General features: G+C 36.2%; 1 protein-coding gene across 1 annotated transcript; it reads right to left on the bottom strand.

The window, feature by feature from the left end:
• Positions 1-35,440: 35,440 nt before the first annotated feature.
• Positions 35,441-56,691, bottom strand: ITM2B (integral membrane protein 2B; the record flags this gene model as incomplete). Its single annotated transcript, XM_084235363.1, has 6 exons — positions 35,441-35,526; positions 36,543-36,693; positions 37,144-37,254; positions 38,537-38,743; positions 40,166-40,294; positions 56,575-56,691. 6 exons carry the CDS (start codon positions 56,689-56,691, stop codon positions 35,441-35,443), a joined length of 801 nt encoding a protein of 266 aa, XP_084091489.1.
• Between the last annotated feature and the right edge of the window lie 15,398 nt (positions 56,692-72,089).

The following is a 72,089-nucleotide window of genomic DNA, read 5'->3' as shown; positions in this document are numbered from 1 at the left end:
TACTATCATATTGGTTTCCATTTAGCCCTCCATCACCCTATTTAATATCTACTTATTAGGCACACAGATGATTGTTAGATCCATGAGCCCACTGTAAACACCCACAGAAGGTTTTATAACTCTTTTCAATTTCCAGATAGACTCGAGATACACAAAATTTTATTCCACTGCCAGGCTGAGACATAGAAACTGTGAGGTGACACCTAAACCTCATTTGTTGCTGTGGTACTGTCAGGTCAGAAAACCATCTGTGAACTTCCAGATCCACACACATGGCGCTTTTTTAGATGTTGCAGGTTCGTAACAGTCACACAGCCCTACAGTCTCTGAGATCTTGGATTTCCTTGGGCCTCTGTCTAACAACACATCAGGGCTCCTCTGAGTTTCTCACAAACATACCTGGTGTTTCTGGCATTTTACTTCCCCTCTCTGGGGCAAGATCCTTCCCTTCTTCACTGACCCAACAGAGTAAGTTTTCCTCTCCTTCCATTTGTAATCTGGACCATCCCTTTCCTCTCAAACCAGACACTCTCTACTCTGAAGCCAGGATACATTTCTGTGACTCCTATTATATTCCTCTACATGATTGTATATGCTCTGAGTCCTCAGAGGGTTTATGAAGATTCAATGAAATAATAAAAAAAAAAAGTCACTTTTTTTTATCAGTTAAAGTTGGCAATAATAGGGCCTCCCCAGTGGCACAGAGGTTGAGCGCTGGGCTGCGAAGATGCCTGCAGCTTCCGCAGTGGCGGTTCCATCCCCGGTCAGCTGGCGAGGATCCCACATGGCGCGCAGACCTCTCCTGCCGCGCCCTCTGCTCCCCTCAGCAGTGTGTTTCATCAGTCTGTCTGTTCTGCTTCCCACTCTGGCTCTGGTGAATCCTCTCACCCTCCTGCGCTTCTGACTGTACCCAGTGCTTGTATAAAATAAATAAATAAATCTTTAAAAAAAAAAGTTGGCAATAATAGAACATTTAAGCTACAATGATTTTTTTAATCCAGAGCAGTTTGTGAAAATAATTTTCCATTACAAAGATGATTTCTGAATCTGTCATCTTTCTAGCAGTGAGTGGTAACTTTTCAGTTAACATGACTTTTTTACCTACTAGCTAGAGTACAAGTTTACCTTCTTGTTTATAGGCTTCATTTTGTTTTGTCATAAGATCTGAAATACAATTATGTAACATACTTTTGTAATCACTTCTTCTGAGGATTACTTAATTTCCTTTTAAATTTAATTTCTCTTTCTGAAAACAACAGGGTAAATTTTTTGAAGATTTTATTTTTAATTTTATGAATAGAAACAAGGAAAATATAAAACAGAACCCATAAAACTTCTCAAAAGCTTATATTTTTAGCAAACAAACTCTGGACAGAAGTGAAAAGTTCAATGTCAAGATAAGGTATGAGTTAAAAGTATGGTACTAGAAAATTATTCCTAGTGATCTAAAGCTTTTATCAAGATCATCATGAAACCGAACTTTGGAGAATTTTTTTAATCTAAAGAAGGATTATGATATTTTTAACAGAATGAGACTAATAGATCTCACTAAATAGAGAAATCAGGTGTAAAAATATTTTTGTGGCATTCAAGATGTCAGAATTCTAAATGATTTACCTTATGTGCTGTACATATAAATATGTGTGTGCACATGTGTGCATGCATGTGTGTGTCCATACTTCCCTTGTGTGTATATTTTTTGGACTGGAGGAAAGAAGGGAAGACTGACGAGAAGGAACTGGAGAAGCCAGCTACCTAATCTCATTGCTGCTTAATATCTTCATGTCACATAAAAGGACAAAAATTAATAGCTATCATAAATGTGATAGAACTATTAAAAGTACATGCAGGTATAGAACAACATTTGTAGTTCATATAGCTGAAAAGTCTTATAATAATCACTTTTTCATATTTGTTTTGTTAATTTATTTAGTAACTATTTACCAAGGCCCTCCTTAGATGTGGGTTCTTCGGCTCTAGGGGGAAACTTTATATATACAGATTCTGCTTTCATATTGCTTATTAGCTGATTATGGAGGCAGATATTAAAAATGACTCAGATTTATAGCTGCAAACTATAATAGGAAGAAATGGGATGTAGAGCCATGAGAGGGTATAGTGGGAGAGTACATCTGCTCTGGAGACTCAAGGACAGATTCCCCCAAGAAGTGACATTTGAACTAAGCTCTAAAAGATGAGTAGGAATTGTTAAATCGAAGAGTCAAAGAGAGCAGCATGTGTAAAACTTTAAGGCAGGATGGAGAATAGCATTTGAGGAACTGAAAGAAAATTGGAGCACAGTGGGGAAAAAGGTGGTCTGAGAAGTGACTGATGAGGTTGGCAAAGGCAAGGACATCCAGGGCCTTCCCGGTCAGAGTGTGGGAGACAGAAAAGGCTTTAAATAAAGGAAGGACACAATCAGATTTCCTGACTGCTCTGTGGGGAATTAAAAGGAGGAAAATAATGGACACTCAGAGACCATTTAGGAGGCTAGCGATTACTGCCTGATGTGATAAGAACACCCTCATGTTCTCTTGTTTGGGCCTCTACACCCAAAGCCTAGATGATAGGTGTAGAGAAGCCCTTTAGGAATCTGTCACCTTTCTGTTCATTGGCAGCCAGTCTTTCAGGACAATGAAGTGTCCTGATGCATCCAAATCTCTGATATGCTATATGGAAGTGAGATTTCTGATACGCTAATGTGGATTACAGGAAACACAGTGCCTAAGGCCAAATGGCTAGTAGAGAGACAGGGAACACTTCATGTGAAGGTGAGACCACTTGATAGAGACAGAGCTGGGCCTCCTATGGGCAGTGCTGCTGGCTACATTGACTTTCTCCTGCGCATCCGCTTTGGGGGATAGAATCCTTGAAAATAAGGGGTAAGGATATTGGTTTTGAGTCCTTCAGATCACTGGATGTAAGAAACTTGAACTGATGTCAAATTTTCATTCCAGTCAATTTCATTGCCTAGTTGCTGCCTTTGCTGTGAATGGGATATGAATTACTCCTAAAACTAGTCCATAGAAAAGTTTGTGCCACCCTCTGTTTGGGTCTAGGATATGAAAGTTATAGAATATTGGTGAATGATACTATGAGGTGTTTACCAGTCTGGTAGATCACTCACTCCTGCAAAACCTATGTAAAAAACTCCATCAAGGGCTCTAGTTATGTTCACAGAAAGTCAACATTTTTCCCCTCACTCCAACAGTGGATTGATTGTATGTGCGACCTAGGTGATAGCTATAGGCTACAGAGTGACCTGTTAACTAAATGAAGGAACCTGGAATAATAAACTTATCAAGACTCTATATAGTGGTAAGGAGATCAGCGAGGAAGTCTGATCATTGAACTCTCGGGCCTGTAGACAAATCTGTTGTTCTGCCAACACAGAACTTCTTTTACATGTTTAGTAGATAGATTTCCCATGGTTTTACCTGGGAGAAACCTAGTTGCTGGAAAATAGCATAAATCCAGACCAAAAAAACCCAAAACAAAACAGTAGCTAACAGTACAGAGGGAGGTATCATAGACAGAAGCAACTGGCAATTTCAGTTTGTTGTACAGGAAACAGAAGAGACTGGTACTACAGAATGCTGTGAGTGAAGATCAATAATCACTACAAAACAATTCCAGTTCCCCCAGAGCCCACCTGCTAGTTTCAACCAAGTTAATTACTTTAACACCACAGATTTTGGAAAAAAAAAGAGAGCTACTTGTTGAGTATTTGGACAAAATCCAAAATCTAGAAAAGAAATAAATGTGTTTCTAATGCCCCACTTGTTATTGGGAGCTCAATCAGATTTAAAACAGGGGTGGAATAGATAAGACAGAGATGGCTTCTTTCCCATCTCCTTCCCCAGATTTTTTCAGGGTTCTTTAGTATTTGCTAATATGCACCAAATTTAATCAGCTGTTATATTTATGTATTTAAATGACCTTACATTTAGCTTTCTCCTCAAAAAATTAATACTAAACATTAGGAACCTCTCCAATTGCTTTTGTTTTTATTTTTTTGGCATAAGTCCAACCTGCAAAATTTTAATTAGAGGCTAGAGGGAGATAAAGTACCTTTCTGTGTTCCCTTCCAAAAGATATAAATTGATTTGCATCTGTTTACTTCCTGATTTTAAGCAATTGCATGTTAAAAATAAGTAATTATACTATAATAGGAAATATCAAGTCACTATTTGTTTCATTTCTAGAGTACACATCTGTTAACTAAAATAAATCTTAGTAGAATAAAATAACAGTAAATATTCTATAATTCTTTATTTTAATAAAAATTAGCCAAATTTTCCTAAATCTTCAAAGCTATATGGAAGTAGTTCTCAAAGTACAATCCTGGGCCAGCAGCATCAAACATTATCTAGGAAATGTTAGAAAAACTCATTCTCAAGCACTGTCTCAGACTTACTAAATCAGCAACTCTAGAGGTTTGTGTTTTAACAAGCCATTCAGACAATTCTTTTTCACTGCCCTAGTAAATTATAAATCATACACTATTCATGGGTTGAAAGACTCAATATCATAAAGTTGTTAATTCTCCCTAAATTGACATATAGATTCACCAAAATCCCAATTAAAATATCAAATATCAACAATGTGTATGTGTGTGTTTTATGACTTGACAGACTTACTAACATTTATATGACAATGGAAAGGGCTAGGAATTTCAGACACTTTTAAAGAATGGCATTAAAGATTTCAAAGGCAAACACAATTAAACCAGTATGACATTGACATACGAGTAAATAAATAGACTCGTGGAATATAATAGAGCACCCAAAAATACATATATGCCTACTTGACATGTGACAAAGGTAGGATTACAGGGCAATAAGAATGTGTGTGTGTTATAAGTATAACATAAAGTATGGGGAAAAGGACTAAAGCTATAAGGCCAATTAAGTAAAATTACTATATTTCCAGTATTTAGATAAATTATTAATATTGTCTACCTTTTATTTCTTTTAAAGATTTATTTATTTATATATACAAGAACTGGGGTGTAGGCCAGAGATGTGGAAGTGAGAGGATTCACCAGAGACAGTGGGGAGCAGAACAGGCAGGTTGACTGAAATATACTGCTAAAGGGAGCATCAGGCAACACAGGAGAGGTCTGCTGCACAATGTCAGTTATCTCCCTGGCTAGGGATGAAATTCATATTGCAGTGGCTAGCGATAGCTTGATAGCACTGTGTCTTTGACCCCTGTGCCACCAATGAGGCCCCTTATATTTTATATATTTTATAAACATATACACAAATATAATACACACACATGGTTCCCCAGACTACTAAAAATGGAGCTACCATATGACCCTGCAATTCCACTCCTAGGAATCTACCCAAAGGACACAAACACATTAATTCAAAAGGATGCCTGCAACCCTATGTTTATTGCAGCACTATTTATAATAGGTAAGACTTGGAACCAACTCAAATGCCCAACAATAGATGACTGGATCAAGAAGATGTGGAATATATACATAATGGAGTACTATTCAGCAATCAAAAAAGATAAACTAATGCCATTTGCAGCAACATGAATGGAGCTGGAAGGGATTACGTTCAGTGAAATAAGTCAGAAGGAACAAGAAAAATATCAGATGGTTTCACTTATAGGAGAAATATAGGGGGACCAAATAAGGGATTAGGGGGGAAAATAAAAACACAACAAAACAAAAATAAACAGGTAACTATAAATCACAAACATCCTTCAGGGAAATGGGAGGGAGAAGGATCATCTTGAGAGTAGGAAGAGCACAAGGGACTATGATGATGGTGCAAGGTGAATTGATGGTAAAATTCTATGGGGACTACATCTGAGAAAAGAAAGCAAACATTGTAAAAAAAAAAAAATGAACGATAATGTAAAATATATATAAATAAGTTTTTTTTTTAAAGAAAATGCATTTGTCACTGTTGAAGGGTACTAAGAAAGCAATGACTGTTTTGAAAATTGTTAAATTAAGGAAAAGAATCAAATATTTACCCTATATGAAGTCTAAATGAAAGTGATTCATAATAATGAAACTTCCAATAATCCTAGACAAAGGAAAAAAAATTGAACCTGATAAAGGGAAGAAACAGATAACTTATAAGGGAAAACCAGTTTGGCTGACATCAGACTTCTCTGAAGAAACACTATGGGCAAGAAGAGAATGGAGCAACATATTTTAAAAATCCAAGATAACAAATGCTGGCCAAAAATGCTTCATCCTGCAAAACTCACTTTCCTGTATGAAGGAAAAATAAGGATCTTCTCAGAAAAACAAAACCTTCAGAAATTTGCTACTACTTAAACCCCACTACAAGAAATATTACAAGAAGCCTTAAAATCTAAACCAACAAGAATGAACTGGAAGAACCAAACAAGGTAATGAATAAAAACATAAAATAATGAACAAAATGGCAACACAGACTCTCATGTATCAATAATCACCCTAAATGTAAATAGACTAAATTCATCAATTAAAAGACACAGGGTAGGGCCTCCCAGGTGGTGCAGCAGTTGAGCGCTGGGTTGCGAAGCTGCCCGCAGCCTCTGCAGCACCAGTTCACTCCCCGGCTGCTCCCTGGCCACCAAAGGAGGGTCCCACATGGTGCGCAGACCTCTCCTGCTACCCGCTGCTCCCCTCAGCAGTGTATTTCAGTCTGCCTGCTCTGCTCCCCGCTCTGGCTCTGGTGAATTCTCTCACCCTCCTATGCTTCTGACTGTACCCAGTGCTTGTATAAATAAATAAAAATAAATCTTAAAAAAAAAAAGACACAGGGTACCCGTTGAATAATAAAATAGAACCCAACCTTCTGCTGTCTCCAAGAAACATACCTAAGAGCCAATGATTAATATAGACTAATAATAAAGGGCTGGAAAACAATTCTACAAGCAAATGGTCTACAGAAGAAGGCAGGGGAAGCCATACTTATATAAGATAAAATAGACTTCAAACGAAAAAATGTAGGGAGATACTGATGATCACTACATAATGATCAAGGGGACAGTACACCATGAAGTAGCAACACTAATAAATATCTATACACCCAATAAAGAAGCCCCAAATATCTTAGAAAATTACTTTCAAATCTGAAAAAGGACATTGGAGAAAATACATCCATGGTAGGAGATTCAGCACCCCACTCTCACCAAAACAAAAAATAAAGAATAAAACAAAAAGAAACAATAGCTCTAAAAAAAACATAGAACACATGGGCCAAGTAAACATCAATAGGCCACTGCACCCCAGAACATACACATAGATAATTCTCCCAGATAGACCACAAGACAAAAATGTCTAGGACACAAGAAAAACATCAACAAATACATGAAGATCAAAATCATACCAACCATCATCTCTGACCATAAAGGCATAAAACTAGAAATCAAATATGAAAAGAAAGCAAGGAGCCCTCTGCCATTACATGGAAAATAAAGAACATGATACTGAAAGACCACTGGATCAATGAGGAAATCAAAGAAGAAAGTAAGAAATACATTGAGATAAATGACAAAGAAGACATAAAAAATATGGGATACAGCAAAAGCAGTAGTAAGAGGAAAGTATATAACAATACAGTCCCCATCAAGAAACAAAAAGGAATCCAAAATAACAACCTAACCTCTCATCTCAAAGAACCAGAAAAGAACAACAAAATACCCCAAAACCAGTAAAAGAAAGGAAATAATAAACATCAAAGCAGAAGTAAATGAAATAGAAATGAAAAAGACAGTCCAAAAGACCAATGAAACCAAAAGCTGGTTCTTTGAAAAAAATAAACCAAATAGACAATCCTCTAGTTAAGCTCACAAAGAAAAAAAGGGAGAAAACTCAAATAAATAGAATCACAAATGAAAGAGGAGAAGTTAAAACATATACAGCAGAAATCCAGAGGATAATCAGAGATTGCCACGAACAGTTATATGCAAACAAGTTCACCAATGTAGATGAGATGGACAAATTCTTAAAACTATATATCCATCCAAAGTTAAATAAAGAAGAGAGAGAAAACTTAAACAAACCAATTACAAGTAATGAAATCAGAACAGTAATCAAATCTCTCCCCAAACACACAAGCCCAGGTCCAGATAGTTTCACAAATGAGGTCTACCAAAAGTTCAATGATGGACTGATGCCTATCTTATAAAAACTCTCAAAAAATTAAGAAGGAATACTACAAAGTACATCTTACAAAGCCAACATTACTCTACTACCAAAACCAAACAAAGACGGCACAAAAAAAGAAAACTACACACCAATCTCCCTAATGAATATAGATGTAAAAATCCTCAACAAAATCCTAGCAAACTGAATCCAACAATGCATCAAAAGAATAATACACCACAACCAAGTGGGATTTATTACAGGGCACAAGAATGGCTCAACATCCAAAAATCAATTAATGTAAATCACCACATCAACAAAATGAAAAAAAAGCCAATGATCATATCAACAGATGCTGAGAAAGCATTTGATTAAAGTCCAATAGCCATTTATGATGAAAACCCTTGAAATTATTGGAATATAAGGAACATACCTCAACACAATAAAAGCTATATATGACAAATCTAAAGCCAATATTATTCTTAATGGTAAAAAACTAAAAGCCTTTCCTTCAAGATTTGGAACAAGACAAGGATGTCCATTTTCACCATTGCTTTTCAATACAATACTGGAAGAACTAGCCAGTACAATGGCAAGCAAAAGATATACAAGGAATCCAATAGGGAAATAAGAAGTAAAACTATCTTTACTCACAGACAATATAATATGGATAGAGAACTCTAAAAACTTCACAGAAAAACTAATTAAAACAGTAAACCTCTTTGGTAAAGTAGCAGGTCACAATATTGACACACAAAAATCAGTAGCCTTCCTATATGCAAAAAATCAATCTGAAGGAGAAAAAATTAAGAAAACCATCCCTTTTATAATTGAAACCAAAAAAGAAATCGAGTATCTGGGAATAAACCTCACAAGGGAGGTGAAAGACCTATACAAATAAAACAACAAAACATTGATAAAGAAGATACAATACAAAGAAATGGAAAGACATTACCTGCTCGTGAATCAGCAGGATTAACATTATCAAAATGACCATTCTATCAAAATCAATTTACAGATTGAATGCAATTCCAATAAAAATCTCCATGACATTCTTGAAAGAAATAGAACAAATATTGATGAAATTCATATGGAACCACAAAAAAAACCCTTGTATAGCCAAAGCACTCCTTACTAGAAAAAGGAATAATGGAGGTATTCAAACTATACTTCAACCTATACTACAAACTCCCAGACTTCAAACTATCCTACAAAGCCATAATAATTTTTATTTATTTATTTATTTATTTTTAATTAATTTTATTTTTATATTCCCCATACAATTGCAACCCCCCCATTCTGATCCCAATCCCTCCCCTCCCACCCCCCACCCCCTCAAAAGTGTCTCTCATAGTTTTTTGTTGATTCTGATTGTCACTTTCTCATAGTTATTCATTTTCCTGGTCCCTTATTTAAGTTTTCTAGATTCCTGCTATGAGTGAGACCATCTGGTATTTTTCTTTTTCTTTTTGGCTTATTTCGCTGAGCATGATCCCTTCCAGCGCCATCCATGTTGCTGCAAATTGCATGTGTTTATCTTTTTTGAATGCAGAATAATATTCCGTGGTGTATATGTACCACATCTTCTTGATCCAGTCATCTATTTTTGGGCATTTGGGCTGTTTCCAAAGCTTAGCTATTGTAAACAGTGCTGCTATAAACATAGGGGTGCAGGTGCTCTTTGGAATTGATGTTTCTGTGTCCTTTGGGTAAATACCTAGGAGTGGAATTGCTGGATCATATGGAAGCTCTATGTTTAGTAGGTCAAGAAATCTCCACACAGCTCTCCATAGTAGTTGGACCAGTTTGCACTCCCACCAACAGTGCAGAAGAGTTCCTTTTTCTCCACACCCTCGCCAACATTTGTTGTTGCTAGTTTTTTTAATATGTGCCATTCTCACTGGTGTAAGATGGTATCTCATGGTAGTTTTGATTTGCATTTCCCTGATTACAAGTGATGTTGAACATTTTTTCATATGCCTGTTGGCCATTTGCATTTCTTCTTCAGAGAAGTTTCTTTTTAGCTCTTCTGCCCATTTTTTGACTGGATTATTTTCTTTGTTGTTGTTGAGTCTCATCAGCTCTTTGCAGGTTTTTGTGATCAGTCCTTTATCATTAGTGTTGTGTGCAAAAATGTTCTCCCAGTCGGTGGGGTTTCTCTTTGTTTTTGTTATTGTCTCTTTTGCTGTGCAGAAGCTCTTTAATTTGATGTAGTCCCAGTTGTTTATCTTTGCCTTCACTATCACTGCTTTGGGTGATGTGTCTGTAAAGATGTCAAAGCCATAATAATTAAAACAGCATAGTAGTGGAACAAAAACAGAGACACAGAACAATGGAACCGAATTGAAAACCCAGACATAAAACCACACATATATGGATAACTAATCTATGACAAAGGAGCAAAGAATATGCACTAGAACAAGGACAGTCTCTTCAATAAATGGTGCCGGGATAAGTGGATTGCTACATGCAAAATAATGAAACTAGGAGTAGAAGAGAGGGAAGGCTCCACCATCAAGGTGAACTGTGGATCCCAGGAAAGTGTGGGTCTGTGAGTGAGGCTGTTGGAAGTCAGCAACCACACAATTCCCTTCTGAAAATGAGTAAAGACAAAGGAAGGGCTCAGCAAACAGGGTTAAGACAGGCATGTAGGGGAAGAGACCAGCAGCATACAGAGACTCAATGATCTTGAGGGATAGTGCCCAACAACCCACCCACAGCATCACTTTCCTTGTGGAGTCTGGCATAACAGTGCCAGATTTGGTCTGGCCACTAGTTTCTGATGTCCCAGAAGGACCACCCCAAAGAGATGCTCATTAGTACTAGTGGCACAGTAGCCCAAAGCATAGAACACACTAGACAACAGACAACAGGGAGAAGGAAAAATACAAACAACAAAGTAAGCCCTCTGGGGAAGGACACACCACAAAAAGAAAATGAGCCCCAGAACACAACAACAATGACATGGAACAACTTCTCTGCTTGCTAGATAGAGAATATAGAATTGCCATGATGAAAAAACATAAAGAAGAAGAAATGGGAAAGAATGATATGAGAAATATATTTAATGAACTGAAGAATGAAATTGAGTCTTTAAAGAAGGAAATTAAGGAAATGCAGGATATTAGAAGATTAATGAAGGACCTATGAATATGGAAAAAGCAAGAAAAACAGAATTAATGAAATGGAAAAATGAATCAGTACTCTTGAAGATACAGACATAAAAAGAATCAAAAAAGAAAAGGGAAGAGAAGTACAAAGGAAAAAGAATGAAGAAACACTTCAGGAACTATCTGATACCATGAGGAAAGGAAATATAAGAGTTACAGGAATCTCGAAGAGATCTAAGGAGAGAGACAAAGGAACTGAAGAACTATTCAAGGATATAATCGAAGAGAACTTCTGAAGCATGAACAAGGAGATGAAAATAGACATACAGGAAGCTAGAGGAACACCAAATTATCACAATGAAAGGAAAACTACAGCAAGAAATATAAGAGTAAACCTTCCAAGAATCCAAGACTAGGAAAAAAATAATGAAGCTGATGAGGCGAAGAAACAGATGACTATAAAGGAAAACCAGTCAGGTTGGCATTAGACTTCTAAGAAACACTACAGTCAAGAAGAGAATGGAGTGACATTCAATAAACTCCAAGTCAACAAATGCCAAACAAGAGTACTTTACACTACAAAATATCTCCTTTCTCTGTGAAGGATAAATAAGGACCTTCTCAGACAAACAGAATCTCCAGAAATTCATTATTACCAAACCCCCACTCCAAAAAAATGTTACAAGATGTCCTAAAACCAAAACCAACAGAGAAATGAATAAGAACAGAATAAGGCAAGGGGGAAAAATACAAAAAGACAAAATGGCAAATACAGACACCAATGTATCAATATTAACCCTCAGTGTAAATGGACTAAACTCATAGATAAAAAGACACAGAAGAGCAGGCTGAATAAAAAAAACAAAATCCAGCCTTCTGCTGTCTCCAGGAAACACATTGAACTACAAAAATGCTTATTATGTGTTCTATTTCTTCTTTATCTTGCTTTGGATGATTGTATCATTCTGGATATTTGTCCATCTCTTCTAGATTGTTGAATTTGTTTTCATATAAATGTTCATAGTTATCTCTGATTATACTTTTGATTTCTACTGAGTCTGTTATAATTTCTCCTCTTTCATTTATGATCCAATTTATTTGTGTTTTTGTCCCATTTTTTAATTTGTGAGCCTGGCTAGAGGCTTGTCTATTTTGTTAATTTTTTCAAAGAACCATTTTGATAAAGTTCAACATCCATTTATGATGAAGGCCCTCGAAATACTTGGGATAGAAGAAACATAACTTAATAAAAGCCATATATGACAAACCCACAGCCAATGTTACTCTCAAAAGTGAAAAGCTGAAAAGAAAGCCTTTCCTTTAAGATCAGGAACAAGACAATGATGTCCATTCTCACAACCGCTTTACAATATAATAGTGGAAGAAGTAGCCAGAACAATAAGACAAGAGAAAGACATACACGAAATCCAAATAGGGAAAGATGTAAAGCTATCACTATTTGCAGACAATATGATAATATGCATAGAGATACCTAAAAACTCCACAGAAAAACTAATAAACCAATTTAGTAAAGTAGCAGGTTACAATATCAACACAGAAAAATCAGTAGTCTTCCTATATGCAAATAATCAATCTGAAGAAGAAATTAAGAAAGCCTTCCCTTTTATAATTGAAACAAGAAAAATCAAATACCTGGGAATAAACCTCACAAAGGATGTGAAAGGCCTATACAAAGAAAACCACAAAACATTGACAAAAGAATAGAAGAAGACACAAAGAAATGGAAAGACATCCCCTGCTAATGGATTGGAAGAATTAACATTATTAAAATGGTCATCCTACTGAAAGCAATTTGCAGATTCAGTGTAATCTCAATCAAAATCTCAATGACATTCTTCAAATAAATAGAACAAATATTGATGAAATTCATATGGAGCCACAAGAACATCGAATAGCCAAAGCTCTGCTGACTAAAAAGAAGGAGAATGGGGTTACAACACTCACAAACTTAAAAATATACTACAAAGTCATAAAACTATATGGTACTGGAACAAAAACAGACACACAACCACTGGAAATGAGTAGAAAGCCCAGAAATAAACCCACACATATATGGACAAGTGATCTTTGACAAAGGAGAAAAGAATATGCAATGGAACACAGACAGTTTATTCAATAAATGGTGTGGGAAAACTGCACCACCACAAGCAAAATAATGAAACAGGACTACTACCTCATACCAGCACAAACACCAACTCAAAATGGTTGGATTAGACATAATATTGAAACAATAAAATATATAGAAGAAAATATAAATAAAACACTACATGGCCTACGTCTCAGTAACATCTTTAAAGACTTTCCCCCCTAAGCAAAGAAAGTGAGGGAAAAGATAAATAACTGAGATTATATCAAGCTACAAAGCTTCTGTACAGCAAAGAATACATGAACCAAAACAAAGACATCCTACTGACTGGGAGAAAAATTTTGTACTCCATGCAACTGATAAGGGACTGATCACAAAGATCTACAAAGAACTCACATGACTTAACAAAAACAAAGCAAACAATCCAGTCAAAAAATGGGCAGAAGAGCTAAAAAGACACTTCTCCAAAGAGGAAATGCAAATGGCCAACAGGTACATGAAAAACATGTTCAACATTCCTAATAATCAGGAAAGTGCTTGTCAAAATGACAATGAGATACCACCTTACACCAGAAGAATGACAAATATTAAAAAAAAAAAAAACTAGCAACAACAAATGTTGGTGAGGATGTGCAGAAAAAGGAACCATCTTACATTGCCAATGGGAATGCAAACTGGTCCAACCACTATGGTTAGTTGTGTGGCGATTCCTCAAACTACTAAAAGTGGATCTACCATATGACCCAGCAATTCCACTCCTAGGAATTTACTCAAAGGACACAAAAACATTAATTCAGAAAGACACTTGCCCTCCTATGTTCATTGCAGCACTATTTATAATAGCTAAATATGGAAACAACACAAATGCCCCAAAACAGATAACTGGATCAAGAAGAAGTGGTATATATACACAAAGGTATATTACTCAGCAATCAAAAAAGATAAACTTGTGCCATTTGCAGCAACATGGATAGTGCTGAAGGGATCATGTTCTGTGAAATAAGTCAGAAGTAAAAAGAAAAATCAGATGGTTTCACTTATAGGAGGAACATAGGGAAACTATACAAGGGATTGGATCAGAAAAATAAAAAAGACAAAACTAGCAAACTATAAATTGTAGACATTCATCAGGGAAAGGAGAGGGAAGGGATCAGAACAGGAGGGAAGAGCACAAGAAACTATGGTGATGGTTCATGGGTATCTTGGTGGTGGGAATTTTATGGGGACTACACCTGAGAGGAAAAAGCAAACATTGTACAAAAATGAACAATGATGTAAAAATATGTAAATAAGTAAAATTTAAACAATAAATTGAGATGATTGATTAATGATGGGATTCCTCTATACAGAATATTTCCAAAAAATAAATGAATAGGGAATAAAAGAATTAGAATGTCACTTTTTTGTAATCATTTTAAATATATACATCCAGGTAATTATTGTGTTCAGTGGTGGCTCATGTTACCACAAAAATGACAACCAATTATAATTTGCCTCCTGATGTGCCCATATCATGTATGACATACTCTTGCCAAAAAAAAAAAAAAAAAAAGAGCCAGAATATAATCTTGTCTTTAGAGGCAGCTACCAATTTAGAGCAAATGTAGGTAAGAGAAACAACTATCCTGTTCATTGAAATCACAAGGAAGAAATTTCAAAAACCCAGTAAGCAGAACAACCAACCTGGTCTCTTCAACAAATAAATTGTGAGAAAATAATGAAAGGGGGGGGAAGGGAAAGAAGAGAGTGAGGGACCTATAGATTTAAAGATATTTATACCATATATAAAAATCTACCTAAAAATGGATAAAAGACCTAAACATGAGAAATAAAACTATAAAAGTCTTAGAAGAAAATGTAAGGGAAAAACTTGATATTGGATTTGGCAATGAGTTCTTGAATATAATATAAAATACATAGGCAACAAAAATAAAAATATATAATTGGACTACATCAAAATTTGAAACTTCTATGCATCAAAAACACAGTTAACAGATTGGAAATATAGCCTATAGAATGGGATAAAATATTTATAAATCATGTATTCCCTGATAAGAGGTTAATATTCAGAATATATAAAGAACTCCTAACTCCTACATCTTGACATCAAAAAATACCAACTTGATTTAAAAATTGTTAAAGGACTTAGACATATCTCTAAAGAAAGTAAACAGTGACCAACAAGCAAATGAAAAGATGCTCATCATTAGTCTTTAAGGAAATGCAAATTGAAACCACAAGATACCACTTCCTATCCACTAGGATGGCTACAATTTTGAAAACCAGAAAACAGCAACTATGGGGCAAAGGTGAAGAGAAACTGGAACCCTAGTACACTGTTGGAGAGAATATAAAATGATACAAACCTTAAGGCAATATGGTGATTCCTCAAAAAAATAAAAATAGAATCCAGTAATTCCATTGAATAGAATATCCAAAAGAATTAAAAGAATATTTCAGAATAGCCCAAAGAATAAAATGTGGGATCTCCAAATTATCTTTTTTACACGTATCATCAAAACATTATTCACAATAACCAAAAGATGAAAGAAACCTGAGGTCCATTAACAGATGAGCAGATAAACAAAATGTGATATGTTCATACAGTAGAATATTATTCTCCCTTAAAAATGTGTGAAGTTCTGACACATCAAACAATATGAAAGAATCTTGAGGACTTTATAGTTAAGTACCAGATTTGTAGACACAGAAAGTAGAATAGTGGAGGAGAATAGAAAGTAGAATAGAGAGGGGGAGTAGATAAGGGCAACCTAGACTGGCTACGAATTGATAATTGTTGAAATTACTTGGGTATATCAGTGTTCCTTTTCCCCCATGTGTATTCTTTAAAATACCTCTGTGTATTCTTTAAAATACCTTGGTTTTCAAGGTGACCTCTGATGTTGTTCTTTACCACTATGTAGATAGGACACTACATTAATGCCAGTTTATTTTCAGTCTACAATGACATGCTTGTTTTCAACTTGGTCTAGCAAATCTGTTTCCTTAGGTCAAATACCATGGAACTAAATAGTTCCCCACATTCCAGTTGCCTAGAAGTCAGGATAAATAGCCATATCTCACATGGCATCACTAATTCCTACACACAGTTCAGAAATATCACTAGAAAATGGGTAATTAATGCACATGTCTATCTGCTAAAGGATATCCTGTAAGCCACAAATGTTAAAAACCACTGATTTGATTATTACCCTACAAACAGGACAGCACTGGCGACACTGAGACTGATTTTTAGGTTAAATTTATCCATGAAGGAAACAGAGAGGCAATGTTTATACAAAATGGTCGGAAACTGGACACTAAACACATCATCTAGCTGCTTCAAACCATTGTTCTAAGAACTTATCACTGAATGGACAATTAGCTGTTTCCTGCCATTTAATTCTAACCTTTATGTTTGCATTTTAAAGCATAGCATGATGAAAGATTTTACTTTTGCAGTTTTCCCTAATGAGTTTTACATATTTGTACCTTTCTGTATTTAAGTATTTCTATTTTTAAGAAGTGTGACCAAGTAATCATACGACCGAGTTTATTATACATCTACCTTTAATTTGGAGTTGAAATATTCAACAGTTTTAAAAGGCACATTTATTTGAAAATTTCCTGCAGAGAGTTAAAGAAACTCTGAAATATATATATATAATCACAGCCTATTTAAGTGTATTTTCTCTTCCTGTCTGAAGTCCCTCGCATCCTGACCTGCAGCTTTTACAATAGTAGGAAACTATTCTTGGCACATGTTTTACATCTGTAGGTTGTGTTCTGAATCCGGTAAAACCAGTTCCCACCCTAATTGTAATGAAAAGATTATTTAAACCTTTTCTTCTGTTCATAGAGGGAAAATTCTCAAAATGGGTTAAACTCAAACAATAACAATATACAACTGAATTTGTAAATGACGAGTTCAATTCATGCCTTGCTATCGAAGTAATTGAGTGACTTCAGATAAGTCAGTGAGTCCATTGGGGCTTTGGATTCTTCATTATATATTGAGAATGTTGCAAAAGATCATCTTTTAAGACACTGTCTAGTTCTAAAATTAAGTGCTGCTTCAAATTAACTCATACAGTTATGAATTGGTATGACACAAGATTTATAGATAACAAAAACCAGCCTCTTTCATCTCAGTTTTTTGTCCACGTTTCCATTTCTTTTATCAATATTAAGTTAAAAACTTTTAGTTGCCAGTACAAGGAAAGATAAACACAAAAGATGAAGTAGAATGTGGAAAATACAAACAAAATTTTTTTTCTCTAAAATGTGGAGAACTTTCTGTATTTTGTTTTTATGTGTTTAAATGAGCTTTTCTTACCAGCTATCAAGTGGAATATGCATGCATTTTAAGCTCAGATTTTAAAAAAAAAGAAAGTAATAGGTTTTCTTTCATGCCTATAAAGTATTTTCTTATCTGACTAGATAGATTGATAACAGCACTCTAAGTGGAGCAAACTGCAGTCTGTTGACTGCTCTTTGTTGACTTCCTCTCCCTGATGTGTGGGCACTTGCCTGGCAGCAGCTGCAACTGGGAGGAGGAAGGGGCGGGGAGACAGGGAATGTGGCATCCAGCTCTGACGTGCAGCCTAGGCCAGGACCAGTGCCATGGTCTGGAACCTCCCCACTGCCAAGCCACACTGCTGAACACCCACTGTATAAGGTGAAGCTTCCCATTCCACCATTGACTTCCTGAATGAGGGTAGTTAGAAACAAAGGAAGGAGCTGAGTGGCATAGAAGGCTTTAAATGTCAGCTCTGTGGACGATCACCCTGTCTTAGTATACAGATTTTTGACTCCTGTGTTCCCAAAGCTACAACTCATCCCTTTTTGCCATGTGTCTGGCCCCAGGGTTGCAACATACTGTCCAGGGGAGGACAGACTGCATTGGCCACTACTGGCCTATAAATTTCTCTCTATCTCTCTTAGCTCTCCCTTTTCTCACTCCCTATAAATAAACACCGTTATTGTTGTTTCTCCCTGTGTGTCTGCTACTGAGTTGGGTCCTGCAGTCAGAAGTGCATGGTTAGTGAATCCACTCACCATGTCATCCCCTTTTTCCTGGTTTTTCTCTGTTTTAATACCACAAAATTGAAGAAGGAAATTAATGTTAGGACTTTGGATGTAGAGTCAGAAGACTTTAAGATATTTTGGACTCAGAGTTAAATATTGCAAGAAGTCTGAGTTACAATTTCCTCTTTTATAAAGTGAAAATATACTCTCTGACAAGATCATTCTGAAGATTACTAAAAAATAATGTAAAAGCATCTGCTACATAGCAGGTGCTCAGGCTGTACCTTCCCTTTGTTTCTTCTTTCTAGATTCACAAAAATAGTAGGTACCCTACATATTTATAAACCAGTGGACTTAATAGATAATATTTAAAAGGGCAACATAAGTAATTAAGAGAAAGAAAGGATAAAGTTTCAAGATTAATCAAACAATACAGGGAAAAAAACCTGGAAAAGTATATAGCAAATTTAAATAGTAGTCTTTGGATTGTGGGAATATACTTGCTTTTTATGCAAAAAAAAAAAAGGCATTTTGAGCCAACTGAGTAAATATGAGCACAGATTTATTAGAAGATAGCAAGAATTAATGTTGCTTCTTGTTAATTCTAACTCAGTGTTAGTTAATTGTTGAGGTTGAAGATAACAGCATTGTTGTAGAAATTCTGGCCGTTTAGACAGGGGAAGAACAAGAGGTGCTGCAGGAATGGTGAGGTCCGGAAAAGCTTTATTACTCATGCATGTGGTCCCAGACCTGGGTAGCCCCGTAAGGTCCGAGTACCAGTTTAAAGACAAAGGGTTCCTTTTATACATAACTGTCTTCATAATTGTTATATTGACATCATCGTTTTTCAGCAGGCACAACCATTGAAGGGAGATGGGCAAAGGGGGAAAGAGGCAGACAACCAGGATGGCCTTGGAGAGATAGACCAGCTTTGACTGGCTACCTGACCCTTCTGAAATGCAACTTTGTTTAGACAGGAGTGCTGAGGTCCTGGCCATTAATCTTTAAAGGGAAAGAGCTGTAAGTAAGCAAACTTGTTAATTATGCCTGCGTTGGAGTGTTCATTGCACCTGGGCTGGAAGTTCTGTTGGAATCTTTATTGTGTTCATTTGCACAATAATATGTTTTCTCATCAGTATGAGATTTTTTGTTTAAAAAAGAAAAAAGACATGTACTAACTAGCTATAGGTAAAATGACAGAATGCTTGAGATTTGCTTTAAAATAAAAATAAGTAAAATTAATAAAAAAATAAAGTTAAAAAGCAGGGAGAGTTGAAATAAGAAAGACAGGTATTGTTGAGTGATGGACTCATGAGAATTTATTGTACTATTTTTCCTACTTTTGTATCTATGTTCAAAAATTTCTATAATGAAATGTTAAACATGTAAGTGATCTTCAAAAAACAAAAAGATAGGATCAGTGGGCAAAAGTGTCTTCTCTTCCTACTTTACTCTTGCTATTCCCTCTGCCTAGTCCTCTGCTCTGTCACACCACATGTGACCGTGCAATGTGTACATGGAGTAATAGCTGGGTGAGTCAATAATATTGAATGTTGTGTTTCAAACATTTTGACTTTGCCATGAAATCCATAATTTTTGACAGTCATCCCAGGAAGTCCAGTTTCTGGATAACATATTACAGGCAAAAAAAATTTCTGTTTTCTGGCTAATACTTGATTTCCCTGTGAGATAACAGATTAAAGGTTGTACTTGGTCTTAAACTTGTCATTTCAAGTGAATCTTATTGACAATGTCATCAACACCAAACCAATGAAATTTCCGCCAGTTACCGTGTGCTTTCTTGTGGGTTTTTTCCCCTGGGGGAGGCGGTGAAAGGGCATTATTTTGTTATTTAGATTTTCTTTTCTTTTGGTCTGAACTCTATCTGTGATTTTTCTAGTGTGGTTTGAATTTTCTTTATCTACAATGCCCTTTGTGTGTATGTGTCACTCTGTGACCAACCAGAGCCAGCCCTCCTCTTCTTTGGCCAAATGACCTCTGCTTAGAGTTGAGCTATACCACACTTACTTAATTTAGAAAAGTCCTTCAAAAGAGCCACGTGAATTTTTTACTTTGCAGATTCAGATTTTATGTACATGTATCTTCATGAAATGCTGATTACTCTGTTTACCATAATTATTATGTCTGACCAGAATTGGTGAGAGGGATACCCTTTCTTTCAAGAGCTGTAGTAATCTCCTGGTCATGGTCTTTGAGAATATGATAAGGGGACATACAGGATGTGCATCTTCCCGGGCAAGAGCCCTACCCCTGACTCCAAACTGAGTTGGCATAATATTGAACTGATATTTTTCTTTCTTTTTTTTATTTTATTATTGATGCATGGAAGAACTGGGGTATAAGCAAAAGGTGAGGGTGGGGGGGGTTGTGAGAGGATTCACCAGAGACAGTGGGGAACAGAACAGGCAGATTTACTGAAATACACTGCTGAGGGGAGCAGCAGGTAAGACAGGAAAGGTCTGTTGTGCCGTATGTGATTAGCCCCCTGGCCAAAAATGGAACTCAGGCTTTAGTGGTGATAGCACTGAGACTTAACCCCTGTGCCACTAGGGAGGCCTTGAATTGATATTTTTTCAATATCAAATATTCTATCAAAATCTACAAAGCAATTTTAGTTTCCATATTACAAAAAGAGAATATCTATAAAACAGTTTTACTAGTTAATATCTTTCCTTCTACAGGAAACAATGAGACTTATAGCAAAAGAAAATCAAGTTTCTTATTCTTCTCTCAACCAATACCCCTTGGCAGATAGAAATTGCAAACTCCTTCAGGGCAGAATTTAGTGCTATAATCTACATACATGGGTGCTCACTGGCTGTTACTTATTGACCACCAGAAAGCTGGATTTTCTTGGTCGTTAAGTGGAAAATATTTTACTGTAGAGACAGTATTAACTATAAAAAACACAATTAAAATTAAATTTTTGAAATGAGTATCTGATATGAAGATACTTCATAAAATTATTTGTTGGAGCTTATCAATAAAAAGAAGCTACAGTTTCTACTTTGAGTCTCTGTACTATTCACCCATCCATACCCCAGAATATGCAGATTCTTTTTTTAATTTTATTTTTTTATTATTTTTATATTAATTTTTTTATTTTTTACATCATTGTTCATTTTTAAACATTATGTGCTACCCCCCACCCCCTTCAGGTGCAGTCCCCACAGAGTTTCCTTCATCAATGCTCCCGTGCACCATCACCTCAGTCCCCTGTGCTCCTCCCTCCCTCCCTCTGATCCCTCTCCCTCATCCCTCCCTGCAGTATGTCTCTGATTTACAATTGTCCATTTTTGCTTTGTCCATTGTATTTTGTGTTTTGTACTGTTATTTTTCTACATTGATGTCTTATTTGGTTCCCCTATATACCTGCTATAAGTGAAACTATCCAATATTTTTCTTTTTCCTTCTGGCTTATTTCCTTGAGCATAATTCCTTCTAGTTCCATCCACATTGCTGCGAACGGCATGAGTTTATCTTTTTTGATTGCTGAATATGCTGAATAATATTCCATTGTGTAGATATGCCACCTCTTCTTGATCTAGTCATCTATTTTTGGGCATTTGCATTGTTTCCAGGTTTTACCTATTGTAAATAGTGCTGCAATAAACATAGGTGTACAGGTGCTCTTTTGAATCAATATTTTTGAGTCCTTTGGGTAGATCCCTAGTAGTGGAATTGCTGGGTCATATGGTAGCTCCATCTTTAGCAGACCGAGGAACCTCCAGACAGCTTTCCCTAGTTGGACCAGTTGGCACTCCCACCAGCAATGTCAGAGAGGTTTTTTTTTTTTCACCACATCCTCGCCAAACATTTATTGTTGCTTGTTTTTTTGATATATGCCATTCTTACTGGTGTAAAGTGGTATCTTAATGTGGTTTTAATTTGCATTTCCCTGATGATAAGGGATGTTGAACATTTTTTCATATGCCTGTTAGCCATTTGCATTTCCTCTTTGGAGAAATGTCTTTTGAGTTCTGCCCATTTCTTGACTGGATTTTTCATTTTGTTTTTATTGAGTCATGTGAGTTCTTTGCATAGCTTTGTGATCAGTCCCTTGTCAGTTGACTGGAGTGCAAAGATTTTTTTCCAATTAGTGGGGTATCTCTCTGTTTTGATTAATGTCTCTTTTGCTGTGCAGAAGATTTTCAGTTTGATGTAATCCCAGGTGTTTATCTTTTCCTTGATTTTCTTTGCTTTGGGTTATGAGTCATTAAAGATGTTATTGTGATGTATGTCTTGTAGTGTTTTGCCTATATTTTCTTCTATATATTTTGTGGTTTCAGGTCTTATGTCCAGTTCTTTTATCCCTTTTGAGTTGATTTTTGTGCACGGTGAAAGGTAGTGGTCTAGTTTCAATTTTTTGCATGTGATGGTCCACTTTTCCCAGCACCATTTATTGAACAAACTGTCAGTGCAGAATATGCAGAGTCTTAATAAGCAGGATCGTTCTCAAAATATTGTTTCCACAAGACTTTTTATTTGTAATGAGTCTGAATTTTAGCACATTCTTTGCCATCTTCTATTCTCTAATGTGATTCACCATAATCATATACTGCTGGTGGGAATGCAAACTGGTCCAACCACTATGGAGCGGTTTGGAGGTTCCTCAAACTACTAAAAACAGAGCTTCCATATAATCCAGCAATTCCACTTCTAGGAATCTACCCAAAAGACATGAAAACATTAATTCAAAGAGATAACTGCACTCCTATGTTTATTTCAGCACTATTTACAATAGGTAAGCTATAAAAACAACCCAAATGCCCAAAAATATATGACTGGATCAAGATGTGGTATATAAACACAATGGAATACTCTTCAGCAATCAAAAAAAAAATAAACTCATGCCATGTGCAACAACATGGATGGAGCTGGAAGGGGTTATATCAGTGAAATAAGTCAGAAGGAAAAAGAAAAACATCAGCTGGTTTCACTTATAGGGGAAATGTAGGGGAACCAAATAAGGGATCAGGAAAAAATAATTATAATAAATTTTAAACAAAATTAATAGACAACTATTAATCAGAGATATTCTGCAGGGAGGTTGGGGAGAGGGATCAAAATAAGGGAGGGAAGAACACAAGGGACTATGGTAATGGTGCACAGGTAAATTGATGGTGGGAATTTTATAGGGACTACACCTGAGAAGAGAAAGCATGTATTATACAAAAAGGGAGAATGATGTAATATATATATATATATATATATATATATATATACCTTTATATATATATATTATTTATATATATAATTTTTAAAAAATTAAAAATTGAGAGGGAAGGAATACTACCAAATACATTTTATGAAACCAACATTACACTAATACCAAAACTGAACAAGGACAACACAAAAAAAGAACACTACAGGCCAGTCTCTCTAATGAACACTGATGCAACAATCCTCAATAAAATCCTAGCCGAAAGAATCCAACAAAGCATCAAAAAGATAATTCACCACTACCAAGTGGTATTTTTTCCAGGGGCACAAGGATGGTTCAACATCTGAAAATCAATTAATTTAATCCAACACATCAACAAAAGGAAAAATAAAAACCATATGATCATATCAATAGATGCTGAGAAAGCAGTCAACGAAGTTAAACATCTATTTATGATGAAGGCCCTTGAAATCTTGAGATACAGGGCCTCCCCGGTGATGCAGCAGTTGAGCACTGGGCTGCGAAACTGCCTGCAGCCTCTGCATTGCTGGTTCAATCCCCGGCTGCCGGTGAGGGTCCCACATGGTGTGCAGACCTCTCCTGTAGCACCCACTGCTCCCCTCAGCAGTGTACTTCGTCAGTCTGCCTGTTCTGCTCCCCGCTCTAGCTCTGGTGAATTCTCTCAACCTCCCAATGCTTCTGACTGTACCCAGTGCTTGCATAAATAAATAAATAAATCTTTAAAAAAAAAAAAAAAGAAATCTTGAGATACAAGGAACACAACCTAACATAATAAACGCCATATGTGACAAGCTGACAGCCAATATCATCCTCAATGGTGAAAGTTGAAGGCCTTTCCCTTACGATCAGGAATAAGACAAGGATGTCCACTTTCACCACTGCTTTTCAATTTAATACTAGAAGAACTAGCCAGAGCAATAAGACAAGAGAAAGACATACAGGGAATCCAAATCCAAATCCAAGGAAAGAAGAAGTAAAATTATCACCATTTGCAGATGATATGCTAATATAAATAGAGAACCTGAAAAACCTCACAGAAAAATTAATTAAAACAAACCAATTTAGTAAAGTAGCAGGTTACAAAATCAACACACAAAAATTGTTTCCTATATGCAAACAATCAATCTGAAGAAGAAATCAAATAAACTGTCCTTTTATAATTGAAACAAAAAATATCAAATACTTGCATAAACCTAACTAAAGAAGTGAAGGACCTATACAAAGAAAATTATAAAACATTGTTAAAAGTAACACAAGGAGACACAGAAATTGAAAGATATCCCCTGTTCATGGATTGGAAGAATTAATATTGTTAAATGGCCATCCTACCCAAAGCAATTTACAGATTCAATGCTATTCTAATAAAAATGTCAATGACATGCTTCAAAGAAGTAGAACAAACATTGATGAGATTCATATGGAACCACAAAAAACTTCAAATAGACAAAACTTTACTCACTAAAAAGAAGGAGAATGGAGGCATCACACTCCCAGACTGCAAATCATACTACAAAGCCATAATAATTAAAATGGTATGGTACTAGGACAAAAACAGACACACAGACCAATGGAAATGAATGGACAACTGTCTTTGACCAAGGAGCAAAGAGTGTACAATGGTACAAGGACAGTTTGTTCAATAAATGGTGCTGGGAAATCTGGGCTGCTACATGCAAAAAAATGAAGCCTGACTACTACTTCACACCATGCCCAAAAACCAACTCAAAATGGATTAAAGTATTAGACATAATACCTGAAACTATAAAATATGTAGAAGAAAATATAGGCAAAATTCTTTGTGACATACATCTCAGTAACATCTTTAAAGACGCATCACCTAGGGCCTCCCCTGGTGGCATAGGCAGTTGAGCATCACACTGTGAAGCTGTCCACAGCCTCTGCAGCACCAGTTCAATCCCGGCCAGCCAGCAAGGGTCCCACATGGCACAGCAGACCTCTCCTATCGCATCTGCTGCTCCCCTCAGCAGTGTATTTCCTCAGTCTGCCTGTTCTGCTCCCTGCTCTGTCTCTGGTGAATCCTCTCACCCTCCCACACATCTGGACTGTACCATGGTTCTTGTATAAATAAATAAATATTTAAAAAAAAAAAAAAAGACACATCACCTAAAGCAAAGAGAGTGAAGGAAAAGATGAAAAGCTGGGCCTATATCAAACTGAAAGTTTATGTAAAAAAAAGAGACATTACCCAAAACAAAGTGACACCCTACAGAATGGGAGAAAATTTTTGCACACAATACAACTGATCACAAAGATCAGAAGAATTCACACGACAATACAAAGAATTCACACGACTCAACAAAAACAAACAATCCAGTCCAAAAATGGGCAGAAGAGCTAAAAAGACATTTCTCCAAAGACAAAATGCAAATGGTCAACAGGTATATGAAAAAATGCTCAATATCTCTTATAATCAGGGAAATGCAAATTAAAACCACAATGAGATACCACCTTACACCAGTGAGAATGGCCAATATTAAAAACATTGTCAACAACAAATGCTGACGAGTATGTTGAGAAAAAGGAATGTTCTTACATTGCTGGTGAGAAACCAGTATGGAAAGCTGTGTGGAGGACCATCAAATTACTAAAAATGGAGCTTCCATGTGACTCAGCAATTCCACTCCTAGGAACCTACCGAAAGGACATAAAAACATTAATTCAAAAGGAAACCTGCTCTCCAATGTTTATTGTAGCACTGTTTGCAGTAGGTAAGCTATGGTAACAATCTAAATGCCCCCAAATAGATGACTGGATCAAGAAGATGTGGTATATATACACAATGGAATACCACTCAGCAATCAAAAAGACAAACTCATGCCATTTGCAGCAACGTGGATGATGCTAAAGGATTTATACTTAGTGAAATAAATCAGAAGGAAAAAGAAAAATGTTGGATGGTTTCACTTATAGGAGGAATATTGGAAAAATGAACAAAGGGTCAGAGAAAAAAAGAGTCAAAAATATCAGGCAAATTATAGATCTGAGGCACACTGCAGGGAAGGGAAGGAGGGGGTCAAACAAAGGAAGAAGAGCATAGGGGACCATGGTGATGGTTCGCAGGTGATGTGGTGATGGGAATTTATGGGGATTACGCCTGTGGGGAGAAATCAGTGTTGTACAAAAATGAACAATGATGTCAGAAAAAGAAAATTACAAAGAAATTCAAGAAATACCAAAAAAAAAAAAAAATAAGAATAGGCTTTAGGGGTCAAACACAGGGGCAGGGAAACCAGTTAGGAGGCTATTATACTAATCAAAGCAAGATGCAGTAGTGTTTTTGACAGGTATGTTAGCAGTAATGAGTAAGAATTCCTGGTTATCTATATTTTAAGGTAGAGGAAAACAGATTTCCTGATGGATTGGATGTAAGGCTTATGAAAAAAGAGAAGAACTAAGGATGACTTCATATTTTTAGTCTGAGCAACTGAAACAGAAGAGTTGAGAGGAATGAACCATGGATCTGGTTTTGGAGAGCCAAATCAAGTTTGGCTTTGGATATGGTAAATTTAATATATTTCTTTTTTCAGGGAAAATTTGAAAAGATATAGCAACCTATACCTTAGGTGGAATGTAAATGAGTCAGAGTCTAGAACACCAGAGACAAGGGCTCTGTTGGGGATGGGGGTGGGTGGTACCACCAAAATGTGCTGCATCCTCCCTCCCCAGAGCACCCTATTAAAATATTGAGGAGTCTAGTGAGGGGAATATATTAAACAAGCAACAGGGGCAGAATATGAAGTTTTTTTTTAATTTGTTTATATATATTTTATCTCATTGTTCATTTTTAAACAATGTTTGCTTTTTTTTCCCCTCAGAGAATATAAAATTTTAATCATACAATGTCACAAATGAGAATTATGTTATGAAATGAAAGAGAAAACCCTTTCCTAATGGTTCAGGAAAGTTTCCCTTGAGGAAGGGACATCTAAACTAAGTCTGAAAGTTGACTAGAAGCTAACTAAAAGGCAGGGTGGAAAATGGATGGGAGTCATTTTCAAGGGAAGAGTAGCATTTACAAAGAAATTGTAAGGTAGCCAATGTGGCAAGATGCAAAGAAGAAAAGGAAGTGTGATTACATGTGGCTGAAGAGGTGAGTTAGTACTGGACTGTACAGCATAAGTATTTTGATCTTTATTCTAAGAACAAGGGGAAACAATGAAAGTATTTTAAGATTCAAAATTGTGTTTTAAAAGGACTATTGTAGTTGCAGTGTGAATAATGGATTATAGGGATGCAGAAGTGGATATGTAAAATGGATTAATACATGATAGTAGGAGACTAGGAAGATGTTCGGAGGTGGAGTACTTGATGACTATGGGGACTATCGGGTTCCTGGCTTGGGCTTCTTAAACATACTTCCAGTTCATAATAGGTTAAGACCATTCACCTGATCATAGGACAGCTTTTTCATTCCTTACCAAAACATGAACCAAGTCATTTAAAATTTACATTAAACGTTCAACTGTGAACATCAATCACCCTTGGGGAATGGGACTGGACAGTAGGATGGCAGAAACAGAGGGTCATTCACTTTTTATCAATGTTTCTATATTCTTTGATTTTTTATTTTATTTTATTTATTTATACAAGAAGCGGGGTGCATGCCAGATGCACGGGAGGGTGATCGAATTCACCAGACACAGAACGGGGAACAGAAAAGGCAGACTGACGAAATACATTGCTGAGGGGAGCAGTGGGCGTGACAGGAGAGGTCTGTCCTGCCATGTGGGACCCTCGCTGGCCAGCCAGGATCGAACCTGTGCTGCAGAGACTGCAGACAGCTTCACAGTGAGCACTCAACTGCCGCGCCACCAGGGGAGGCCCTCTATATTAGCAATGACAATGTGAGTACAAAAATAAGTTTAAAAAACAATTATGGAAATCCCATCAAACTATATATATAAGCATAAGCAGGAGAGAGCTAGGACAATCTTGTTATGTCACCAGAACTGGATTTTGAGTTCTCAAGAGCCCACTGTCATCCATTCTGCCACTTAGGTAGGACTAGTCAGCAATAGAAAACTAGAAGAGTGTGGAATCTACAGTAAATATTTCCAAAAGCTTCTGTTGTGATTACTTAATGAATAAGACTAGTAAGACAGCTGAGACAAAACCATGATTCTTCCTCATGTAGCACATTAATGAAAAAGATCTAAAGAAAAGCTAGTCAAGAGTAAGATGAGACCTAACAAACTGATAGCTGTAGTTTTGTGGAGATGAAAGATGGTCCTTCTAATAAATAAATACACATGAAGTCCTTATCTAAGATAATAGTCTCAAAGAGTTAAACATACAAGAATTGGTGTCTTAACACACAGAGTAGAATTTATACAAAAAGGGACAACAGGGCCTCCCCATTGGCGCAGCAGTTGAGTGCTGGGTTGCTAAGCTGCCCACAGCCTCTACAGCGCCGGTTCGATCCCCCGCCGCCGGGCAAGGGTCCCACATGGCGCACAGACCTCTTTTGCCTCCTGCTGCTCCCTTCAGCAGTGCACTTCGTCAGTCTGCCTGTTCTGCTCTCTGCTCTGGCTCTGGTGAATTCTCTCACCCTCCCGCGCTTCTGACTGCACCCCAGTGCTTGTATAAATAAATAAATCTTAAAAAAAAAATGTAAGAAGAGACAACAAACTTTTCGCTTGGCAGAGAAGATGGGGTGTCTAGTAGACTATCAAATGTGCATTTAGTGTAATCTTATAGAGTCAACCAACATTAACTCATGATTGCATTCAGATGTGGTGTCTAGGCCTTTTCCTTCCAATATTCCATTTGCTTTTCATTTACATTATTTAACTGCCTTTGACTTTCTTTATGTTCTATACTCCTACTTCTGTTATTTAAGAGAAATACCATTTAGAATACTGTTTTGCATCCCTCTCAACGTGGGTGTGCAGAATCTGGAAAGGAATCGAGGAAAAGCAGAAGTGAAAATTTGTACTAAAAATTATATTCAATTTATTTGCTCACAAATAGTGGTGGCAGGGTTCATAGAAATCATTACCAGCACCTGTGCAGCACTATACAAAGCACTTTCACTTCCATTATTTTAATTTTTTGCCACCTTTTGAGTCAGATTCTCACTGCTGTGTCACAGATGACTGATCATGATCAGAGTCCTTCCAACTGGCCAAGATTTTAATCTGACTTCTTTGCTCTTTACTCAACTAGTAATAGGAGTAGAATGTTGCTAGCTGGGTTAGAGCTATTTTAGGTAAATAGAGACATACACAAGATGAAGTGCTTTCTAGAGCTCAAGGAAAGGGAAGTAAAGCTGAATCTCCCTACAGCCCATCAGAAACTGCAATCCTCTCTGCCTGCCTTATTGTCATTTCTTTAATCACATCCCTGTTTTTTTCAAGCCCATGGCACCAAGACTGCAGTCTCAGGCATGGCGTGAATCAGCGTGTATGGTCTAGAATCTCAGTTGGAGTTCCAAAATTCTTAGTTTCACCGTTAGAGCTTGGGTGATAGGGGCACCACTATTCACTTGACTCTAAATAAGCATAGTTGTCTTCTTGGAAATGAAGGAAATGAAGTAAAATCATGGGTACCACATTAGACTAATCTGGTTAAATTAATGATTGTTTTTTAAGTATTTTGAAGAAGTGCTAGGGCTTTTAAGATGATCATACAGAAATCTTTTTTTTTAAATCTAATGAAGGGCCTCCCCGGTGGCGCAGCGGTTGAGTGCTGGGTTGGGAAGCTGCCCGCAGCCTCTGCAGCGCCTGTTCGATCCCTGATCCCCGGCTGCTCCCCGGCCACGGGAGGAGGGTCCCACGTGGCGTACAGACCTCTCCTGCCGCCCGCTGCTCCCCTCAGCAGTGTACTTCGGTCCTTCTGCCTGCTCTGCTCCCCGCTCTGGCTCTGGTGAATTCTCTCAACCCTCCCGCGCTTCTGACTGTACCCAGTGCTTGTATAAATAAATAAATAAATAAATAAATCTTTAAGAATAAATAAAATTTAATGAAACTATTATGCTGTAAAAAAAAGTAAAAGCCTTTTTAATTTAAGCAATCAGTTTAATTACTGATAGCAATAAACCTTCAAGTCTAATAATTCAGGGGTGTACATGGAAAGAATGTCCATGCTAACCAGGTAGTTTGAAGAGACAAAATGGCCGGCAGTCATTTTGTATGAGCACATCATAAATCTATATTGGCAGGTAGTTGGGAAGAATAAAATTCCAGCTGAAGGTGCAAAAAGCAGAATGAAATGTTTCCAGTGATAGAGAAAAAACACTGATGGATAATAATAGAGGTTTCAGCACCACCAAAACATATACCAATATTTAGAGACAGAAATAAGAACAGAAAATAAAGAACTGAGAAATAGAATCAGTGAACTCTGTAAAGAAAAGAACACATAAGAAAATGGTCAAGCAGAGATGCATCAAGAATCACTGTAGGGAGTCCAACAGATGACAGAATTATCAGAAAGGAAAGACATTATTGAAGAGCTAACATTTTACAAACTGAATGAAGACCAATGAAGAGGATCACTGTGAAACATCAGAAAATAAGCATAAAAGTCCCCCCGAATTCTAAGTTAAAAAAGGGCCCCATACAGATTACAATTCTGAATAACATCTGAAATGTGTTTCTCATTCATGCTTTCTTATGAAGCTAACTGAAAATGTGTACCAGTCAAAAAAGGGGAGGGGGTGAAAGGTCTGGTAAACAGAGAATGAAAAATAAACCCATGGGGAAGTGACAAAGTGCCAAAATTACACACTGGGCAGCAAGCAACAACAGCTAGTAGTTCAGAATTTAGCAGGACTGAGTTCTAGGGAGGTCTCCAAGAAAAGGGAACAATTGATGTCTTAGTGTTTGAAAAAAAAAAAATACTAGTATGAATGAGTAACAAATCTGATAGAGAAGCTTGGAATTCCTGTGAACAGATTTATTAGAAATTATAAAAGTAAAAGACAACTAAAAGAAAGCAGTACTTCTGAGTCAAATAATTAAGTCATAGTAAGGTCCATCCTGATTACTGATTGAACTAAATTTATCCTATACCTAATTTATTTATACTTTGAATGCATACATTAGAAAAGATGTAAAATCAGTAGCCTAACTTTCCATTTTAGAAACTAGAAAAGGATAAATTAAATCCAAAGTAAGAGGAAAACATTAGAATTAGAGCAGAAATCAATGAAATTAAAAATAGGAAATCAATAGAGAAAAATCAACACCACCAAAAAAAGCTGGTTCTTTGAAACGATTAATGTAATTGATAAGCTAGCCAGGTTGGGAAAAAAGGCACCAATTATCTGTATCAGAAATGGAAAGGAAGGTATCAGTATAGATAACAGTATAGATAGCATGTAAAAGAATAAAAGAAAACTATGAACAAATTTATGTCCCCAAATTTAACAATGTAGATGAAATGAACCAATTCCTTGAAAAACACAATCTGTCAAAATGTAAGCCAGCAAAGATGATCTCAATCAGCCCATATCTATTAAAGAAATCTAATTCATATATAATAACCTTCTAAAACACAGGTCCAGATGTGTTCAATGGTGAATTCCACTAAATATTTGAAAAAGAAACTATGCCAGTTCTCTGTGCTTTCAACGGATAGAAGTAATACTTGCTAATTCAGTCTGTGCAGCCAGTATTATCCCAGAAACAAAACCACACAAAAACATTTTAAGAAAACTATAGACCAGCATCTCCTATGAAGAAAGTTGCAAAATTATCCTCCCCCCCACCCATGACACACAAAATATTAGCAAATCTAATCCATAAAGTATAAAAGGAATCATGTAGCACTCTCAATTCTAGGTACATAAGATTGGTCGAACATTCAAAAATCAATTAATGTAATACATCACACCAACAAATAAAGAAAAATCACATGATCTTATCAATAGATGGAGAAAAAACATTTATAAAATCCAATATCCATTCTTGACAAAAAATCTCAAGTAAATTAGGAAGAAAGGGAACTTCCTCAACTTGAAGACTACAAAAATTTACAGCTAACATCATATTTAATGGTGAGAAATTTAAGGATTTCCCAGTAACATCAGAAAAAGGTAGGGATGTTGCCTCTTATCACTCCTTTTCAACGTCTTATTGAAGTCCTACTAATGCACTAAGGGGAGGAAAGGAAACAGAACAGGAAGACATAGTAAAAGTAACATTGTTAAGAAACATAGAGGTAAGTAACAGATTAAGGGATGAACAAATTGAGTTCGCTCTGGGCATAGAGAAGGAGACTGACCTTTTTTTAAGAAAAATTATCTTTGATACTATTTCATTTCTACCTATCTGCTATCTATTACTTGGGTAATTTTTTGAAAAGCAAATGCAAAAGGAAAAGTAATTGTAGGAACAGATGTAAATTATGTATATACCCACACATACACATGAGCATTATCTCAGCATTTCAAATGACAAATGTCAAAAATTACAAAAATGTCCAAGAACTTACTAGAAAATTACAACACATTCATGATAAATGTAATGCAGCCTTTAAAAATGTAGAATTTTCAGTGATATGGGAAAGATTTTATAAGTGGAAGAGATAATAAAACTGAAGATTTTCCTTTTGTACACAATAGTGAAACATATATCACAACAAAAAAAAGCACTGACTATGGTAGGGAATATGTAACTTCTATTTTTTGTGCTTTTATGTAGATTCCAAATCTAGCAGGAACATGTTGATACTGCAGTAAGTTACTAAACACAAACATGCAAAAAAATCTGTTCTTTCTGGGTGATGGGATTGTGGATGATCTTCATTTTCTAAAGATTTTTTTGACTCATTTATTCTATCCATTTGTGGCAGAAAATTCTGTTAATCATTCTGATTCTCTTCCTGGACATACATGGTGATTACAATTTCCCATCTTCATCACCACTGGCTGTGTTCTGACCAATGCACAGGGAGAAGTGATGTGTGTCAGGTCTGGTCTTAATTCCTGTAAGATCTACCACTCTAGAACTTCTTCCACATTTTGGAGACTTAAAGCTGACATTGTCATAAGATGGAGAAGACTGCATCTCTGGAGTCTGCCTGCCCACTGGCGCATGATGAAAGTAGATAAAGTCGTGTCTGAAGTCATTCAAATGTTGGGGTTGTTACAGCAGTTCATCTATCCTAATACACCATTCCTATTATCAGTGGGAAATGGCCCTTCCAAAATACAAACCTTCAATAGTGAGTGGTCCATGATATACTGAATGATTTCCAGGGTGATAGACAAGGTCCCCCAGGACCTTGTCCCATACACTTCACATTCAAAAAAACCTCACTGGCCTTCCTAACACTTCCAAAGCTCCAGAGTTTGTTCTCTGCCATCACAGTATACTGATCAGGTATTGTGCTTGGTTATTCATCAGTCCCTTCCACTGGTCTGTGATTCTCTACTAAAGTACCAGTTGCCTTTCTTCACAAATATGTTTTCTATGCTTCATGCTATGTGACAGCCATATAAAGAATGCTCACAAAGTATTAGCTGAAGAGATAAATAATGCACTCCTAGCTGTTTATAGCCCCTTAAAACACCATAAAAATATAAAGCCTGAAAGGTAAGAAAAGACAATTTTCATCTCATCTGAATATATTCTTCCAAAGTACTCAATCCATGAATAGCTGATGAGTTGCCTTAAAGCTCTTACAATATTACAGAAAATAGCCAAGAATTAAGTAATACATCCTTTGGAACTAGAATTGGTTTCAAGACCAAATCCTTTTGAGTTTGTGAAACTTCAGATATTTTAACTTACTAACTCAAAAATGATGTTTTTGTTTTAGGAATTTGTAGTGAAATTACTTATTTTAAATGGTGGTGGGGTCTGAATTATTTCAGAGGAAGGAGTCTTAGAAACACAAGAATCACCACCTTAACTCAAAATGCTCCATTTATGAGGGAGACATTCTCAGATTAGCACTGAATTTTATGTTCCTTAGAAACTAGGTTTAATAATAGCCCTTTAATTAATACAAAAGCATTATTTTGAAAGATATGAAACAGCAATTTCCCATGGATTAGTCTTAGGTATTACTTTAATAGTATCCATGTAGAATGCAGGTTAGTTATTTTAAGTTTTTATTTTTCAAAAATATGTGATTTCACCCACTCTATATAAGAGAACTGGATTTTTAAAGAGTTTCTTCCTTTATATGGATCATCTTAAAATATGAAGAACCAAATTATTTTTTGGTTTTAACATATAGAAAAACAACACACAGACCTTTAGTCAAACAATTTTGTGATATTTATATTCCATTGCACAGATAAGGGTTATACAAATTAGTAACACAAGTTATTTCTTAAATTCCAAATATTTTCTAAAATATTATTACAGCAGATGCCTAGGATATTAAAACATCAACTCTAAATAGTTAAATATGACACTGAAAATACTGCACATTTTAATTAGAAGAAAATTAAAATGTGTGCTCAAATGCTCTACCAAACTAAGCAGCAGGGCAACTAACAACTACAAATAAGTCACTGTGGTCCATTTTTATGTATGTATATATATATATATATATATATGATTATTCTTTAGATAACCCCTTCTCTTGAAAATATGTAATTAAAACATAAAAATTGGATAAATGATTTAAAGAAATTCAAATTCTTCCTAACAACTAAAGCCTAGGGTGAAGTGTACTATTATCTGTGACTTCCTATAACTACTAATTCAAAGATAAAAGACACCAACACTTGGAAAGAAGAAAGTAATTTTTAAAAGATAATGGTTTTAATTGAATCAGAGATGAAAAGAATGAAAAGCCCTGTTTACTACTTACATAAAAGAAAATTTTAAAAAATAATCACTGCACAAAATACAACGGGTGGGGTTATGCTGTGGTATTAATTTTTTCTCCGTGTTTTCCTTCACTGTTCAAGAACAAATTAAAGTTTCCACGGCAAATTTGTTTTCGAAATGCCGAATTGTCACACAATTGCTGGCTTCACGTTTCTGAATACCTGTTTGGGAAAGAAAAGTTTATTTAACCTGGTTCTTTTGTAATATTCACATTTCCTCAGTTATTAAAGCATTTTACTCTATATTCCGTGAACTTCTAGTTTTTTTTTAACATTAGAGAAAGTAATTTTCCTCTCTTTCCTGAACTAAGTATCTTAACAGATCTCAGTAACAGTAATAATGCCATGCATATACATTTATATTGAAGGTATTGGAAATACTCCATATTTTGACTTTGGTGTTGATTTGTTGAAACTCAAAACTGTACCCTAGAGAGGGTAAATTTCATTATATGTATATACTCATCATCAGCCAAAGGTGAGAACAGTATTATTAAAAGTGCCAACAAAAAGCTAGCAGAGTACTTTTCCCAGGTGTTGTAATTTCAAAGAAACCACACCACAGTGTATTTCGATGGCAGTCTTACTTTCTACAACTCCATCACAGACATTTTCATTTTATTTTTACAATTATCTTGAAAGGCAATGGAGAGAAAATGTCATCCTTATTTTTCAGGTGAGATAAGAAAGGTTAAATGATTTGGCAAAGCTACATTAGTTGTTTTAATGCTCTTAATTTTTAGCCAAATTCTCTTTCTAACTAACTTGTGACTATCTTCAACATGATCCAAAAGGCAAATAGTACACTTAGAATTCAGATCCCTGTGCATACACCTGCATAGCTGTTCTCTAGCGACCCTACGGGTAAGAAGAACCCTTGAAGTATGACTGAACTAAAGTGGTTCAAAGTTCAAAGTGAACTAAGTAACTCTGGAAAGTGAGGTAACAGCATCTCAAGGCAGTGACATTTCACATTCAACTATTCTATCTGAAAAGAGTATAATGAGAATGATGATGATACTTCAAGAATCTAGAAATATTACACAGCGATACTAAATAAATTTCTCACTCACATCAAAAATATTGATAACATAGACTAGCCATCTAAATCTAGTTTAATACAATGAAGAGAACAATGAATTTCTCTGCCAACATATTAACACACTGAAATGTATTACCTTTAATGGTTTCTCTGCGTTGCAGTTTGTAAGTTTCCTTGTCATGGCACAGTCGATAAATAAAGAAGCCCAAGTGATCAATGTTTTCAATGCGATCAGTGATAACCATGTGTTCGTGAATCAGGTATGATTGAGGCAAATAGGTTCCAGCCTATATTTAGAAAAGAGCATATTACATGAATATAAAAAACATACAGAAGAGCAGAAGGGGAAAACAGGCAAAATTCTTAGAGAGTATGGTATAAAACAGAGGTTGGCAAACTCCTGCCCATCATCTTTTTTTAAATAAAATCTTATTAAAATACAGTCATGCCCATTTGTTTACATATTGTCTGCAGCATCAGAAGTAAATAGTTAATATAGATCTTATTTCTTGAAAGCCTGCTATTTACTATCTAGCCCTTTAAGAAAACTTTTATCATAATTTAAGAAAGTATTTTATTTCAAGATTAAAAAATACTAAAAGAACAAAAAAACTACAAACCACAAGTGTTGGTTTTCTTTTAGCTATATTTCTGATCAGAGGGGCCAACTTAACAATGAGTAATCCCACGATATTGTAACAGCACCATTAATAAGAAATAATTAAAAATTTTATTACCTTTATGTTAATAAGTAGTTCCAACAGATTTCTGGGTGGCATAACAATGGAAGTATTCAGAGGAATCACATAGCATTTATCCAGGTTAAGATCCAAATAGGCTGTGAGTTTCTGGGAGGAAAAAAAAGATACATTTTAGTTAGATTAATTATTTGTAACACAGGCATAGCAACTGGATTTTTCATAATTTGTAACATTAAAATAGGATGGCTTTGGAATATGTATACCACTTTGCATTTCAACAAATTAAAAACTGCTAGGACAGGGATGGAATAGCAATGGGAGAAGAAAAATTACCGCTATTAGTCAAAATTGTTACTACAAATTTGCTTTCTATAATAAGTGATAATATCTATTGTAACCAACTGCAAATAACCTGTCATCTGAATAAGAGATACGGTTAGTTCACTAATGCCCTCCAAGGTGTCCATCATTAATTGATTTTCTATGGATCTAGAATAGTATTACTACTGTTCTTAGAGAACAGAATAATAGTCAATATGAGGAACCCTGGTGGAGAAAAATTCTCATACAGTGGATTTAAGGATTAAAATGAGTTAAATCACATTACGTAATTAAAATGAGTTAAATCCCATTTACATTTCTAAGAGTTCAGTAAGTATTAGCTATTGTTATTTACTATTTGTTTTGGATAAGGCTTATGCCTTGAAGTAAATAATTTTTCAAATTGGCTTATAAATATCCTTCAGATGCTTTTATTGGGCATGAAATGTTTGCAAAGCTAACTTTAGTGATAATGCCTGTGTGTAAAATGGCAAATTTATAATCAGATGTAAAAGCCACATATAATATGTGAACTTCTGAATCTCTAAGTCCTGGTTAAAAAAAATTCCTACCACAAAATTTATTGAGGAAATTTAAACATCAACTAGATACTAAATACTATAAAAACGTGTTATTTTTCTTATATATGATAATGACATGGTTATGTGAGAAAAGAGACAGCCGCTTAAGTTTCTAAGGATGATGTGTCAAATGTGAGAAAAAGAAGTAAAAAACAACCAGCAAAGGAAGAATAGTTAAGAAGAAACAGTCATAAAGAACTGCCTCAAAGTGTTTACACACTAAAATAGAAGACAAAGTAGTATTTCAAACCCCTAAGTTGTACAGATATCAAAACAACTGACCAAAAAATCGAAAAAGTAGGGGGAGAGAATTAAGATGAGAGGTCAGGTTCACTAAGGTTCTGCTTCAGATAAAGAAAGAGCCCATTAAATGCTGACAGCTTATCTTGTATAGCAGAAGAAACTAAGTCCATTTTTTAAAAGTAAAAAGTAAACTCTATACAGAATAAATTAGCAAACACAAATTAAAACTGCAAAAAGCAAAAATTAATTAACTTTCTTTTTACAGCTCTGAACAGCTGGCTCACCTTGTTAAAGTCATGAACGATGTTGGCAGGGTCACTATCTGCAAACTCTGGGACAGGCACGCTGATGAATTCAACCTCATCTTCCTCAAAGATCTTTATGTTTTCCTCAATTGTCTGGTAGCGAGCAGCTGGGGCATCTGCAGAAGGCTCATTTAAGATGACATCATCTTTGATGTATTTTATTCCACAGTAGTACACATCATCTGGCTATGGAAAGTTTAAAGACTATTTCAGCAATTCAGTGGGAGACAGGTTTTTAAATATAAGCATTACTTAAGCTACCACCTCTATCTAAATAGCATCTTGCTTGCAAACTCTTACTTTCAGATGACAAGTCCGACAATTTAATTACAGAGTTAACATATTCTTTAAGATCAGGTTTTGAAGTATTGTTTAAGGAAAAAAAAAAAAAAGGCTCCACAAGAAGCAGCTGATTTTCCCTTTATTCTTTGTGGTCGACAGAAATAGAGTATCAAAGCAATCTGGAGACAAGTAAATCTGAACAAACTCATAGGTGTATATCTATCTGTAGGCATTATTTTGATAAAAGATTATATTCAGAAGCTAAACGTTTCTTCTGAAATAATGTTATTTTAAAAATTTTGATATGACTCACTGATAAAATGATTTTTTTCTAATTAGCCAAAAGAGATAATTTTTCTGAAATTTCCATAGTTATACCAGCAGTTCTGACTTTTCCTTAAAATATATCACAATTTTGTGGAAGATATCAGATTACAGTAAATCATTACAAAACATGTTTTTTAAGAAAGTAAATATAATAAAGACTAAAAATGTAAGAAAACAAATATCTTTGGATGGCAGAACTGGAAATGATATTTTTGCATATCAATTTATTTCTTGTAAAAATTCTTATTAACAAAAGGTGACTAGTATTTCAGTAATGTCTATAACATGCCATCATCTCAAAAAATACAGAAAATGAACATGAAATTCATACATCCTCTGACAGAATGTTTCATTCTAGTAAAATCACTTTGTCAATTTCTCCAATTTTAAAAAAGCTAAAAAAAGAGAATTATTGCCAAGAGAAATATATCAGAAATAATCCCTGATTAGAAATCATGATATTAGGTGTCTTAATCTGCTACAATTACTATTAAACACTTTAAGCTATGAACAACTTTCATCCAAAGTTATTTCAATATTACTATTGAAGTCACACAATTCTTTAAGAGAAATGGGTGACTAGGAAAGAGGCAGAGAGAAGTGGTGCCAAGGGGTAAAAGGCCATTGTGGGAGAGCCCACACTAGCTACCACCCAAATCTAGCAATGTCACTTTCGTGGCTGATGTATTTATTCAATTGGCAATTAATACTACTACACCTTAGCCATTAATTCTGGTAGGAAGTGATGGTTAGTTGGTTTCGAAAAATCATCCAATGACCTATGCCCCTACATCAGCAGTAACAATGTTATTCTGCTTTTAGTGACTGTCTTTCTAAAAGTCTCTGTGAATCTATCAAGAGATTTTTAAGCACAGCTTTATAAAAGGACCACCACTCTGTGATGTACAGACAAAAAGTACAGTCTTCACGCAAGTCAGGGCCAATTTTCAAATTTACTTGAAGGAAAGGCAAAAGGTCCTTAGCATATATTCCACTTACCTGAAGTGCAAAGTATTTGTAAAGGTATGCTCCTCCCAGAATGACACCTGCAAGCATAAATGCTAGTCCAAAGCACATGCACCAACACCAGGCTCTTCTCTGGCCAACTGGTACCACTTCATCTGGGTCCTAAAATAGGAAACAGACTCATGGTCAATATCATAGCTCCTGTCAGAATTATATAAAGATTGGACTGAAAGAAACTTTTGGGATTATCACTTTACAAAGAAAATAAAAAGACCAAAGGAGTCAGGTCTCTAAAATCAACTTGGAAATGATTTCCACTCAAGTAAATAATTTAGCATTAGAACATCCTGGGGTCATGATATTTGCAGTTTTTAGATGCTTATTCCCTATACAATTCTAACTGAGTCCCTCTATCACTTCAGAGTTATAGTTACTTTCTCATTTTTGCCCTGGTTCATGTGCAAATGGCTGACAAAGGAGATTAAGTGCCGGTGTTACATAACTAGTGGCTCAAGAACTAGCACAGGCAGCAAAAGATTCCAACTGACTTGAAATCACATAATAAAACATGTTCTAGTTAGTAGTGCACATGTACAGTCACCTAAGTAAAGGAATGTATTCTCTACTTGTAAAATTCAATATGAGATGGCTTCAGGGAGAAAAGAAAGTGATCTTGACCTACATCTTCACAGTTAATAGGATATAAAGAAAACTTGGAAGAAAAACCATATGAGCAATGCTGAATATAACTGACAAGAATTCAGTTAAGACAGAATGAAAAGCTACAGCTGTTTTTAATTCTAAGATGAGGAATTTTAACTTGGTACTATACGGGGAAAAGTTGAATCCCACATGTTCCAGTCAACCACAAAAAATTTAAGGGTAGCTAGACAGTGTATGCTGAGGTTGAGACTGAGGCTTTGTTATATAAGATTTAACAGTGCAGAATAAACGCTGTTCCATCTAAGGACTTAATCAAATACCGTGTATTACACTCTGCTATAGTAGGTGTGGTTGTCAACGTACTGTAAGTAAACTTAAGACAACCAGTGTACTGCAAGGAAGTAGTATGTAACAAGAAAAAGCCTAGAGGAATTTATCAAGAGAAGTAAGACATTCCATCTATGAATAGAAAGTTATAAGAGCTTCATGGAATCATAATGTAATATGAAACTTGAACGACACGAGTATGAAGTTTTGTTTGAGCATTTGTCTGACAAACATCTAAAGAAATGATAGGTCCTAGCTTAAACAATTTTTGAGTGGAGGCAGGGTGAAGGGATGAAAATGACAGATGGAGAGAGTCATTTCTGAACATTTGGTATCAGCTGCTGAGACAGTCAAATATATGTTCAACACCCACCCAGTGTTGGCAGGTTCTCTTCTCTAGTAGCAGCAAGTGAGTAGCCAAAGAACCTGGGCAAATAGTTGTAAAGGAATATGTAGTCCCAACTATCAAATAGATGACATGTTTCCAGATCTTTTTATATGCATTTTTAACTGTTCAATGAACAATAATTTCAAGAATTATAAACCTCTACAATGTGCCAATAGCTCTGCATTGTCCTTAGTATATGATATATACATATACTAAGACCCATATCATATTTAGGTTCTCTTTATATTCTAGACTGAGCTGAATGATCTGTTTCTTGGCAGAGGGTCTCGATGAGAGGTATATATGTCATAAAGAGACGTAGAAAGCACAGAAGGGGTGACAGCACTTGAGGAAAGCTTCCCAAGGAAGAAGATATTGGAGTAGAATGTACAAGCTCATATATGCATTACCCACGCAGAAGAGAGAGTTAAAGTGCATTTTATGTAGGGCAAAGAATGAGAATAAAGGAGCCACAGATTTTATGGCTGGAGTACCCAACAGAAATGCAGAGGGGTAGAAGAAGTCAGCATGCAGAGGTAACTGGTACAGATTAACAAAGGTCCCATGGATACCATGCTACAAAGTTTGTAATTCAGGACTATGACAAAAAGTTAAAAATATTTCTTCCTCAAAGAATTTAACTCAGAAAACACGTCACTTATCCCTGATCATTTGCTCAGAACCTTAATAATGTGACATCAAAGTCCATGCATGACAGTGAGGTGTTTCATAAAAGAGCTAACAGGTCTTGCAAATTCACCTCTTTGATGAACTCTCTTTTTTATTCCCTATTTCTAGTGACCACTTTCTACCTTGCACTAGAATGATTCATATACAGATCTTACCTCTCCCTACGAGGCTGTAAAGTTGGTATGAATATCCAGCCATATTCTTTTTATATTATGGGTAGCTCTAAGACAAGGTTGGGGCTTGGTTGTCACTCAACAAATATTTGATAGGTGAATGACATTTAGATGTTTTAAAACTTTTTTTTTTTTTGATAGCCCATTAAGGCCTCATCAGCAACAAGCACAAGGGGGTGGAGGGCAATGTAAGAACTCATGACACACAAGACACAGGTTATTTTGGGGAGGGAAAAAAAAAAAGGCCAGAAGCCCCAGGTACTTAAGCTCAGTTCAACACTTATTAAGGGCCGGTTGTTTGCTATGTCGTATGCTAGACCTTTTAGGAAATTCAAATGTGATTAAGCCATGGCTCATGTCTTAAGCAATTTACAGTCAAGAATAACATTACATATGACAGATAAATGGCATCCCATATTACAGTCTGAGTCACAGAGAGGGATTAAAGTGCATTCAAGACAAAAATCTTTAAGCATATTTTAAATGATTAAACTTTAATACCTGAAAGTAAGTTGTTTAAACCAATAAGTAATATTGCCTGAGAGCAATAAGCAAGTTAATTAAGTCAAATATATACATATGAAGTCATAGCATTTATTATTCAAAAAGGCCCAAACTAGAAACAAGCCACAGATGGCTAGTGACTATGGATAGTGACCATCACTAACAGATGGATAACACATGAATCTCAAGAATATGCTAGTCCCAAGTCCCAACACAGAGGACTACCTAATGGCATGATTCCATTTTTATGAAATTCCAGAAAAGGCAGCACTATAATAACAAAACACAATTTAATGGCTGCCATGGTCGAGGGATGGGTGAAAGGAAAACTGAAGAAGCAGGAAAAAGCCTTTTTAAAAGTTTTTTTTTAAAAAGATTTATTTATACATACAAGAACTGGGGTATAAGCCAGAGGTGCAGGGGGTGAGAGGATTCGCCAGAGAGTGGGGACAACAGGCAGATCTACTGAAATACACTGCTGAGGGGAGCAGCGGAGGCAGGAGAGGTCTGCTGCGCCCTGGCCGGTGTTTGAACTCATGCTGCAGTGGCTGGCGATAGCTTGATAGCGCTGTCTTTAACCCCTGCGCCACGAGGGAGGCCCAGCAGGAGGAAACGTTTTAGGGTGCTAGAAATGCTACATTGTGATAGCAGGAGACTTTATACAGTTGCTATAAATTCAATCAAACTGTATGCAAGAAATGGTGAATTTTATTGCATGTAAATTACATTTCGATATGAGGTAGGTGAGGAAAAGAAAAATCAACTGAATTCCTACACACCAGGCAAATAAAAAAGTCTTAATGACAATGAAGACTAAGGAAAGAAAGGAACAATGGTGACTGAAAGCTCCACACAGCTGACAGGAGACGGTACAACTGCTCTGGAGAACAATTAGGCAGTATTTAATACAATTAAAGATACATGAAGGGCCTCCCTGGTGATGCAAGGGGTTAAGACACAAGACACTGAGCATGAGTTTGATCCCCACCCAGGGAGCAACCCACATGGTGCAGCAGACCTCTCCTGGCTCGCCCACTGCTTCCCTCAGCAGTGTATTTCACTCAGTCTGCCTGTTCTGCTCCCTACCCTGTCTCTGGTGAATCCTCTCACCACCACCACCACCGCCCCCCACACACACCTCTAGCGTGTACCCCAGTTCTTATATGAATAAGAAATCTTTAAAAATAAAACAAGATATACACATAAAGATAGAGAGTGCGTGTGCCCACGCATGGGAGAGCATCCAAAATTCTTTTCCTAGACACCCTAAACCTTTGCACATGTGCATAAAGAAGTATGTCCAATAATGATGAAGAACTGTCGATTAAAAAACCGTAAAAAAACTGAACAATCAAGTGGAGAACAAAGTATAAAGGTTCATATAATGAGCGCTAATATGAATCAACTAGCATATTATTGATTTTGAAATAAATCTTAGAAATATAATGTTTAACCCCCCCAGGCAAATTAGGTATTTCATGCAGTATATGATACTCACGACTTTAAAACCATATAAAAACAGCACTACACTTATTAACCAGAGTTTCTTCACAGAGGTGTAAAATTTCACCTGGCCTAATTTAAAACAAGTCACTTCCTTCTTGTACTGCAATAAAACTGGTGCACCTTAAATTATGAAAATATGGTAAAAGAATTCCCACAGGTGCTGTACAATTATTCTCATTAATCTTCCTAAAACCTGCAAGATTTTACCCCAGTTTATAAGTGATGACACTGAAGCACACGCTGGCCTACAAACACCCCTCAACGTAGATATAGAGACATGCTTTCAAAAGCATTCCCACTCTTATAATACTGTGCTCATTCCTGACTCAAATAAATCTTATTGTCACGTGATAAAGTAAAATTACTTAAACAGATATTTTTCAGTAAAATGAAAGATAAACTCTGTTCTGGAACTTCAATTAGTTAAGAATTAGGTCACCTCAATTAGTTCCCTAAGAGGTTTCAATAATTTTGTTCAATTATAAACTTAACTCAGACGAAATGGGAGGATTTTCAAATTTTTATTTTGTTCCCATACTAACAATCATTTCACATCCTCAGTCACTTCTATCTGAGTCTTCTTTGTTGGATAAATGAAAGAACATTTTTTTCAAGGTTCTCAAATACCCTATTTTACACTATGATAGCAAAACATTTATGAGGATTAAAAAAGTGTTTTATAAGCACAAATGTGCATGCACATACACACCACATTAAAAACTTAGAAATAAAAATGAGACAGAAATAGCAAAAAGAATCAATGATTTATTCATTTCAGACTATTATGAACTATAGAATCTTCAGAAGTAGATTTAGCTACTTCAAACACAAACATTTCAAAACACATTTGGTGATATGAATAAATATGGGGGGTGCACAGTTTAGCTACCCATTAATACTGTTTTCCAAAATACAGAATTAGGTACTAACATTTTTAAAATCCAATGATTGTATTTTTAAATACTAACTTCCAATCAATGTTCCAATTTTCTTAACTCCCCTCTCATCATTGTTCTCCCTAACTGAAGACAAACACATCAAATCCTTTTCTACAATGTCACTTGGTCTTGGAAACTTACTTTCATTTCCATCTATGATTCAGTATGCTTCCTTGTGAGAGCCTAATTTTATAAAACAAGTCTAGGTTACTTCCCCATATAAAGGGGTCTTACAAAATGGAAAAATATGATGAATAAAGCCTCAATCCTTAAATGAAGAATACTTTTTTTTTTTTTAAAGATTTATTCATTTATTTATACAAACACTGGGTATAGTCAGAAGTGCGGGAGGGCGAGAGAATTCACCAGAGCCAGAGCGGGGAACAGAACAGGCAGAGCGATGAAATACACTGCTGAGGGAGCAGCGGGCAGCAGAATAGGTCTGCGCGCCATGTGGGACCCTTGCTGGTGGCCAGGGATAGAACCGGTGCTGCAGCGCTTCGCCGCCCAGTGCTCAACCGCTGCACCACCAGGGGAGGCCCAAGAATAAATACTTCTTTACAAAGAACAAATCCAAACAAGGAGGTCATCAGCAAACCAAAAATTCATGACAAAGAGGCCAGGGTTGAACAAACCCAGAGAAATCATGACATGGTCCCCCATGTTCCAAGAGCTACAGGAATCAAAGAGCTATTCCAGCAGACTCCTAGAAGACTTCTTCCAGAAGAAGAACAATGGAGAATGACAGACATTACTTATGGTATAATACCATCTGTATGGCATTCTAGAAAAAGGCAAACTATAGGGAACAGGACATGGACCAGGATGAGATGGGACTGACTACAAAGTACCATGAAGGAACATTAGGAGGGCAAGGAAAGTATTCTGTATTATGACTGTAATGATTACTCAACTATATATACATTCATCTAAATTAACAGAACTGTATATTTACAAAGGTCTCATTTCTTAATATTCAATACTCCAGTAAACTTGAATTTATGGGCATCAAGAAATGGGTTTTTTCTAAGACCCCAAATAACTGATACTAAAAACAAGCTGAAAGAATTAAACTTCTGAGAATGAGAAAAAAGACAAAGATAAAAAGATTGGATAGTACAAGAAAATGTCAAAATACTGAAGGATGGGAAACAGGATAAGTGCCATTTTAAATGTTCTGTCTCAATTATCTCACCTTAAGTGTGGGTTAATAATAGTATCTATTGCATAGATTGTTATGGGGAATGAGGAAATATATGTGAAGCATTTAGATCATTGCTTAGTATATGGTAAATACTAAGTGCTCTCTAAAGGACAGTTATTTTCATCACCTTCTACTTTACTGGAAAAGGTAAGCTGAAACAAGTGTCTTCTGGCATTGAAGTCAATAAAAGCAATCTACAGCAGAATACTTTAAAATTCAATTAGGGGAAAAAAAGACATTTACATTACTGAAGAAGAGTGTTAAATCACTTCTTGCTCCAGTAAGAATTTAAAAATAAACAAATTAAAACATTATCATTTACAGCTTTAAAAATTTCCAAAATGTGCTAACTATATTCTTAGAGCCTGAAGTTATACAGAAGATTGTTCCAAATGTTTACTATTATGTAGAATATCAGTGTCTTTCATTTATGATATGACTTCTAATTAGCTTTCTCTCCCCAATATGGAAGCATCAAGAACATGATCTTAGTGGTCTGTTCCTTATTACTAGCACTGATCAACAAATATATTCTGCTGTATACAAAACACAAAATTTCTGGCTAATAAGCTAACATCTACAAATATTTGTTTGCATATTCTCTTATTCATTTAATTGGTATTTCAATTTTGCTTACTCATTTCACTTTTCATTGAGATTGCTACTATCTCAACATGATGAGTCCATATAAGAGATGTGTTTGACACATCAAAAGGAAGTAGTTTTCTGAGTAATTGGCATCATGGATAATCAAGTAATTGCATTAATCTGGAGAATAAGGAATAAAGAGATTTTAAGAAAGGAGAGCTTAATCTAAAATTACAACATCTATAAAACAGATTTCTCATTAATACCCTTTTGTTTTTTAGTAGCAAGTCTTATATAAACAAGCTGCAATACAGGAAAAAAATTTTAAAATTTCAACCCAGGGCTATCACAGAGCACTATCAAGCTATCACCAGCCACTGCAGCACAAGTTTGATCCTGCCAGGGAGCTTCCCACATGGCATAGCAGACCTCTCCTGCCTTGCCCCACTGCTCCCCTCAGCAGTGTATTTCAGTGAGTCTGCCTGTTCTATTCCCTGCTCTGTCTCTGGTGAATCCTCTCACATCTTCCCCCCTGCCCTGTAGCCCAGTTCTTGTATGCATAAATATTTAAAAAAATAAAAATTTCAACACATTATACATCAATTTAACTATTATAAGAAATCTACGAAATCTAGACCAAATTATTCACATTGTATAATAAGCACAGGCCTAGGCTGAAAAACAAAAAAGGTCAACAAAACAAAACTAACCCAGGTTATAAATGCTTTCAGTGTTAGATCATAATTTAATCACCTTTAGTCATTAGAGATAAACAGTTACCTATGAAAAAGCAGAATTTTAGCATGTAAGTAACTTAAAAATCTTTTTGACATATTTTTGAAGATGACCATAATTTCTATACAGTGTTTATTTAATCTACACTGAATAGAAGAAGAGTAGAAATATTTTATGAAGTGAAATTCCAGCAGATTTTCATTCACTGTGGTTTAAAGGCAATGGAGTAGTCAGAAGCCTAGACTAGCACTAATAGGCAGATGTTTGTCAACAGCATTATATATACTTTTTTACTGCTAATGTTATCTCAGGGATAGATAACTCAGTCAAGTTGGATTTCTTTTGCCACTGGATGAATCATAAGTTCATAACTCTAACAAGAACATTAACTATCTTCTTAAAAAAATTAAGTATGATAGGAATGGTCTACTCTATAATTCATAATAAAATTATCAAGATTAGAGAAGGAAAAAAGTAAACCTGTTTTAGATACATCTTGTACAAATCTTGGATTTTATTTTTTCTAATCTAAAGCTTTTTTTTTAAGATTTATTTATTTATTTATACAAGCACTGGGTACAGTCAGACGCATGGGAGGGTGAGAGAATTCACCCAGAGTGGGGAGCCAGAGTGGGGAGCAGAACAGGCAGAAGGACAAAACACACTGCTGAGGGGAGCAGCGGGTGTCAGGAGAGGTCTGCGTGCCATGTGGGATGCTCACAGGTGGCCGGGAACCGAACAAGCTGCAGGCAGCTTCACAGCCCAGCGCTCAACTGCTGCGCCACCAGGGGAGGCCCTAAATCTTGGATTTTAATATCATACAATAAAATAATATAGTCATATTCAAATGTGATAACTGAAATTCAGAATTTTAATAAGAAAATTCCAACTATATTCTAAAAGCACAACATAATTAAAATGTGGAAAATTTTATCTTGTGCCCTTGCTTAGAATTTTTAAAGTTATACATTTTTGCACCCAACACTAATGATAAAGGACTGATCACAAAAATCTGCAAAGAGCTGATGAGACTCAACAACAACAAAGAAAATAATCCAGTCAAAAAATGGGCAGAAGAGCTAAAAAGAAACTTCTCTGAAGAGGAAATGCAAATGGCCAACAGGCATATGAAAAAATGTTCAACATCACTTGTCATCAGGGAAATGCAAATCAAAACTACCATGAGATACCATCTTACACCAGTGAGAATGGCACATATTAAAAAAACTAGCAACAACAAATGCTGGCGAGGGTGTGGAGAAAAAGGAACTCTCCTGCACTGTTGGTGGGAGTGCAAACTGGTCCAACCACTGTGGAAAGCTGTGTGGAGATTTCTGGACCTACTAAACATAGAGCTTCCATATGATCCAGCAATTTCACTCCTAGGTATTTACCCAAAGGACACAGAAACATCAATTCCAAAGAACACCTGCACCCCTATGTTTATAGCAGCACTGTTTACAATAGCTAAGCTTTGGAAACAACCCAAATGCCCAAAAATAGATGACTGGATCAAGAAGATGTGGTACATATATACCATGGAATATTACTCAGCATTCAAAAAAGATAAACACATGCAATTTGCAGCAACATGGATGGCGCTGGAAGGGATCATGCTCAGCGAAATAAGCCAAAAAGAAAAAGAAAAATACCGGATGGTCTCACTCATAGCAGGAATCTAGAAAACTTAAATAAGGGACCAGGAAAATGAATAACTATAAGAAAGTGAAAATCAAAATCAACAAAAAACTATGAACCAGAGACACTTTTAGGGGGGCGGGGGCGGGAGGGGAGGGATTGGGGTCAGAATGGGGGGGCTGCAATTGTATGGGGAATATAACAATAAAATTTATTTAAAAAAAAAAAATAAAGTCAAGGTCATGAACAAAGAAATACTAAGACACTGTTATCAATGCTGACTAAGGAGAAGTGACAACTAAATGCAGGGTTGCATCCTGGATGGAATCCCTAGAACAGAATAAAAGACATTAACGTAAAACTGATAAAAAAAAAAAAAAGAATTTTTAAAGTTATAAAAATAACTACTAGAAAAAATAATTCCAGTTCTTAAAATCAGGGTTATTGGTCTCTCTACAATAACACAGTTTCCACTATTATTATCATTAAGTTCATGTTTAATGTGAAAGAAAACATTCTAATAAATCTTTAAAAAGTTATCAAGATAGCTTAATTGAACGTCCTATGAATTGATTTCCACGTAAATGTTGATCTTTACTTGCTCCTCAAAACTCAACAGAGTGACAATGAAGGGGGAAATAAAATAAACCTTAATAAGAGAATGAAAATAAATACAATTTTTGAAAGCTGCAAGTGTAAGTAAAATAACTCAAATCTTTTAGAGGGAAAAAAAAAACAAAACCAAACCAGTAATATATAAGCACCAGGATTGAGAATAGCATCAGGCCAGAAGATAATGGATCAATGCCATAACAATGCTGAAAGAAAATTACTGCTAAACTAGAATTTTATACCCAGATAAATTATCTGTGAAGACAAATGAAAGATTCTTACACATGCAAGGTTTATATATATATATATATATATATATATATATATATAAATTCTTAATTTTCCACAAATTTATAAAATGGCAAAAACAACATGGGACAAAGGTAAAAGTAATTCAATTCCAGGATAATAATTAACTGTCAGACAATCTGCGCAGTACCATGACTAGGGAACAACTGGTCTGGATATTAAGAATGAAGAACCACAGGTAAAAATAAAACAATAAAATTTGGTAAGTTATGAGTTTACAGCTTCAGAAAGGCATTTATACTGCTGTGAGAGTATAGAATGAATTTACAATAACATAGAAAATGAAACAACGCTTCCTCTGTCTCAGAAGCAATAATCAAATTCAGGGAAAACAGAGGTTTTGTATGGAAAAAAAAATAAGTTAAAATACTTTTCTAAGATACTAACATTATGTGAATTACATTAAATCACAGAATATTAATTTAACTAGAAAATACTATAATTATACCAAGAGAACAGATTAATGTGTGAAATATGCAAGCATAGGGAAAAAAATAATCTTCTTTTGGATGTTGCAGTGATACAAGTATTTACTTACTGCAGCTAACCTTTTTGGTTTTTATATTAGACGATTTTCAATGTTATAATCATTATTTAAAGCAGAGGAGATAATTCCAGATTTGAAGTTTATTCTTAACTTATTCTGAAAAACACTTTTTTAAAAATAATTCTTGCATTAAAAGTTAATATTCAACTATGAAAAAATCTGTAAGGGCCTCACTGGTGGCACAGGGGTTAAAGCCAGTGCCATCAAATTATCACCAGCCACTGCAGCACAAGTTCAATCTCCGACCCAGCAGGGAGAAACCCACATGGGGCAGCAAGACCTCTCCTGCCTGGGCAGCTGCTCCCCTCAGCAGTGTATTTCAGTAGATCTGCCTGTTCTGCTTCTCACTCTGGTGAATCCTCTCACCCACCCACCCCCAAAATCTCTGGTTTATACCCCAGTTCTTGTGTGCATATATAAATAAACCTTAAAAAAATGACAATTATTTTTAAATCTGTAAAAACTTGCTTTTAAAGTATAAATTCCATTGCCCCCCAAAAAGTTTATACAGATATTTCAAAAATCTCAAGTATATAAATTTCTCCTATCACATTTACATTAGCTCTAAGTCATAAAATTACCAATTTATCAGCATTAAAGATGAAACATTAAATGGAAAATGAGAATTAGTCCTCTATGATAAAGAATAATTTTTTCATTTACATAATTCAAGATTGAAATTCTTGGCAAAGTACAAAAAGTCTATGCTCATTCATACTAAATTTTCCCCCCAAAATGGTAACATTAAAATAGCTTATAAAGTTCTTTTCCCTCTACTTAAAGAATTTTAAAAATCTTGAACAGTTTAAAATAATTTCATTCATTCAACTGTTGGTAACACATAAAATAGGATTATATTGTAGAGGTCCTTAAAACTATTAAAAAAATATATCACATATGCTGATTAAAGAATATAATTATTAGGGTCATATCGGTAATATAATTTCCAATTTTCAATGTCCAACTACCTAAATTGTAGGTTTCTTTTGTTAAGAGTTGTATAAAAACAAAAGAAAAAATGACCCTTTACATAAATTTCTTGAAAACACAGCTCCAGTGTTTTACATCACTTAAAAACCATCTCATTCAGAAATTCAAATTTGTTAAATCCTTTAGGAGGCAGCAGATATGGACTGAGGAAGTTCTTCAATGGCAAAGTCCTCAACTCCTCCAGTTTAAACTCTAATAATAAAAAGAGGTAAGTTCAAGAAAAAGTTTAAGAGGATGAATTCATTGATGTTATTGAAAATGATACAATTTTTTTTCTGGATTTTTCCCTACTGACAGTATGATATGTATAACAGTGTATGATGCTTCTGCTACAATAGGAATTTAAAAAGTATTTCTGAATAGATTTACATTGTGATGGAACAAGAAATAAAATGTCTCATAATCACTACTTATTATATTTCTGATGAATATTTAAAGCAAGTCAAGATTTAGCAATTTGTAATGAAAACCTCATGAGTTAAATTCTAAGTCAACTTAAACAGGTTTGTACCACATGTTCTGAGAGAGATTTCTAGTTTAAAAAAAAAAAAAATGTTTCTATTCACTTAAAACTCTTACGTGGCAGAAATGAATTCCATAACGTTTTATAGACTTAAGATTTTGCCAAGCATAATATACTTGCTTCTGTCTAGTCTGGAGAAAATATGTTTAAGATGATTCTGGGACGATCCCAAGCAGGTCACTTGGGCTTCAATTGCACAATATGCAACGTGTCCATTCTCTGCTGCTGCTGCTCGTGGGGGATGTGTACATAGCTTGGAGGTCCCATCAAGTCACTTAGAGATTCACAGAAGCAATTAATTTATCTCCTAGTATTAAACCTCATTTCAGATATCAATACCCTCATGCAGAACCAAAATGTAATATAACCAAAATTTTTACTGTCTGATATTTACAAACACTAAATTTTACAACTAAGTAATGAGATGCACTTTGGTTAAAGAAAAACCAAGTTTCCAATTCTTCCTCTAAAGAGCAACACATTTCAGTAAATAGCATGTATTTTATCTTCCTCCTTTACTTCCCACCATCACCACCAAAAAACTTGAAATTACCAAGCCCTTCAGTCCTTATGAAGCTACAAAAAGCCAGTGTCAAGAACTAGGATCGAACAGCCTTTCGTGATGAATAACACAGAACTTACTAAATTAGCAGCCCTTCACTTTTTCTCACTCTTCCATCTTGTCTCATCATCTCCCCTACACACACCTTCTCTGTTTCTAAAAGGTTTACAATGACAATGCAGGTGAGAAAGGAGGCACCACTAATCAGCAAAATGGTTTCTGAGGTCTGATACTAGGAAAAGTGTTTCACAACTAGGCATTACAACAAAAAGAGTTGTTGACAAATAGTGAGGTATTTGTTACCTCACTGGTATTCTCCGGTGAGGTAACTCAAAATGAAAATTTGGTGATTACATAATACCTCTAATCCATCTTTCTCTCTGTCCCATTGCTATTAATATGAGGAAGGCATGTAACATGCTAAATATGGAGAGGATAAAGGAACAGTCTGGTTTGGGTAAGGAAGTAGTTATTTTTCACAATTAAAACAGTTTAATTCCTGCCAAATATAATTATGTAATCCTAGCATCCTCATAGAACTTAAAAACAGGAAGAGTCCTTACAGGCCATCTGGTCTATTTTCTCATCTTGCGGATCAGGAAGACTACAAACTTAAGCCCTAGATCAAGCAGTCATATAATGACAGAACTGGGACTTCTGACTCAGCACGTTAAGTATTTACTTAGATATATGCACACACACAACAATTTTCCAATGTTCAAAGCTATGGACACAGACAAATGATTGGTTATCTGTAACATTAAAAAATTCACATAATTGCCAATTCACCTGTTACACAAAACATAGGTTATACTCTACTGCTTCTATACCTCTATATGCATTGTGCCAACAGGGACTGGTGGAGGAAGATGAAAGTAGTTAAGGGGAAAATGTAGAATAATAAATAGCAAGCTAGTTGAGATTATATAACCAGAAGACATGACAGTTTGAATTAATAGCTACTGAAAAGACAAGACTGAAAAAAGGGGGCAATGGAATTGCTTTCAAAGGGTTCCACCCTGTAGCAAGAAAAGAACTAAATAAATAGCAAAAGACAGGAGCAGTGTAAAAAGTACTGGAATGCATGTTACATAAGCCAGTTGACTGGAGTGATCAGAATTCTTGTGGCATAAGGCAGTAGAATCTGCATGCTAAAACCAGAATCTCAGATGATGCCACAGCAAGTGATGGGGTAAGAGTATATTTTCAGAAGCACAGGTCTATGGGATATTTGGTTTAGAAGGGTTAAAAGAGGTAAAAATTCTTGTTGAAGAGTTCTGGCCCATAATTAGTGTTGCTTGATCCTCTCCACCAACTAGGCAAAGAAATGCCCCAGGAAAACACCCCCAGGCTGATTCTGTGCAGAATTCAAGCAGTTACTGAACAGTCACTCTCTCGAGAAGAACATTATGTAACCACTGCCCAAGCTTTAAGATGAAATGATCAGAAGTTCTTTTACAAATGTCTGTCATTAAGATTTTCGTTTACCGTTAAGTGACAGGCTGATTATAAGGATTCTACTTTTAATGTAGAGCAATATTTTGTCACTCTCTGAAGAAAAGTCTTTCAGCTTATAGCTAGAAAAAGAATTAGTCATTTTGTATCTGCCAATTCATCCTTTAGTACAAAGGAAGACTCTGGCCCTCATTGCTTAATTCCAGTATTTTTCTTTGGACATAGATATGAGAAAATAAAAATGGAAAAGCAAGCACAGAGCTATGAATACTTTTTTATAGCTGCTACAACCACAAAATTTTAATATGGTGGAAATGGGAGAAATTCTGAGAACTTGAAAACAGGGACACCATTTCAGATATGACAGAAAGTGTCAAAAACTGAATTTAAAGCAGCCCAGTGAATTAATTCTGATTTTTGGCCAGATTTTCAAATCTCCTTCAATACAGCAATACAAAGCAAAGCTGTCTGAAGTGACATCATCCTATGCTCCTTCTCTCTCTCTCTCTTTTTGAAGTGGGAGGAGTTATATTTATTCGGAGGATTTTAAAAAGATATATAATCAAATTGAAATCTACCTATATCTATCTATCCATGTATTTGAGATTGCTGTGACTGGGCATTTGACCATCAACCCTTTTTTAGGTACAATGAATGTAAGATAAGCATAGAACTGAGATAATAATTTGCTACTGGAATTATCATCTGTGCATTCCAAACATTTTCTTTTAAGACCAAGACTGTTTGCAATGGCTTCAGGAAAATAATACCAACACTAAAAATCCTAAGCCTTTTAGGGAATGAGTTCACTGTTCCTATTTCAAAGCAAAACAGACATTGAAAAATCAACTGACATTTGTGTTTTTAACCAGAATTCTTCCAGAAAATAAGTACAAGCATGTCCAGATTAACATTCCCAAATCTTTTACACTGTATCAGTGGCCTATTTTTCAATAATAATTTTCATTAGACCGTGTTAAAAAAAAAATGCTTGTTATTCATACCTGCAAACAAATTACTGGGTTTTTAAAATTAAAGCTATGTTTACCCTATTGGTCAAAGGTCTTGAAAAATGATAAGGAAGAAATAAGTTAAGGAACATAATACAGATAACTTACAGAATTAATTTTTGCAGCCAAAAGATTTGCAGCCAAAAGAAAAAGGCTGTGGGGCTTTTCTTTTTAACTCTTTAACAATTACAATCATATTTTAAATAGATATTATTGTAAGCTACTCAAAGTTTGCACAATTTTATGACTCCACTCTTTATTTTTACTTAGGGCTTAAGGAGAGGGGGTTAGAAAATAAGAGACTTTTTAAAGGGACCTGGGGAAAATTTCCCTACGTTTTGGTTTTGTAACAGGGTGGTCCCCAGAAAAGGTGGAGGTAACAGTTTCATTTCATGTAAGGAATCGAGATAAAATTCCGAAAGCCAACTGTCGATTTTACACCAACATCCACATAGCAATTACCAGAAATACTTGTTTTACTTATAAAATCAACAGTCGGCACTAAGCTGAGCGGGTCGTCCGCTTGCAGTCTCCCCTCCCACGCTCCCGGCCCCTTCTCCAGACCCCACCGCGAAGTTCACCTGCCAATACCAAGAGCTGGTGGTAAAAAAAGAGAACTGTTTTAAAATCTTGGGGTTTGGAACACCTGGCCTGAGTCCAAGCGCAGTTCAGCCTGGAATCGAAAGTAGGAAGAGGTTCGGGCTTGTAACGCTGTCAGCCATTTTAGGGACATTATTGATACTGGGAAGGAAGTGGCAAACTCTGCTGTTGTTTTGCTCGCCGCCCGGCCTGCAGGTCTGGAGCCCCGCGCCCGCACCCCGCACCCTCCCCCGAAAGCAGCCACGACTGCGAAGGCGGCACAAAGCCTCCCCCTCCCCCGCCGGGCCCCGGCCCCGGGGCTCGGGCGCCGCTTCCTGCACACGCACTTTCTCACAAAGCGGCGGCGGCGGCCGCCGGAGCAGGAGCGGGAGCAGCCCTGGAAAAAGGAGCACTCGGCTCCCCGGGGACGCTCCCCCGCGCCCCGCGGCCCTCGCAGCTCGCGCCGGGCCAGCCCCCACCCCGCGCTCCCGGCCCTCGGACCTTGCAGTCGACCGCGACGGCGTCGGGCGGGATGATGAGCGCCTCCTCGCCGCTGTGGGGCTCGTCCTTCTTGGTCTCCTTCTGGGCCAGGGCCGAATTGAACGTCACCTTCACCATGGCGCGGCCTGGGGCGCCCTCGGAGGGCAGCGCAGGGTTCGGGGCGCGGGCTGCAGACTCCGGGCTGCGACGGCAGCGTCCTCGGCCGGGCTCCGGGCGCGGCTCGGCGGGGCTCAGGGGGTCCGACCGTTCCCGGGCGGCAGAGGCGGCGACTGCGGCAGCTCTCGGGCAGCCTCCCAGCTCCCGGCCGAGGGCGGAGACGGCCGCGCTGCTCGGGGCGGGGCGGGGGCGGGGCGGGGCGGGGCCGGGGCCGCGGGGCGGGGCGAACCGGGCGCCGAGAGCGGAGCGCCGAGCGCCGGGCGCCGGGCCAAACCCCGCCCCGTCCCCCGGGTCCCACACCGGGTCCCGCCCGCCTGGGAGGGGCGAGGCTGGAAGGAGGCCGGGCGCCCCCGCGAGCGGCCTGGATTTTCCTGTTCTGAGCTCGCCTCCAGCCAGTTTGCCTTGGGCCGAGAGTTGCAGGTTCGTAGCGTGAGGCCCTTTCCTGACTTCGACGCAAACGCGCACTAACCTCCGGCAGCACCAGGCGGGGCTTTCGCTGCAAGTGCAGGAGCCGTGGAGTTTAGGGACGTCCCCACCTCCATTTTCTCACTTTGTTATGGCTCTGCCTCAGTAGGGCAGAGAAACGTTTCAAGCGCTCTGTCCTCATAATCTGACTTCTTCATCTTCCCCAGACCTCACCCAAAGGCGTTCCCTCAGACGCGCCTTGTTTTCTCCCCTCCCTCGCTAGGTCGGTGCCCGCCCGGCCCAGTCCCAGAGCAATTCGGAGGAAGGTCTTGGCAGATTTATATTTCATACATATCACACTCCCAAAGCAGAATGTACCACTCTTGTGCAAAATGTACCACGACTTGGACAAAATTGCACATGCAACCGAGCTAATTTGTGACTGTAGGCAAATTATTTAACAAATCTTTAGTTTTGTGCAAAAAAAAAAAAAGTTAAGGATAAAACAACGTATTTTGAAGAAATTTTACTAATTCGAAGGAAGACAAAAAAGCTAACTGGCATTCTTACTGAGCTTATGATTGTCCACAGATGCCCCTTTGGACAAATGAGTGGTCTTGTACTCTTTTCCCACCTACTTTGACTTGGGTCTGCTAGAGAAGGAGGTGTGCTCTAGGTTTCTACTGTTATCTGCCCTGGCTCAACCCTGAAGAAAATGGGCTGAGTCTGAGGTACTTGGGGATTTGACTGCTCAAGGAGGGTGTTAGGTCTCTTTGGTTCTTCACAGAAACAGACCACAAAGCCTTGAAAACCAGCCATAATCATGTATTTCCAAGTGTCATCCTGGGTGGAGACAGAAACCCCTCCAGACCTTGAATGTCCGTAGGCCTTCTGAAATTCCCGTGAAAATGAATTGTGCTCAATTCAGAACAGGAAGAGTTGGGTTTCAGTTCTTGTGAGTTCTGTCCTTAATTAGCCATATGACTTGCAGCAACTTAAATTCTCTGGGCCTCACTTGTCTGGAGGTCAACTCGGTGGAGTTGACTTTAGGAACTGGCATTCTTTCATGGATTTCCTGAGGTCCCGTGATGGACAGAATTCTGGAAGCAAGATCTGGAAAATTATAAATGATTATACATATCTCCTTCCTGCATCTCTTTTTTTGTTATGATGAAATGGGGAAAAAATACGCAAGTGATTTTGCTCTGGATAGGGAAGGGGCGAAATGAGCATTCTGAGTGACATTAGTAGACAGATTTGGAAACTGAGGCAAAGAAAGAACAAAGGAGTTAGGCAGAACCAGAAATTACCCCTACCCACTAGCCTGGGATTTCTATTTTAAAAGACTTACAAATAACAGACCATTCATTATTTTGTATACCAGTGGAGAGAGCACTAAATCAGTTGGCAAACAGTCTGGGAATAATAATCTTGTTATGTTTCTCCATGTTATCTGGTGAGCCTACAAAACTGTGTAGTGCACAACAGCAGGGATAATAAAGAAGTTGGATGAAGACCAAACATAGCAAAGGCAGTCTCATGACTTTTAGGAGGTTGTCCATTGACCCCAGAAACTAAGCAACTGAGGAGCAGGGTGGTGTTTCAACAAAATAAAGTTGAAAACGCACTTCTAAGGTATACAGTAACTACTGAATGTTTAGGGAGTTAAGAAGACCTTTGTTCCCCTTTTCTCATTTTGATTTTGAGAGAACAAGACTATTTTTAACGTGAGCCTGCTTTTACATTTCACCTGGATTTTCATGTTTGTTTTTTCTACTTACCGGGAGAGGAGGACAACAGGGAGTCCCGGAACTAAATGCAAGAATCTTAGGTCATTTAGATGTGTTTGATATGCGTAAAGAGGATTTTGTTTTACTTTGTTTTGTTTTCTTCAGGTTCTCTGTATCACCATTCCTTCTGTCCTTCAGAGAAATTTCTTGAGATTTAGGAGGATGATTAGAAATACTTTTTTTGCAAAAATGGGGTCCTTGGTGAAGCAGTGTTGCTGAATATGTGCTTTTTAATGTGTTCCTCATACCTTCTGTCTTAAACTGTCATAAACGGATGTGTAGGTTTGGCTGGGCTTTTTGTGACCTTATCTCAATGTTTATAAAAGACCTGTTAAAGGCAAGAAGTGAAGACTTTGACTTGTCTGTCTTCAGACTTAAGCACTGTTTTTTCTCTCTTTTCATAAGTTTAAATATCCTTTATTGTTTCTAAATTTCTTACCTCCCAACTTTATGTTTATTACCACCTCTGTCTCAACTGTATATGTTTTCCAGTTATTTTATTTAATATCATGCCATTATTTTCCTTGTTGAACTGACTTAATAAGGTTTGGGGGTTGTTCTTTTCTCCTCTCAGAATTTTGGGCTATAATATGCCAACCCATGGGGAGTTGTCCTAATAATAAACCAGTTATGTTTTGACTTGACTGATTGTGGCATTTGGGATTTTTGTTTTGTTTTGCTTTAACTGTAAAAACTAGATATGCAGCTCCATACTGGATGCTTTAGCCTTCTATTTGCCATCAATCTATTAGTTTTCTTCTCCAAAGTGTGGCTAAGTGCATCTCTGCTTACAGTGTGTCTTTTCACATTTAAGAGAGGGAGTAAAATAGAAAAGATGAAGAAAAACAAATTTTTAAAAAGTGAGAACAGCTGAACGGCACAAAAAATAATCTGAAGGACAGAATTCACTCAGAAGACCTGCACTCTCATCTTGCTTAAACATCACCATACCTCATATTTTATCAGTTATATTTAATAAATAAGCCAATTCTTCATAGTATAAGAGTCTAGAATGACCTGGTGTGAGCTAGGAAGGTTTCAGAGAAGAAACAGAACTTTACTTGGGGAGTGAAAGAGATCTGGATGAAGAGAAAGCACAATCTAAGTGAAGGAAGAACAGAAGCCACTGAGTGGATTGAGCAGGAAGAACAGCTGCATGAAGGATATATATGCTGAGTAATCATGGGGAATACAGCTGGATAGGGGGGAATGTAACCATGAATCTCTGTGTCCTGTTAGAATTGTAGTCTGGAATTTTTCCAACAGGAATTAATTGCTAAAAGTTTCTGCAAGTAACTTAAAAAAAAATTGCTTTATTAAGATTGATCTGACATTTTGGGTGAGAAAGAAGGAAACACCAGAGACAGAAAAGTTTTCAGACCATTCAAACAGCTTCCTTCTTTTCTTACATGAGGACAAATGATCTTTTATTTGTGTTAGAAGAAGAGATACCATATAAATCTAAAATTACTGCTAATAGTGTATAGAATAGAGAGAGTATTGTGTTTGTAAGTAAAATAGGAAAAGACATACACAAAAGCTGGCTGAGTATTATAAAATATCTGTCCTACTTCAATTCAGTCTTTTCAAGTGTTGTACTGAGCTTCATCCAGGAATGTTTAGAACTTATAGGGAGATGGCTTAAAGATGGTGGTGGTGTTATCATGACCTTTATCTTGGCAGCATAGGTTGTGGGAGGAGGCACCAATGTTTCTCTGTCATGACTGCCTGTACACACGCACATGCACACACACCCCCACAGATCTGTATATGTGAGGGTGTATGTGCATGTGTATAATCTAAATTTTTCAAGACCTTCATGACAGAGCCAATCTATGCCCCCAAGTACGTTCTTTCTCCACTCTATTCTCACTAGCTTTCATTACAGGAATTTGCCCTGCTAATATCTTTATCAAAATCTTTATTATAATTAACACAGATGAGGTAGTTTGCCATTTTGAATCCAACTTTGTTACAATGAAAGATGAATATTAAGAAATTTCTGTCAGAGTCTCTTAGATGTTTGACTAAATTTCTAGACAGTACCATCTTTTTTTTCTTTTTTCACTTTTCTAAAATAAGATAAATCTGATACAAGTGCCACCCCAAGTCAAATTAAAAGTTCCAAGTGATCCCTAAATTGTTTTACCTTCCTTATTATTATTATTATTTTTTTACCTTTTCCCCACAGTTGGGACAAAAACAATGTGAGTTTGGGTTAATTATTAACATTCTGACAAGGAAATGAAATAAAGAAAAGAACATCACTTAACCCTAACACTGAAAATATTGTTGAAAGTGTAGTGTATTCACTAGAGGAATGTGGGATAACATATTATCTCCTGGAGATATTTTCATAAACTTTACTGCTAAATAAAGTGAATTTGTCTAGAAAAGTTAAGAGAATATCTGAGACAGTCTAACCATAGTTTGCTATACCACTTCTTTAAATATTTTTGTATATGTAATATTTCATATATGCTCACTAATTACATCTAATGCATTTGTACATTTTCAATCTAAGTTAAAAAGTGTTTTTTAATGTTCTGGGCAGAAAACCAAAAACCAAATTCAACTGGCTTGGGAAACTCAGATTTCTGAAAACCATAAAAATGAAATCTCATGTTCTTAGACTAAATCGTCAGAGGGTTTTGCCTTGTGTTCCAGTAGTGGTCTAGCTAACAGAATCAAAGTCCTGAAAACATATTCAAGAGGTCTTCTGATAGTTCTTTCTACCTAGTCCAAGAACAGATTGCAATCCAATTTAATGGGAAGGTCATGCTTATTTAGACAGACTTATTTTTTAAAGTCACAACAAAATTACTTTTCTTGTGATCATTAAGCAGAAATATTCAGAAATCAAAGAAAAATTGACCTATTTTGATCTCCTGCAGAACTGTGGTCAAAGGTCTCTGAAGGAGCCCCAAGATAGTTTACATCTGGCAATAGTTATCAAGCAAGAAAAATATTCATAAAACAGCATAATTAATGGAATAGAAACAATAAAGGCTTAGTATTCATGGTTCTTAGGTGACAGCACAATCCAAACCCAATCATAGATACTGGTAAGAAGGCTATTTCCTATTAATTCAGGGATCATTTCCTGGATCAAGTTGACAGTCTATGTGTAACTAAAATGGTTCCCTATAGTCCCAGCTCTTAATATACGTAAGGAACTGGGAAAGGCCTCACAATGAGTTATTGACATATAAACCCTTAGGACTAGCTGACGCAGTAAACCTGTGTTACCCCCATCACACTCCCTATAGCACTCAGGGCAAGCAGGGATAGGGCACATACTTGAGAGTTACATTTCTCAAACTTGTTGATAATTGCAAGATCTTTGGGCTGGTGAAATGTGCTGGTTTCTTCTGGATTCTGTCCCATTACTTTATATTTAAAATTCTTTTGAGATTGTTTTAGCGCCAAAGAGATGATGGCACACAAATGTTTGTATACATTTAGTGAGGTGATATATGTAAAGCAAATTGTGACATTATAGCCAGAGAAGCTCTAAATGGAATAAAAGTATAAGAAATGACCTGTGCTAAGCCATAGTAATTAAAATAGTATGGTATGGGAATAATAACAGACACACAGACCAATGGAATCGAATAGAAAATCCAGAAATAAAGCCACACATATATAGACAACTAATCTTTGACAAAGGAGCAAAGAGTATGCAATGGGACAAGGACAGTTTGTTCAATAAATGGTTAGTCTCAGTTACCTTATGTCACTAAAAAACAAGACTTTACTGTGACTGTATGTAGAAAAATGAAGCTACACTACTACCTCACACCATGCACAAATACCAACTCAAAATGGATTAAAGAATTAGACATATACCCGAAACCATAAAATACATAGAAGAAAATATAGGCAAAACAATACATGACATATATCACAGTAACGTCTTTAAAGACACATTACCTAAAGCAAAGATAGTGAAGGAAAAGATGAACAGCTGGGACTACATCAAATTAAAGAACTTCTATACAGCAAAAGAGACATTAACCAAAACAAAGAGACATCCCACAGAATGGGAGAAAATTTTTGCACACAATACAACTGATATGGAACTGATCACAAAGATCTGAAAAGAGTTGAGGAGACACAACAAAAATAAAGTAAACAATCCAGTCAAAAAATGGGCAGAAGAGCTAAAAAGACCACTTCTCCAAAAAGGAAATGAAAATGGCCGACAGGCATATGAAAAAAGTGTTCAAAATTTCTTGTAATCAGGGAAATATAAATCAAAACCACAATGAGATACCATCTTACACAAGTGAGAATGGCACATATTAAAAAACTAACAAGAACAAATATTGGTGAGGATGTGGAGAAAAAGGAAAAACTCTACTACACTGCTGGTGGGAATGAAAACCTGTCCAACCACTATAGAAAGCTGTGTGGGACATTCCTCAGTCTACTAAAAATGGATCTTCCATATGATCAAGCAGTTCTACTCATAGAAATCTACCCAAAGGATACAAAAACCATTAATTCAAAAGGACACCTGCACCCCTATGTATATTGCAGCACTATTTACAATAGGCAAGCTATGGAAACAACCCAAATGCCCAAAAATAGATGACTGGATCTAGAAGATGTGGTATATATATATATATATATATATATATATATATATATATATATACACACACAATGGAATATTACTCAGCAGTCAAAAAGATATACTCATGCCATTCATAGCAACATGGATAGAACTGAAAGGGATTATGCTCAGTGAAGTAAGTCAGAAGGAAAAAGCAAAATATTGGATAGTTTCACTTGTGGGAGGAATGTAGAGGAAACAAGGGATAAGGGTGGAAAATAATTATAATAAATTAAAATTCAAAATCCACAGGCAACTATAAATCAGAGACATTCTGTAGAGGAGGAGGAGAGAGAAGGATCAAAACAGATGTGGGAAGAGGACAAGGGGCTATGGAGATGGGACATGGGTAAATTGGTGGTGGGAATATCACGGGGCTATACCTGAGAGGAGAAAGGACACATTGTACAAAAATGAAGAGGGATGTAAAATATATATAAAAGAAAAAAAAAAAAAAGAAATGACCTATGCTAAGTGATCTATACCAGGCACCAAAATGGATCTTAAAGAAGTGTATTTAGGATCCTCCCTGTTATAGAGGGCTCCCTGCAAAACACTCATATGTAAACGGAGCTGTTTTATCCTTCAATCTATGCTGGACAAAACTGTCTGGGTCCCAGACCAGTTTTTGCAACCTGTGAAAGGATATTAAAAATGCAAATAATTCTACCAAAGTAAGAGAACTCTATTTGGATTTTTACTTTGAATCTGATCAACTTCCTTCTGCTTTGAATCCTTGCATAAGAAGGAAGACTTATACCCAAGAGAAAAATAATTTTAACTTTGAGTCAGAAAGCATCTAAAGACACTGTTGCTGTATAATCTTTCATCTAATTTTCTTCTGGCTTATTTTAAGAGAAATGGGGGGAGGGAGTTTGATTTATTAAAACCCCAGAGAACCAAGATCCAAATATTTATGTAAAAGCCTCTTTTTTATTTTTGTAATTTCCCTTAAAGGATGTTTCAGATAGATAAAGTAAGACCAGAGCCAGGATGTTCCTTTTGAAGGCCAAGGGAAATTCAAGCTTATTGAGTATCCTAAACATGCACTTTTTTCCTTAGGATATGCTTAGGGCTGGTTTGTCACACTGCATGAAAGTCCTGGAAATTCCATGCAGTATCAGACCTAAGCCAGAAACAGCATGTTTAACTGCCATTTGCTTTAAGAGACCACACAGAAGGAAAGATATAAAAGCAAGTAGGATAAGATGTTAAAAGATATGCCAAGGAAGTGGTCTGCCTTTGGTTTCACCAGTGAAACAGCAAAGGAATAAAAAAATAGTATCCTCTTCCCTTTTCTGGATGTTCAGCACAGGACTGTTTTATTTTTTAATTTAATTTTATTTTTTAGGCATAGCTAGATTGAAGGAACAAATACAGTAAGGTACTCTCTGAGCGAACAAAATTACCCAGAACTGCAAATAAACCCTAGTCAATAGTAAGGAAATAAATAGTGCTTGTTGTTCAAGAAATACCAAACATTCAAGAACATTCCTAAAGTAGGTTAGTCTCAGTTACCTTTTGTCACTAAAAAACAAGACTTTTCTGTGACTGTGCATTATTTGAAGAGAACCATTTATTCTTCTTAACTCTTTCAGTGCCCTGTCTTTGAGGGCTGTGGGTCAAACTACCTATGAAGCATGTTGCTCCCAAGATACCACAACTCACTTTTCCTTTCTTAGTGTTAGTCAGTTTTTAAACTTCAAAACTATTTTCTTTCTAGAAGTGAACAAATTACATTTTGCAAGGAGAAAAATTATACTGGAGATAATAAAATATTGCATCTTAGTCATTAGTGAAAAATAGCATAACCATCATTCTGAAATACCAATCAATTTTATGAAGAATTAGAGTGCATATCACAAAAGCAAACATAGTATACAGCAGACAAGGGTCTTAATGGCATTTAAGCAAAGCCAATTCAATTCAAATTTGAAAAAAAAATTGCCACAATCTTACACACTTTATAAAATAATTGGATGAGAAAATCCCCTTCTTAAGAGCAAGCAGATAATGGTTGCAAAAGACTGTGGAAAAGATACAGAAATAAAGGAAGAGAAATTGAGCAAAGAGAGTGTGGGATATGGAGAAATAGAAGAAAGGACATGTGTCATTAAGAACAAATAGTTCTGTGAAATAAGAATTTGAACTAAGAAATCCTGTTGTCTAGTGAAATGCACCCAGAAAGAAAATAAACAGTTCAGTTGGTTGAAAACATATTTCTAAGAAGTTTTTCAAGGAAAATAGCTGTTTCAGAAGCTTTGGTATTCAATATACCAAACGATATTTTCAAAGAGCCGAGGAGGGAGGCAAGACATAAGAGTCACAGCACAATGAAGACAAGATAGTGGAGAATCATTTGTAAACTGAAATGAACTTTGTGTCAACATGCACAGAACAGACAAGTTTTGAAGAACTTTTCCCACTGAGTCAAACTGAAGAGTAGTATTTAGAGTAGACTCCCTCTGGGAGAAACCTGAGAAAAGTCAAAGAGAGAGAGAGAGAGCCAAAAAGTGTTTTTAGTCTCACCCTCACCCATCCTGTACTTTTTCCAGCTGCTATTTTCAAGATAAATGTTAAATTTGTGGGTATTTTCCTCCTAGGTTAACGAAAAACAAAACAAAGTATAAAAAAAGATCTGACAGAGAGCCAATGACCTTGACCTTGGAGAGACCTTCATATTGGAGAGAGAGCTCTTAAAGAAAAGGTGTTTGAAAAAAACAGTGAAGATGTAGTATCTATCTCCTGTGCTCACAGATCTCCAGCTTCTTATAAAGTAACCTATATATCTGAGAACCTGGAAAAAACATACGTTACTTTTTTAGTTGCATCCCAATTTTAAATTTCATTAAAGTGCCAATTTTTAGGCAGGGCGTTTTGTTGAACTCACCATAACTAATGATTAAAGTCAATTTTATTTAGGAAACCAGCAGAATTTTCTTGTGGGTTTAAAGCCATCCCACTTTACCAATAGATCACTTCTATACAGTCCTTTGGTTTTACATTAGTTTCCAAAATAGCTCTTACTGCTATAACCCCTGCTATTATCACACAGGACACCACTAAGACTATAGTTCCCTAGTTGATCAGAGAATCTGAAGAGGTAGACATATCCTTAGAGATCAACCTATATGGAATCGGTGATGCAATGGGTGGAAATGCCTGTCGGGCTTGTTTCTGTTGAGACTCCTTGAGAAATTGCTCAATGTGGCTGATAGCATATGCATTAAAGGGTGTTGCAGAGTGGTTTTCTTTATGCATTCCACAATGTGATTGACTTATGATCTCTGCTCCTTCTCTCTCTCTTTCTGTCTCTCTCAAATTTTCCCTCTGCCTCTCTCTTATGAGGACATGTGTGATGGCATTTAGGTCCCGTCAAATAATCCAGGATAATTGCCCTGTCTTAATTTCCTAAACTTAATCACATATGCAAAGATTGTTTTTCCAAATAAAGCAATATTTAAAATGTTTTTATGGCAGTAAACTGGCATTATAATATTATTCAAGTGTCAGGTATGCCTCATTATAATCAACATCTGTATATATTACATTAAGTTTGTCACTAAAAGTCCATTTCTCTCCCAAATAAGGTAATACAAGTTCTAGGGATTAGGACCTGCTATTTTGGGGCGTATTATTCACCCTATATATACATCCATTTCATTCTCTCTTACATACATGATATTCTGTAATGCCCACACCATTATAGGAGTCATCGTTGGACTACTTGGAGAACCTCACTTATTTTCTGAATACTTGCATTATACAAACTTGCAGTAGTAAAACAAAAGGAGTATGAATCTTTGCCTTAGAGTAATAGACAAATATTGTTGGGAAGACAAGATTATGAATGGGTAAATTCAGTGAACATTGTTGTTGATGGTCCAACATCTGTTTCACTGCAACGTATTGGTTCCGAATTAGGTACATCCCCAACTTTTACCAAAGAACATAAATCTGTGAAGAAAGCCTGCCATTATTTTATGAGAGAATCAAGAGAAGATGGCCTATTCTCTTTCTCTGGACTTTGCCATATCTGGATATGCTGCTAGCTATCATTTAGTCATTTTTTTTTTATTTTATGCAGTAAATGATTTTATTTTTTTTATTTTATTATAATTATTTTTATTGTTTAAATTATTTCTATTTTTTAAGTTTTTTATTTTTGCATTCTCCATGCAATTGCACCCCCCAATTATTTTCACCCCAATCCCTAATTTCCCCACCCTCCACCCCCCATAGTGTGTCTCTGGTTTATAGCTGTTTCTTGATTTTGATTTTTTCTTTCTTATACTTATTCTTTTTCCTGGTCCCTTATTTAGGTTTCGTAAATTCCTGCTATGAGTGGGACCATCTGGTATTTTTCTTTTTCTTTCTGGCTTATTTCGCTGAGCATGATCCCTTACAGCGCCATCAATGTTGCTGCAAATTGCATGTGTTTATCTTTTTTGAATGCTGAGCAATATTCCATGGTGTATATGTACCACATCTTCTTGGGCATTTGGGTTGTTTCCAAAGCTTAGCTATTGTAAACAGTGCTGCTATAAACATAGGGGTGCAGGTGCTCTTTGGAATTGATGATTCTGTGTCCTTTGGGTAAATACCTAGGAGTGGAATTGCTGGATCATATAGAGGCTCTATCTTTACTATGAGGAATCTCCACACAGCTTTCCACAGTGGTTGGACCAGTTTGCACTCCCACCAGCAATGCAAGAGAGTTTCTTTTTCTCCACATCCTCACCAACATTTGTTGTTGCTAGTTTTTTTAATATGTGCCATTCTCACTGGTGTAAGATGGTATCTCATTGTAGTTTTGATTTGCATTTCCCTGATTACAAGTGATGTTGAACATTTTTTCATATGTGTTTTGGCCATTTGCATTTCCTCTTTGGAGAAGTTTCTTTTTAGCTCTTCTGCCCATTTTTTGACTGCATTATTTTCTTTTTCTTGTTGAGTCTCATCAGCTCTTTGTAGATTTTTGTGATCAGTCCTTTATCATTAGTGTTGGGTGCAAAAATTTTCTCCCAGTTGGTGGGGTTTTCTCTCTATTTTGGTTATTGTTTCTTTTGCTGTGCAGAAGCTCTTTAATTTGATGTAGTCCCAGCTGTTTATCTTTGCCTTCACTGTCACTGCTTTGGGTGATGTGTCTGTAAAGATGTCTTTGATGTGCATGTCATGTAGTGTTTTGCCTATATTTCCTTCTATATATTTTATGGTTTCGGGTCTTATGTCTAGTTCTTTAATCCATTTGAGTTGGCTTTTGTGCATGGTGTGAGGTAGTAGTCAAGTTTCATTGTTTTGCATGTAGCGACCAGTTAGTTCTTCCAGCACCATTTACTGAAGAAACTTTCTTTGCTCCAGTGCATGTTCTTTGCTCCTTTGTCAAAGATTAATTGACCATAAATCTGTGGGTTTATTTCTGGGTTTTCTGTTCGGTTCCATTGTTCCGTGTGTCTATTCTTGTTCCAATACCATGCAGTTTTGATTATTATGGCTCTGTAGTATAGTCTGAAATCTGGGAGAGTGATGCCTCCATTCCCTTCTTTTTTTCAGGAGGGTTTTGGCTTTTTTAGGAGGGTTTTGTCTCATTTAGTCATTTTGTTGCCAATATTCACAAATCTAAGAATTGGATAAAACCTGTGTTTTTGATGGCATTATTGAAATGATATACTGATCAACTGCAGATCCTCCCTTACGTAGAACTCTTAAGTTAGTTAAGCTATTTCCTTCTAAAATCAGTTTTTGTTGAGTTTTCTGTTGTTGTAATAGAATCTTTGCTAAGACCAACAAAATCCCAATAAAAATATCAATGGCATATTTCAAAGAACTGAAGTAAATACTACTGAAATTAATATAGAATCACAAAAGATGCCAAATGGCAAAAGCAATCTTGACAAAGAAAAAAGAGAATGGGGGTATCACATTCTAGACCTCAAGCTCTATTATAAAGACACAATAATTAAAACAGCCTGGTATGGTACTGGAATGAAAACAGACACACAGACCAATGGAATAGAATTGAGATCTCAGAAATAAACCCACATCTATATGGACAGTTAATATGTGACAAAGGAGCCAAGAACATACACTGAACCAAGGAGAACCTCTTCAATAAATGGTGTTGGGAAAACTTGGACAGCTGCATGTAAAAAACTAGACCACAGCTTCATACCATACAACAAAATCAACTCAGATGAATCAATGATGTGGATGTAAAACCTGAAACCCTAAAATACATAAGTGAAAACATAGGCAAAACATTTAATGACATAAGCTTTAGTGTTGTCTTTAGTGATTAGTATCCAACAGCAAGGAAAACAAAAGAGTACATAAACCACTGGGACTACTTCAAATTAAAAAGCTTCTGTACAGTGAAAGAAACCATAACTAAAAGGAAAAGATACTACTGAATGGGAGAAATATTTGCATACCATACATCTGATAAAGGACTGATAGCAAAGATACACAAAAAACTTATAAAACTCTACAAAAATAAAACAAATAGTTGCTTGTTGATTTTGATTTTTTACTTTATTGTAATTAGTCTTTTTCCTGGTCCCTTTTTAGGTTTTCTGAATTCCTGCTATGAGTGAGACCATCCGGTATTTTTCTTTTTCTTTCTGGCTTATTTCACTGAGCATGGTTCCTTCCAGCTCCATCCTTGTTGCTACAAATCGTATGAGTTTATCTTTTTTGATTGCTGAGTAATATTCCATTGTATTTATGTACCACATCTTCTTGATCCAGTCATCTGTTTTTGGGCATTTGGGTTGTTTCCATAGTGCTGCTATAAACATAGGGGTGCAGGTGCCCTTTTGAATTAATGATTCTGTGTCCTTCAAAATCAATAAGAGACTATAAACCTGAGACACACTACCTGGGGTAGGGAGGAGAGGAGGAAGGAGTAGGGTCAAAATAAGGGGGGTGGGTTATAGGGAATATAACCAAGATAAAAATGCATATATTGTGCAAAAATGAAAAATGATGTAAAAATATATTAAAAAATTTTAAAAAATAATTATAAAAATAAAATGTACATTTTTAAACCAATTAAAAAAAAGAAAGCAACAAAAACGTGAAAATATGTAACTGCTAGGAATGGCTAATATTTAAAACAGTGCTTCCTGTGGACTGGACACTGGAATAACTACTTTGTAGACATTAACTCATTTTATGCTTGTAATATTTCTAAGGAAGTACTTGTCATTATCAGTTTCCCTTAAAGATTACAAGGTATCTGTTTATAATTTTCTAGTGATAGGCAGAGCCAGAATTTGAGCCCAGACGGTCTAAATTATAGTGTTCTTTATTATGCTATATTGTCTTTCACTTCTCTATATTTCTCTCTGACTTAATGTGGATATTCCAAATACCTATAAACATTCCAAATTGCACTTGATAAGTGCTTAAAGAAGGTGTCAGTTATCTATTGATGAGTAACAAACCAACCTCAAATTTTGTGGTTTAAAACAAAAACAATTATTTATTTTTCTCATAAATCTTTCATTTGGGCAGAACTCAGTAAAGTTGCCTTACCTCTAAACCCTCTTCTGCCCCCTGGACATTAGCAGAGGTAGCTATTTTGGGTGCTAATGAGTCAAGGTGAATCATGCACATGGTTAGCAAGTTGCGTTCTGTGAACTGAGCTCAGCCAAGACTATGTGTTGAGAACCTCATTTCTGCCTCACAGGGCCCTTTTCACTGTTGCTTGGTTTTCCTCAAAGCAAGGAAACTCAGTTCAAAGAGCAAGTTTATCCTGTGATACTCTTCTTTTGAACTCTAAGAAGCTATAGTCTTTGAGATTACAATCTCACTTCTGCCAGAATCACAAGTCCACCCAAATTCAAGGGGAAGAGCATAAGTCTCACCTCTCAAGAAGTTGTGAGGTGAATTTGGTCATTATAAGCAGATTAGGAAAAAAAATTTGCCACAAACACTTTTATACATACAAGAATACAGAGAAGAAATCATTAAATGACAAAATGCAGTCACAAATGTAAAATAAAATGCTAATTACAAAAATTAAAAACTAACCCTTGATAGCTACAGAACTGAAGCTCCACAGTGAGTGGGAGTGCAGGAGGGGTAAGAACAAAGAAAGAAAGAAGCACAATGGTTTATGGTGGTAGAGTGTGGGTGAGTTTTTAATTAAAGAATTAAAAATCTTGAGCTGAGAGTTTGGCAGGGCTGAAGGTGCTTTGAGCATTGGTCTTTAGTTTTCGGAGAACTGGTGGACAGTATTCATCCACTGACAACATAAAAATACTCTTAATTCTTAATACTAATAAAATATCAGTAAATATGATGATTCCATCCTGTTTAATAATTAGTAGGTAGAAAAAATGGCAACTTTGTAGACTTGTAAATGTAAGTAAACACACATAATACAAAAACAGTAAGCATAAAATAATTAGGCCAATACAATATATGTGTATGCTAACAGATTCAAAGTGAATATGGAGTAACAGAATTCTAATGATATTTCGACTTTTTTCTATAAACTTATATATCGTATTAAATAATTTTAATGCACTATGTAAATTAAA

The sequence above is a fragment of the Talpa europaea genome (genome assembly GCF_964194135.1).
Source record: "Talpa europaea genome assembly, chromosome: 6".
NCBI lineage: Eukaryota > Metazoa > Chordata > Mammalia > Eulipotyphla > Talpidae > Talpa > Talpa europaea.
Note: the sequence above shows the minus strand (reverse complement) of the source record. Positions and strands in the feature narration are given on the sequence as shown.